The 72089-nt window shown below is 33.4% G+C and overlaps 2 protein-coding genes across 2 annotated transcripts; both read left to right on the top strand.

The window, feature by feature from the left end:
- Nucleotides 1-12447: 12447 nt before the first annotated feature.
- On the top strand, nt 12448-23224 carry LOC143397721 (killer cell lectin-like receptor subfamily E member 1). The gene is made up of 7 exons (XM_076854122.1): nt 12448-12625; nt 14063-14151; nt 19683-19787; nt 20121-20159; nt 20684-20832; nt 21657-21757; nt 23039-23224. The coding sequence occupies exons 2-7, from the start codon at nt 14076-14078 to the stop codon at nt 23172-23174; spliced, it is 606 nt and encodes a 201-aa protein (XP_076710237.1). The 5' UTR covers nt 12448-12625; nt 14063-14075; the 3' UTR covers nt 23175-23224.
- An 18452-nt stretch (nt 23225-41676) lies between these two features.
- Nucleotides 41677-46508, top strand: LOC143396706 (natural killer cells antigen CD94-like). Its single transcript, XM_076852656.1, has 6 exons — nt 41677-41765; nt 43013-43105; nt 43263-43325; nt 44072-44223; nt 45468-45574; nt 46397-46508. Exons 1-6 carry the CDS (start codon nt 41759-41761, stop codon nt 46506-46508), a joined length of 534 nt encoding a protein of 177 aa, XP_076708771.1. The 5' UTR covers nt 41677-41758.
- Nucleotides 46509-72089: the final 25581 nt, after the last annotated feature.

Consider the following 72089-nt stretch of genomic DNA (forward strand, 5'->3'; position numbering starts at 1 on the left):
CATTGTAAGATATATAGTACATAATTGTTATCTATAGTTACCCTACTGTGCAATAGTACAACAGAATTTCTTCCTCCTATCTAACTGTAATTTAGTAATCTTTGATCAACTTCTCCTTACTGCTTTCACCCTCTTCCTCTTTTATTTGATTCATAATGATGGGATTTAGTTTCCTCCTAAAAGCATGTGTTAGGAGTAGCAAGGAAAAAAAAATCCAAGGAGAAGCTATATCAAAAGCTCATCAATGAGGTGGGGTAGTTCTTCAAGCAGTCTAGCAATTCTCAAATTAAGAATGTGTCAGGATCAACAAGAAAATAAGCTAGGCACAGAAAAATATCACACAATCTTACTCATTTGGCATGTAAGTTGAAAATAGAATGGTGGTGACCTGAGTCTGGGGAGAATTGGAGGGTTGGAAAGATAGGGAAGTCATCAATGAGTGCTAAGTTATAGTTAGGAAGGAATAAGGAGTTCTGATGTGCTATTTTGCTGTACAGTATAGTGACTACAGAAAATAATATACCATATATCTGCAAAATATAAAATAAAGCATTTTGAATGTTTTCACCATAGAGAAATGAGGAATGTGTGAGTATATAGATATGTTTAACCTGATTTAGACACTACACAATGTATCCGTGTATCGAAACATCACATTGATATGTATAATTGTATATTTCAGTTAAAATACATTTAAATTTAAAAAAATGAAAAGAAATCTAAAGAAAAAGTCTTCTGAGAAGTAGTTTGAACTACTTTTGCCGAGTCTACCCTCCGTTTCTTTTCACCCCCTAGGTTCAGAATGGGGCTGAGAATTTGCATGTCGACAAAGTTCCCAGGTAATGCAGACACTGTAAGTTCAGAGGCCACACTGTGAAAACCATGGTAGTAGAAAACAGATATTAGAAAATTCCTTCTCTGAAACATCCTACCACCATAAGCCTCAGTGAGTCATCAAGTATAATATGATTAAGCAGTGTTTCTCTTGAGATGCTTCATGTGTCTAAGGCTACATACATCAGATTTGCCTGGAATGCTTGTTAATCAGGGGAGATTGCTGTTCATCACTAAGATTTACTAATGTAACTCTCAAAGGGGTAAAGAGAAAACAGGATTTTAAACAAGGTATTATGTATGCAGATGAATACTTGAGAGCGTGGGGAAACAGATTCTACTTGCCAAAGAATGAGAGAAATTCACAATGAGTATAAAAACAAGTCTACAGTACAGTTTAGGACTAAAAAGGAAGACCATGGGACTGTCATTTGGGTTATATTTTTGTAGAACAGATTTATTGGGACATACCTATACAAGGGAAAGTTTTAAGATGATCCTTCAGGCTTCTTTTAATCTTCTACTCATTTTGGAAGTTAAATAATATTGATTTGTTACAATCTGCATATAACTGCTGTTATCAAAGGTTTTGTTTGTTTATTCTCAAACAAAACAATCTTTGTCTTTTTTTTTTAAAGAGACAGAAAGAGAGAGAGAGAGAATTTTATTATTTATTTTTTGGTTCTTGGCGGACACAACATCGTTGTATGTGGTGCGAGGATCGAACCCGGGCCGCACGCATGCCAGGCGAGCACACTACCGCTTGAGCCACATCCCCAGCCCAACAATCTTTGTCTTTGTAGCCACATTCAATTAAAATCCATGTGCCCTACTGAACAAGGTTAGTTATTTAGTGTTTTCCCATCCTGGCTGCACATTACCACCAATAGCAAGCTTCTAAAAACCACTGATGCAGCTGAGGGTATGGCTTGGTGATAGAGTGCCTACCTAGCATGTACAAGGCCCGGAGTTCAATACCAAGTCTGTCTCTCTCTCTCTCTCTCTCTCTCTCTCTCTCTCTCTCTCTCTCACACACACACACACACACACACAGTCAAACCACTAATACTCTGGGGAGGATCTGGTCACCTTTACCTTTTCAGGTCCCCAACTGATCTATCTAAGTAGGATTTTGAGCAATTCAAATGGATGGGTGATGGTTGTGGAAATAGAAGTATGTGATGGTTAATTTCATGTGTAAACTTGACTGGGCTATGGGGAGGCCCAGAGAGCTGGTAAAATATTATTTCTGAATGTGTTTGAGGATGTTTCTAGAAGAGGTTATCATTTCAGTCATTAGACGGAGTAAAGAAGATCCACTCTCGCCAGAGTGAGTGAGCATCATCCAATCCACTGAGAGCCCTGACAAACTGGCAGAGCCTCTCTTCTTAAGCAGCATCTCCTGCCCTCAAACACTGGACACTGAAGCTCATGGCTCTGGGGACTTTGAGATCCAAGATTTACACTGTCAACATTATTGGTTCTCAAGTCTTTGGATGTGGACTGACTGACTTCATTGGCTTTCCTGATTCCTCTCCTTGCAGGCAGCAGATAGTAGGATTTTGTTAGCCTCCATAATTTCTCAAGCTAATTTTCATAATCTCTTGTCTCCTCCCCTCCACTATCATACACACACACACACACACACACACACACACAATTTTATATTAAATAAAATAAATGAATCTGTTTGGATTAAATATATATAACTAATGGTTGTTTCTCTGGAGAACCTTAACTAATATAGAGCTCACCATCTGAGTTTTCCTTATTTTAATTCTAAGTAATAGATGTACAGTAATTCGTGGCAGATCATATTTTCTTCACCATCTATTCTTATAGTGCTTCAGAATCTAGTTGGTGAATTCTATTTCTGCTACAGAGGAATGAAGGCAATAAGTGTTTGGATTCTTTGTCCATCTAGAAGAAAGTAAGCCACCTATCTTCTATCATCTGTTTTGTATTTCCATCTGCCTGAACAACTTTGATAAGCTAACTTGCAAGGCAGCTCCCCAGCCCCTACTCTTCCCTACAGCTCCACAGTTGGAGGCTAGATTTCCAAAACAGTTCTGGTAACTGTGCCTTGGCCACTAGAGGGCAGGCCAGATCCATTTAGAACTCCCTCCAGCCTCATTTGTCACTGGCTTTGTCATTTCCTCTTTTCGATCAATCTGTCATTCATAATTCTGTGTGCTTTTCTGTAAAAAACAAACAAACAAAAAAAAAAAAACACAGAATCCTACCAATAGAAAAAAATATGTGAGATCATCTTGTTAATTGTCAACTTTTAAAAAATTTCCCCCAAAGGAGGGAGACACATTACACACTTTTTAATTGTTAGCCTTTCTAGTGTCTCAGCATTAGATGAAATCAGAACACTCCTTGGTCAAACATGTGCATGTACTTTTGTTAAAAAATTAAGTTATGCAGAAACCAAAAGAGAAATTATTCAAGGAAATGAAAGCATTTATAAAAGAAAATAATATAACATGATTTATCCCCTCATTTGTTTTGTTTAAGTTAGGGGGAAAAGTGGGGAGAGGGATAAAGAAAGACTTATTTTTTGCTGTATTTTGGTTGTTTATACCATGCAGAGTATTTGCCTCTATAAAAGGTGAGTTGGCACAAACAACTCACATAAAGTTTTGTTGATAGACTCTTGTTGCTATCTGAGAAGCAGGTATCAATGATAAATTCCTTTAAATGTCTCTGTTCACAGAACTGACTTTGCTTTCATTCTCTTAGTCTATAGGTTGTTATAAATTAATGAAGAACTTCCTCGTGCTAAAGTGTATGGAGAAGGAAAAATAGGGAGAAGGAAAAGGAATATTTCTGGAGCATCTTTTCTCAAGCATACTATACTACTATTTTTATTTGGAGCTTAAGATTTTTAAGGATGATTTAAAAAGACTGAATTACCCTAAGCAACTCAGTAAGACCCTGTCTCTAAATAAAATATTTTAAAAAACAGCTGAGGATGTGGCTCGGTGGTTAACCTGGGTTCAAAAAAAAAAAAAAAAAGATAGCTAAAAATTTTAAAATATCTATCTGTTATTCTATATAACCTCATGGATCATGTATATCATGTATCAATTGCCCTCTCACTAATTAATCTTGAACCACACTGGTCTTAAGTGGATCTACATCAAGCTTTGTTCTAAGAGCTGTGCACATGCTTGCATGTTCTGTTGAATTATTCCTTCATTAGCTCTCTAAGGCCAGCTCATTCTCATACCTTGTCTTAATTTAAATGTTATAATCTCTAATCACCCAGTTAGAGATCATTGGTTCCTTTCATTCTTACTCTGAATCTCAAAACCTTTCATTTAATTTATAACATGAATTGGAGCTAGTATTATTTTTGTTGCTTTTTACTTAGATTTTGTAATTTCTTTTATTAGACATAATTTCCATGAAGCCCAAATCATTTCTATTTTTTACTCATTCAATAATTTCATCACTTAACAAATATTTATTGCTCATCTCCTATATATCAGATTCTAGGCTAGTAGACACACAAAAAGTATTTGTGTGTGTGATGATACACTTTTAGAAAGAACACTCTGAAAAATATATTCTGTATGTAAACTGAGAAATAAGTAGTAGATGTTCATACTCTTAGAATCTGAAAGAGATGATTTAATATGAATCTCAATGAGAAAGAAATTTGACATGATTAGTAAGAGATAATCAGAATCAAAAGAGAAAAATATCACTGACATAATGATGCCATTGTCCAGTTTAGAGTTGTGAAAACAGAGTTTTCAAGGCCAACATGCCTATCCTAAAACTCCTTTGTTTACAAACTAGAACTTTGAGCAAAATAGGTATACTGTCTGATTAGTTACTTCTTGACAAATGGGGCAATTAGATCCCTGATGCCATGAGGTGGTTGTGGGAATTAAATATACTAGTACATGGAAAGTACTTGGTACTTTGAAATGCACAAGAATTATCACTTTTGATATTATTTTTTCCACTCTTGATTGGATCCCTTTGCTGCATCTTATCTTTCTTAAAACATTTTGTGTTTTGCTCAGTGCCTTTTTTTTCTTTTCATTTCTTTCTTTCTTTCTTTCTTTTTTTTTTTTTTTTTTTTTTTTGTATTGGGGGTAGGGGCTTGGTTTCACCATAGTAATATGCTTTAGAAGAAAATCATCACAGGTAGACTCTCCAACAAAAATAAATAAAGAGAAAAATGGGAGATACACACCAATTTTAATTTCTTATTCAACTCTGCATTTGATTTGTTCTCTAAAATGCTGATCCTGATATTTGCAGTTGTAGTTGGATTCTCAATACCAGGTTGATTTTATTTTACTAGTATGGGATAAGTTTTTAATTTTTATTTTTCACAGTAACAATAACCAAATCATTCAGAAATATTAACCAAAATACATTACTCAAACCATTTTCAAAGAAGATTCGGGGCTCAGTTGGAAGACTCTTTAATAAAACAACCTCTTCTGATACTGTTAGAGCTCTATTCTGGACCAGGGTGTCTAACTGCGTACACATACTTGATTTACCTCCAGTTTGGACATAAACAAGAAAACATATTAAATTTTTCCTTCCCCCTCTCCAATTCAAAACAATTATTCACCACTATCTGCTTGATAATGGGTTGTTTGCAAAATCCAAAAGCAAAAGAACGCAATGCAGAAATCTTCTTGAGATATTGATTTCAATCCCTTAGATACCTACCCAAAAGTGAGATTGTTGGATTGTATGATAAGTCTATTTTTAGTTTTTCATACTGTTTTCCACAGTGACTATGCTAATTTATATTCTTTCCAACAGTGTAAAAATTCTTCCTTTTCTTCACATCCCCATCAACATATTTTATCTTTTGGATAATAGCATTCTAACAGGTGTGGTTATATTTCATGTGGTTTCAATTTGCATACTCCTGATGATTGGTGATGATGAACATTTTTTCATATACCTGTTGTCATCTGTATGTCTTTTTTTGCAGCATTATTCACAATAGCTAAGATCTGGAAGCAATCTAAGTGTCCATCAACAGATTAATAGAAAAAGAAAATGCAATATGTGTGTGCATGTGTGTGTGTGTGTGTGTGTAATTCACATACCCCTTCTCCTAGTTAAATGCCTCATTTTATACACACACACACACACACACACACACACATATAAACACACACACACATACACACACAATGGAATAATATTCAGCTTTAGAAAAAGGAAAATCTGTTACTTGTGACAATATGGACAAACCTGGAAAACATTATGCTAAGTGAAATAAGCAAAGCACAGAAAGACAGATACTGCATGATGTTATTTTATCTGTGGAACCTAGACAAGTTGAACTCATAGAATGAAGGTAGAATGATTGTCGCCAGGGACTGTGAGTGGTAGGAAATGAGAAGGTTATGGTCAAAGAGCATAAAATTTCAGATTTTATCTGTAGAAAATGTTTAGAGGTCTATTGAACCAGAAATGAGTATGAAGACGTTGAATATGTTAATTATATTGATTTAATCATTTCATGATATGTGTGTATATGTATGTATAACAAAACACCATATTGAAACCCTAAAATATATATAACATTTTTTTGTCAGCTTAAAATGTGAAAACAAACCAACCACAAGAGAAGATATGAAACAATAAGAAAAATCTGGATATTATTATTTTCCATCAGTGTTAGACCCTGACTGATAATTTTACAAAATGGGGCTCTAACTAGGAGAAAGGGGTGTGTGAATTAAAGATGTCGTAATATGGAATATTAATCTTGCCAGGGATTCTCACTGAAAGAAGTCTTTATTCCCCATAGTAGAGAAGAATAAAAACAATACGATTTCAAAATACAATAATTTGTGTCACTTTTAGTGTATATATGACTAATTAATAAATGTGTGTGGGAGTAAAATGAGGTGTTAATACCTTGGCATACCTTCAAGGAGCTACTGCTGTGGTTGCCTGCATATGTGGTTGGAAACCATTGTTCTATGGTGAGTTGTTGACGCCTTGGGTTTCTTATTCTGAAATAGCCAAAGACTTATAGCAAATAGGTCACTCTTTGTTGGCCAAAGCTCGGGCAGCTTTATTAAGGACCAGCGAAATGGTTCTGAAGCTCCTAGCAAGGGAATATAAGAGAAAATTTCTACATCATAAAACTCTGTGGTCTTTGATTCTGCTATTGAAACTTAAACATCAAAGGAAAGAGATAAGGGCAGACAAGTAAATGTCTGAACAAAGATCAGGGGACAATTTATGACAGAGAACTAGAGATCAGTGATCAAATCTGTAGTTACATATTAGGTTCAAGAACAGTCAAACCATCATTTGTAACCAATACCCTTATTCACCCACCGTCAATCAGTTTATGACATATCAAGCTCTAGAAACCAAAACCAGATATAGTCAGAAATAAAATGAGAAAAGGTCTCATTAACCATGAAACTCAATTTAACTGAAGGAACCCATATTCCTTTGACAGAGTAATAATTCAGTTTTAACTTCATTTAAATATAACATGGTGATATTAATCATCCTTGATGTTTATTGTGTGGCAGAATTTTTGTTAAACATTTGCACGAATTAGTTCATATAACCATTTTTATAATGCAGTGAGTAAATCTTATCACTGCCTACATTTACAAGTAAGGCCACTGAGGATTGTCAACTAATGTACTCAGTTTCACCTAGCCAGCAATTGGAAAAGCTAACTGCCTAAGAGGTTTACCCCAAACCAGGTAAATAAACATAGAGCAATATGCATAATTATATGAAAATATAATTTCTTTTTACCTCAATTATTCCAGTAGTATTATAACTCTCTGTTTGAATTTATCTATATAAACAAGTATGAATGCATTGCATGTACATTGATTATTCCATCAGTAGATTCTGTACATGTGCTTATCTGTGTTCTATCTGTCCTCATGGAGCCAAAAATATAGATTTTGATGTCTGTTTAAACATGTTAATTTTCACTGCAACAAAAATAGTTCAGGGAGTTTTATTATGCTTTTTTATGTGCCTTAAAAATTTCCTAGTTTTTCTCTTGCCATGTTTTCTGTACCATAAGGAACACATATTTATTTTAGCACTAACCATCTCTTCCTTTATATATTTAAGAATTTATGATACTTTTTAAACCTAATACCTAAAACTTTCTTGGACAGACTTAATGTAGTATTTTGCATATTTTTTAGATTTATAATACTTATTCATTATTCTTTTTTTTTATTCTTTGCTTCACCTTCACATTGTCTTTCTTTTATCGGTTTCAATGAATCTAAGGTATGTTGTTTTCACATTTTAACATCTATGATATCAGGATACATCTTAAAATATACGGAGTCTTACCATTACTGTTGGCTAAGAGGCAGTTGCGATCTGCTTATTTCTGACTTTGATTCTGACTGGTGACAGTGACAATGCAGAGTACTAATAAAGATAGTGTACATTATTGTTCCTTCATGTTTGAGTCAACAGATGATTTTAGTATCATTAGCAAATGGAATAGAATTTTCTAATCTTGTATTTTCTCTTAAAATTTCTACAATCTTTTCTTTTTCTACAAGACTTTCAAAGACAACTTCTATAGAACTTTCACAGAGCAAATAATATCCAGCATAGAATTTCACTAATGAGCATCAGAAGTTAGAGACATTAGGGGATACTTTTCTAAGAAATATTATGTGGCCATTGTTCTTAATGGCACAGAGGGCAGTATTGTGTCAAAACAATTCTGATGACAGTACATGTTGTTTACTGACATTTATAAACTTCAGATTTTTTAATATGTGTTTTGTATGAAATTATATTTAAATATACTTTCTTATTGATGGTTGTACATTTTTTTTCATTTGAACCATGTGCTTAGTTGGAACATCATTATCTATTACTATAGATTTTAACTCTTTCACACCTGAAAATACCATTTTTGTGTTTCATTTGCATCTACAATTATATCATATATAATAAATTATACATGACTGACAAAATATACTTTATCTAGCCATGAACAATGTGCATGTGTTTTCAAGTATGGGACCATTGGTATCAGCATAAAATTGGGAAAGATTTTAAATTAGGCATTAAGATAGGAAAGGGGAGTTGGTATTATCCCTTGTATTACACAATTGAGGAAGTCTTTGATTCTGCTATATCATGAGGACTTTACTTCGTGAGATATTTTCTGAAAGAAAAAAAATTACAAAACTAAACCAAAAAATAAAAAAAGTTTTGAATTAGAAACAAAAAGCCCAATAATAGTAGTTAACATGTTTTCTCATTTAATCTCTAGAAGAATTTTTTGGTGAGAATACTTTTATTCTCTTTATGTTTACAGATTAAGAAATAACATTATAGAGTTAAGCTGGACTAAGATGGCAAAAATTATAAATGGCACAGTTGAACTAATATACTGACTTAATGTGATACCAAACATATGCTTTTAGCCATAATGTCAAAATGTCTCCAACAAAATTAAAGGAATTCTTTAGAAGCAGTGTACAAAATCTTGGGCAATTCATTAATTTTTTAAAAATTTGTTGAGAAGCAACCTTGACAAATCTTGACAAGAAAAAGTGTGAAATTATTTCACACTTGACTTTTTCCAAAGCATAACAAGTTTCTTCTCACATTCACCACACATTTGCAGTGAAGATGACCTGAGGGCTGTGGTTATACCTTTCATGCAGGAAAAGTCCGTTTAGTTTGAACTTGTCAAGCCCAGGGATGGAAGAAGGTCAAGGCAGCTTGTAATATGTTTCTTAACTCAACTGCTCCCTTTGTAGTTTTGTCTCAGTACAAAGGAGATGCCATCACTCTGGCTTTGTAGATCTCAACTTTAAGGAAGTGAGTAGTGTCGTCCTTCTGTTTGCTGTAAGGCAGACTAACTTTGATGATATATATATATATATATATATATATATATATATATATATATATATCTTGTCTACCATGCTAAGATTCCTCAGGAATTAAATTGTCCTGTGTTCCTGTCTTTATACCTGTTCTGGTGCATTAGGCTGTCAACCTAATAAGAAGCATTTACATCTCAAGTTCTCTCTCATTGAATCTTAAGATGGTGGTGGTAACTTTTTTGCTTTCTCTTTTTGGGGAGAGTACGCTAATGAATGGGGTTGGAAACTAGGAAAGGATGAGCAAAAGAAAAAGCTCCCCTGGGTTGTTTTGCTTACAAACATCTGACAAACTAACAGCCTCCAGAGCCTTTCAGAAATTCATACCATTTCCATTAAAGATCCTGCCCTGTCAATTGCAGCAGCATGGATGGAACTGAAGGTCATTATGTTAAATGAAATAAGACACGTGGAAAGACAAATGCCACATATTCTCATTTGTGAAAACTAAAAAGAATCACGTAGACGAATGGAATAAAACTGTTCATAGAGTCCAAGAAATGAAGAGGGGGATTGTGGAGGGAAAGAAGTTCAAAAAGGGGCACCACAACACAGAGAGAAGGAATTCTGTTTTTCTGTAGCATAGAAGGGCACCTATTGATTTAAATAATCTATACTTCCAAATGACTAGAAAAGATGAAACTCCCAACACATGAAAATGTTTAATGTTTGAAGAGATGGAAGTGCTTATTACCTTAATTTGATTATTATATATTGTGTACATGTATTGAGTTACCAAAATGTATGCTAAGGCCCAGTGTGGTAGTGCATGCCTGTGATCCCAGGGACTCAGGAGGCTGAGATAGGTGAATTGTGAGTTCAAAGCCAGCCTCAGCAATTTAGTGAAGTACTAAGCAACTCAGTGAGACCCTGTCTCTAAATAAAATACAAAATGGGGCTGGGGATGTGGCTCAATGATCCAGTACCCCTGGGTTTAATCCCGAGTTCAAAAAAGAAAATGTACATTAAGATGCACAAATATTATGTCTCAAAAAAATAATTTTACTATCTTGATTTGTCCATCTGGGATCTGTAACTAGATAAAGAGAAAGGAATATTTGCTCCTGAGTCACTTTATCTCAAACTTGCCTTTTGACATACATAAAGTTTGGTTATTAATAAATATCAGTTAATTTTGAAACAGTCTGTATTTTTACTTTGTTTTTGCAATATCCTTCTGATTATTAACTTCCATTATATGTTGAGGCAAATTAGTGCAAAGTAGTCTCAAAAACAGATAATGAATTGAAAAGAATTATTTATCAGGGTAATGTAAATGGTCTTAGGTCTATATCAGATGCTTTAGTTTATATTACTGAATGTCTCCAAAGGCCTGTGTATTAAAGATCTGATCCCTGGCTTGGTATAATTGGCTGGTAGTGGAGACTTCAAGAAGTGAGGTCTTAAGAAAAGTGTTAGGTCTTGGTAGTATGCCCTCAAAGGAGATAGAAGGACTCTAGTGCTTTCTCTCCCTGCCTATCACCATGAGGTTAATATATTTTTGCTCCACTAAATGCCTCTTCCTCATCATTATGTACCTTCTCACCTCAGCCCCCAAAGTGATGGAGCCAATGAACCATGGACTGAAACGTCTAAAAAATGTTAAAAAAAAAAAAAAAAACTTTCTTCTTTGCAGGATTATTTTTCTCAGGTATTTTGATACAGTAAAGAAAAGCTAACACACTGGGAGAAAGTCTTATAAAGAAAGGATCATTGAAAGAGCTTTAACTGAACTCACAGTTACAAGTGCCATGTTTCATTAAGTTACTATCATCAAAACCTTATTTAATATGATAAAAAGTTTGTATTTGGGATCTCTAGCACCCCATAAACCTGAGTTTAAATATAGTACCTCTTAATCCTTACCACCAATGTATTCATAGAAATAAGATGTGGAGAAAGATTATTAATTCTTATGACTTGAGATTTTGGTAATAGTTTAAAAGGCAACAGAGTATGAGTTTTGATCAAAATAAACAAAACACTTCCAAACAACAAATTTTTACATTTATTTTGCTATTTTAAGAAAACTACATATGGCCCAAAGAGCCTCTGCATATTAGAACATTATGAAACTATTCTAAGAATGGTGATTACCTTTCTTACTTCTCATAACTATTGTACTGTTTCTGAATGTCATTAATAATAAGTGTTTTTTCCTTTGGTTTTGTTTATATACCTAATATATCTCTTGTATAATCACATTTAATTTATTTATTGGGTCATTTTTATAAGTTTATATGTATGTGTACAAATAATACCATTCATATTTTTAGGGGGAAAGTATATAATACACTGGACAAATGTGAGTTTTTTTCAGAACCATAACAGAGAAAAATAAAAATGAGAATATAAAGTGTGCATCAGTAAGAAAGAAAGAGCAAAGTCAGCAATATGTTTCTATGATTGAGCCACATACATCTTCTTATAATCTTTCTTTCAAAATACAAAAATTAAGGGTTTATTAATGATGTATTTGTCCTAATTATGCAGAGACAACATACCTGTTTTTTAGTAAACAAATACTATTCCTGAAAGTTGCAGCAAATTAATTTGCTGTTTTGTAGATTATTGAAGTGAATAGACTTACTCTGGTTACTGTAATTGAAAAGACACCACATTCTCCAATCATAAGAAATTAATTTCTCTACGCTTATCATGGCTTGAAATGAAATACATTACTTTGCTTGGCTTCCAGGCAGTGCTCTCACCTATATTGTGCTTGTGAAGTTCCTGTAGTTAACCATGAAATGTGACACAACAAGCACGTTTTTTTCTATTGGGATTGACAGTTTCTATTTCTGCTCTAATTTACCAGGTCCTGCCTCCTCACTTTCCCACATATTAAATTTTTAGTTCAATTTTCTGAAATTTTCTCCTCATTTCAGGTATGTTTAACCTTTTCTACTTCATTCATAATTTTCCCTCCTTCAACTTTTAAAACAAACAATTACTAGGAAATTTTTAGGAGAGACTTTGTATGTTTTTAGACATTTTAACTTTAAAAACTGCAGTTTATTTTCTGGCTTCAAGTTATCAAAGTTTTGCTTTCTTTGACTCTTTTCTTCCCAATCTTTGCTGCATGTCTAGTAGTTTTTCTTAGTAAAAGCTTGGAAAGTTGAGTCAGATATTATTATTATTATTATTATTATTATTATTATTATTATTATTTCTTTTTGTAACCACTGAGCCAAATCTCCAGCTCTTTTTTAAAATATTTTATTTAGAGGCAGGGTCAAAGTTTCTTAGGGCCTCCCTAAATTGCTGAGGCTGGCTTTGAACTCAAGATCTTTCTGCCTCAGCCTCCCATCACACCTGGCAAGTAAGGTATTTTAAAGTCTGACAAATAATAGACTTTGTCCTGATCAGTGCTTTGCCAGTTTTGATGCCGAAAACCAATTTTAATAAATATTTATAACCAAAAATCCTTCAAACTTTGAAACTTATATGTTTTGGTATTTAATCTGTCTTAATTACTTTTTTATAATTAAATTCCTTATTTACTTATTCAAAATAAAGAAGATTTTTATAAAATAAAGAAATAAACTAGTAAATCAACAGACTGTATACATCAATAGGGTATATGTTATGTTGTGCATGTATGAATGTCACAATGAATCTCTCTAGTATGTTTAATTGTAACGCACTAATAAAAAAAATTTTTAAAAAAGACTAAACATGTAGTTATCCCACAACCCGTGAATTTCATTTCTGGGCATTTATCTGTATTAAGAATTGTAATGCAAAAAAAAAGAGTACATGTATAATGGCATAATTTGGTGTGAACATACTTTATATACAGAGTTACAAAAATTTGTGCTGTATATGTGTAATAAGGAGTGTAATGCATTCCACTATTGTGGTGTATTTAAAAAATAAATAAATAAACAGCAACAAAAAAGAAAAATAAAAAAATAATATATACATAAATTACATAAAAAATCAACACATTAAAATAATATGAAAGAAAGATGTTTTGTCCAATATTTATTAATTATGAAATGCAAATATAAACCTCATGCTTTAATCATAAATTGTGAAATGTTTACTAGGGAGTACAAATAATAAAATTAATGGTTTTATTTTATTTAAATTACAATGATGCTAGAGAGAGATAGGCTTAGAATTTTTGGAAATAAAATCATTGCAGATCTATAATTGTGTTTTCAATCCTTTGTTAATGGCATTAATTTTATCTATAAAAAGTAATAGGCATATCTATTCTTCAACACAAATATTAAAAAATATCTCCCCCTGTTTTTATTATAAGATACCTTTCCAAATTATAGAGTGACATATCAATATTTGCACTCTTTATTTCACAGTTATTTTTCCTATATGAAAATGAATGAGGAGCCTACAACTTTTACTACGCTGAATGAGAATTATCAGCAGAAACACACAATGAAAAAAGGTATGAAGACTAAATTAAGTTTGACAAATTGCCATTCATCAGGAAAAAGGTAAAAGACCAGAAACTTTATTAAAAAAACACAATAACATGGCAAGCAATATCATTAGCAAAGGTAAAATATTATATTTAATAAACATATACAGAATGAAAATTATGTAGTAATCTGTGTAATGTATTGGGGAGATACAAAAATATAGCAAAAAATTTTTCCAAATCTAATTAGGAAATGCAAGTAAAATATTGAGTATTGACAATGTAGATTATGACAAAGGCCAAATGGTCAATATTATAAATAAATTGAAAGGTAATCTGTATAGTTTAGACATTTCATTGCTTAGGTGAGAGTTCCTTTAGACATAAATGGAAGGATAAAATTTGAATAAGTCAAAAAAGTTGGAAATTCTCTTGCTACAGACTTCAAGGTGTCAAAGTGTGGAAAAAATCATGGGGCACAGCTGCTTGAGAGGCTGAACTTAAGTAGTTTTGAGGCCTGAGAATTTTATTGTGCAAGAAGTCAACATATAATTGGACTGGATTGACTTCTGTGTCAGAGGGTGGAATACAACTGATACTTGATTGTTCCATATTCCTGAAACAAATAAAGGACACACGTATTTATTTCAAATTTGGATCGCAAATTGCATATAGCAACAACAAAATTAACCCCTATTTAAGATTTAATGCAGCTAATGTAATGGGAAGTTGCATTTAAGTCTTGTTTCTGGAACTCTGCATCTAACTGCAGCCAGCTTATGTTTTTCAGACCTAATGATCTGGGAAAGATATGAAGGATTAGAAGTAAGCTGGCAAGCTTTTGAAATAGTAGAAGCCAATTTCTTGTGGCTATAAAAATTAGGTTGCCAAGATTTCCTTGGATTATTTTTTACAAAAACATACGCACGTTTTGCGTGAGTTTTTGGTAATAAAATTCAAAGTGTTTAGCTTTTAAGGGAAAAAAAGCATAATTTATAGTTATTTGTTGATTGAATAAAACATGTTTATTAAAGAAAATGTTAAAAGTAGAGTAAACATTTTAGAAGTCCCCTATGATACTGTTTTCTGCTTATAAGGATTTGGAGTGTATAATTTAATATTCTGTATATGTTACTTTCCACATTAAGTAGAAATATAAAGAAACTTTTCATATACAAAACTTTTTCATGTACTGTATGACTTTATTTATATCAAGTTCAAATCAAGCAAAATTATTTAGTGGCAATGGAAATAAGGATAATGGTTACATTTTGACCCTATGGATGCTGATAATATTCTGTTTCGAATAGAATTGTAGTTGTACAATTATATGCTTATGATAGAGTCATATTTTGTGTCTTCTAAACTTCATATATTCATTAAGAAAAAGAAAGAAAATAAAGTATAAATTTTGTATAGCTGTGTGTGTGTGTGTGTGTGTGTGTGTGTGTGTGTGTGAGTCCTTTATTATATTTTAACACTTTTATGTATTAGGGTCTATCTCTGGGACATCTTTTTCAATTCTTTCACTTTAAAAATCAATCTTGTTAATTAAGTCTATTTGCTGTTAATCAAAAGTAGAATGAGACCTTTAATTAAGTTTCAGAATTCTATTATTTTTACTTGCCTATTTTCCAAACTACTATAGACTACTAAATCAAGTTCTAAAAATTCTGTTTCATTTTTTAATATTGTGTTTTATTTACTCATATAATTTGAGAATAACTGAAATGTTTATAGTAATTTTTCTAGTTATAAAATTTGTTATAAAAATTGTTTTTATCTGGCTTTTTATTAAATTATTTTTATGTATCACAGATCAGGTTGCTGTGTTTCTACCTTGTGGCAAGATTAAGGGCCATTTCTCAAATTCCTAAATTTGAATGCTTAAATATGTGGTCCTTGCGTGGCTGCTCTGAATCCTGATGGAAACACATAGGAGATGCAGCCTCAAGGAGATGCCAGGAAAGAATACCTTCAATTTTCCATCCTAAATAATTTGGTAAAAAAAAAAATAATCATGCCAAGTCATAAATATCTAGCTAGTTTGGTTAAACTTGTATGCCAAGATGCTTCCTTCATCTAAAGTCCTACTTTGTTTCATGCTTAGTTCTCCAAAGATGGGGATATTCTCAATGAGGAGTACCTTTAAGTTCTTGCTTTCTGCCATGACAGAGAAGAAAGTGAAGTAAGTGATTCAATAGGAATTCCAGTAGTTTAAAATCTACAGAGATTATCAACCCAAGAAAATCTCAAGGAAAATGAAACAAGCTTTTGACATTTTACCTACATAGAAACTCCATTTTTTTTAGTCTTTTGATCTTTGTTCATTTTCCATAAGGACAGATGGCATAATGGTGAATATCTGAAAAAAGAATTAAGGTGACAAAAAAATAGGAGAATTTGACAAAAATAAAATAATTGTCAAATGCGTTGGAGAATCAAGGTGAAGATTCAGATTTTAGATGTGAATGAGCACTAGCTGTTCAACATATTTCATCAGGTATTTGCAATACAGATGCAGGAAGAGGGATACTAGAATTCAGTTCTTAAGGGTTAACTTAGCAAATGTTGTAGAAAATAAGGACTCAGTGGAGGCTGCATCTCATACTTGTGTCCCTGTTCCTGGGTATTATCCTTCATTACACATTGTACACTTTCATATATGTTCACTGAGTTAAGGAAAGGAGGAAGTGTGGAAGGAAAAAATAAATAAGTGATACTTATTCAACTTCCTAATTTAGAATGTAGCCATTTTTACTTTTTAATTTTTTTATTATTTAATATATGACAGCAGAATGCCTTACAATTCTTATTACACATATAGAGCATAATTTTTCATATCTCTGGTTGTATACAAAGTATATTCACACCAATACATGTACTTTGGATAAAATGATCATCACATTCCACCATCATTTATAACCCTATCCCCCTGCCTTTCCTCCACCCCCTTTTCCCTATCTAGAGTTTGTCTATTCCTCCCATGCTCCCTCTCCATATCCCACTATGAATCAGCCTCCCTATATCAAAGAAAACATTTGGCATTTGTTTTTTTGGGGATTGGCTAACTTCACTTAGCATTATCTTTTCCAACGCCAACCATTTACCTAAAAATGCCATGATTTTATTCTCTTTTAGTGCTGAGTAATATTCCATTGTGTATATATCATCTATTGAAGGGCATCTAGGTTGGTTCCACAGTTTAGCTATTGTGAACTGTGCTGCTATAAACATTGAAGTGGCTGTATCCCTGTAGTATGCTGTTTTTAAGTCCTTTGGGTATAGACCCAGGAGAGGGATAGTGGATCAAATGGTGGTTCCATTCCCAATTTTCCAAGGAATCTTCCATACTACTTTCCATATAGGCTGCACCAATTTGCAATCCCAGAAGCAGTGTATGAGTGTACCTTTTTTCCCACATCCTCTCTAACACTTATTGTTGTTTGTCTTCATAATAGCCATTCTGACTGGAGTGAGATGAAATCTTAGAGTGATTTTGATTTGCATTTTTCTAATTGCTAGCGATGATGAACATTTTTTCATATATTTGTTGACTGATTGTATATCATCTTCTGAGAAGTGTCTGTTTAGGTCCTTGGCTCATTTATTGATTGGGTTATTTGTTTTTTTTTTTTTTTTTTTTTTTTTTTGTGTGTGTGTGTGTGTGTGTGCTTAGCTTTTTGAGTTCTTTAAATATCCTAGAGATGAGTCCTCTATCTGATGTGTGAGGGGTAAAGATTTGCTCCCAAGATGTAGGCTCACAGATTGTTTCTTTTGCTAAGAAGAAACTTTTTAGTTTGAGTCCATCAAGAATTAAAATCAAGAACCACTTTTACTTTTTGTATAGGAAAGAACTTAGTGCTTAAATGAATCATTTCTCATTTTGGTTTCATAAAGTTTTCTTGCTCAGTTTTTTTTTTTTTCCTTTTTTTAGGTGCAGAGGAATAATAAAGAGGAGTATTTGGAGCTAGAATTTATGAATTTAAGGACTGTACTCTGCCATTAATTTTTTTGCTTCCATTATTTTATTATATAAATTGTGAATTATTTGCTCATATCTTGTTTTGATATTTATATTTCTTTTATTGATTGCTTGCCGGTGTCCAGCCCTAACAGGGTCCAGGGAGTCCTGAAGGATGAGTGGCGTTGGCGAAAAGATGAGAGAGGAGTCGTTTCATTGGAGCAATCTCCAGAGAGAGAGAGCTCTAAAGCAACTTTCTCTTGGTCATCTTTTATTACAATTTTTCTCATCATTATAGATTCAGAATATGTCATTGATTGTAGAATTTCAAAACTTTGCCAAGACATAACGTTTCCTTAACCATAATTAGGGGTATAGAAAAATGTAACATCAATTTACAGTTTTCCAGGATGTGACTTTTAATTATCAATCATTAATAAAATACATCACTAATTTACATTTTTTCAAATTTTCCCAAGATGTACTATTAACTAATACCAAACTACGTAACCAGACTCTAAGTCTCCTAACCTATCATTAACCTTTAAGTTTTAAAGTACACCTGCACTTTTATTTCTAATCTAAAATTCCCATCTAAAAAAGTCCCTTTAAGTCTTACACTTAAAATATCCTAAAGTTTATAAGCCATTCTTAAAACATATCAGAAACCCATACAGCTAAAAACTTAAGAATTCTAAACCCAAGAATCTAAATAGAATAATATTTCTAACATTATTCTAAAAATATGTCTTATAAAGCTACTTTAATTAATTCCTAAATTTATTCTCATAAAACTGGTTGAGCTACTTTCTCAAAGAGTTTCTTTGTTTCTCACTCAAGGTGCACTAGTTCTTATATCTTTATAATCTTTCTCAATAAAAAGTAAGTTCTAAACATCAGTTCACTTTCCACCAATATTAAGTATGCTCATCATAAATCCCTATGTGAAGTAAAAGAGGGTTTATAGAAATGAAAAGAATGTATCCTTATATGTCTTGACTTTCCTAAGTGTATAACATAATTTTCCTTAATCAAGAATGAAACTACGTATGGTGGGTTTTCTATAATGATTAGGTTTTCTAAAAGGCCGGAAATATGGGCTTGGGTTCTAGTTGATATTAATCAATGTGGTGCCTAAAATTCTCGTGACCTTTTGCAGAATGATTGCTGTCCATTATCAATTTTGTCCTCAATGTGCTGAGATAGTAGAGCAGCTTTCTACTTTATCCTTGACATGCTGAGGGGTAGTAGAACAGCCTTCAAGGCATGAACTACCTGTTATGTTCTAGCCATCTGAAATTTAATTTGGTTTGGCATTTAACATACTCATGCCTCCTGTCAAGAACATGAGCATGAAAATGAAAAGTCCCAATTACATAAAAAAGGGTCTCATGGTTTCGGTTTCCCATCAACCAGCATGGCTTTGCCAGCATTCATCCTCACTGTGGCCTTGTCAAGACAGTGGGAGAGCGGCTTTGCCAGCACTTATTTTCACTATGACCTTGTCAAGACAGTGAGAGAGGGGGGTCGCCTTCACCAATTGCTCAGCACTGTTTTTATATCAAGAGTCTGCATCTGATTTTGTTTCTTCTAGGGGGTTGCTCACCTTTTCCATGGAGGCTTATTTCTTGTGTGCTTGGTGTCATGTTCCTTCTCCTGATGGTTGCAGCCATTGCAGTGGCTTTTTTTACTGCAAACTGTGAGTAACCAGAGAGTCCTCTAAATTGTCTTCCCTTGGAAGCATTATTTCTTTCATATAATATGATAAGCAGAAACTAGGTTCACAATGTTACCTCATCAAAATTCCACCTTGACTGGGGTGGTAGTTCAGTGGTAGAGCATTTTCCTGGGATGTGCCAGGCCTTCCTTAGGCTCAATTCCCAGCATCAAGGGAGGGGGGGAAACAAAAAACTTACCTTTAAATTTTCTTTAAAATTTCTGACTTATGCTTATAGAATATAGACTTTTATTATTTCATTTTGATGTATTAATTTAAAGGAAGATTTAATTATGATATTGACTATTTTTGTAGCATTTTCTGAAAGAACATCTTCCTCAATGCAACAAAAAGGTAGGCAATGATTTTATAGCTTGACTTCTTATACTGATTTAAGAAGAAAATACTTTTATTATTTGTATTATTTCTATAAACATAGAGCCTTTATAGCAAGGTACTACAATATGGACTTACAGAAGTTATAAAATATAGTCCCCAAACAACTTTATGAGATAGAGTTTTATGTAACTTTCAAATAAATTCATTTGAGAAATTCTTGTGAGATCTCATAAGTTTATAGGGTCATAAAATTAAATAACATAAGAACAAAATTTTGAAAAGGCAGAATTTATGTTGAAAGGTCAAAATTTCAGCCAAAAAAAATTAATCTGGTGATGTAACATGAAGGTATTTCAGTTTCTAAATGCTATAATGACATAGAGGTAAGAAAACTAATGGTTCAGCTATTTTTATCATCTTTACGTAAGATTCCTATGCTATCATAAAGTGTATATTTATAAGGTGTGTTTTTAACAAATAGTAAACAAAATCAGAGTTTGTGTATCTTCTCAGTGCAATGACAAAGAATCTTTGCCTAGGACCTTGCTGTCATCCTTGTCCAAAGAATTGGGTCTGGTTCCGATGCAGTTGTTATTACTTCTCCAAGGAACAGTTATCTTGGAGGGAGAGTCAAAATGTCTGCTTATCTCTAAATTCCAGCCTCCTAAAGATAAACAGAGATGAGATGGTGAGTTTTTACCGAGTGTCATAATATGAGAGATATATGAGATTGATTAACTAGGTTGAACTGAGGAATCTTTAACATTTGCCCAAATTCAGCACTAGACCAATAGCTGAAGGATAATACTCATTTATCTTTTGTTTCCATTTTCACATGCAAAATATAGGTCTATGTGTTGGGTAAAAAGAGAAAAATATTTTGAAATAATATTTGATATTATCTTTATAAAAAGTTATAAATAATAAATCCAGAGAGAGCCAAATATTATAAGGAATATCTCAACCAAAGAAAAGGAACCTGGTATATCCCAGCACTAATAGGGTATAGCCTTTGTAGCTCCAAATCTAATACCATTGTGTGACCAGTACATCCGAATCTGGAACACTATGTGAGAAGATGGAGAATGGATCCTAACTCTAGCAATGTGCATCAGCATTGAAGTAAAGGTCCCATTGTGTCAGTTTTCCTAATAGAGAAGATCCTTTTTATTATGCACCCAAAGAGGTAGATAATGAGGGTAAAATTGATCTCCAAGAAATCTGTGATGGTTTTGTTCTTTTAAAAAGCTCACTCCTTTCTTATTCAAACCAACACTATTATTTTTACTCAAAAAAATTTATTTATTTTCTGTATCTCCCATAAAATGAGGATGTTGTGTTTTTCACTGCTACTCATCAGCATCTAAAATAGTCTTGTACTACAGGATACATTAATGATTTTGTGAGCTGGAGGAATTGAATAAATATACATATGATGTTGAATTTTTTTAAAGGTTCTTTCATGCAGTTGATGAAAAAATAATAATTTGTGTATTTTTTTCTTACCATCAGAATTTCTTCTCTTTGAACTCTTTCTTTTGGATTGGAGCCTACTATAATGAAAATTTCCATCAGTGGGTATGGGAAAATGATTCAGCTCTGCCCCCTTATTTGTAAGTATCTACCTGACATAAAGGGTTTATTTTAAGTATAATGTTTGCCTCAAGGAACTGCATTTATCAAAAAGAACATTAATGAAGGATACCTGGGCCTTAATTTCAAGGACATTTGAGGAACAGAGGAAAGAAACAGTGATTTGAAACCAATTATACAGAATTGTAGATTCTAGAAGTAACTAACATTTAATTTCTTAATCTGCTCTCCCTGAGAATCTTTCTTATAAACCACATTCGTTTTCTAGTGCTTCCATAACCAAGTACCACAGACTGGGTGGTATAAACAGAGGACACATATTCCCTCAGGGGCTGAGATCAAGATGTCAGCAGGTTGATTTCTTCTGAGATCTCTCTTCCTTGACTTTCAGATAGCCATCTTCTCCCTATATCTTTGCACTATGCCCAGGTTTCCTTCTCTTGTGACACTAGTCATATTGAATTAGGGCTCATCATAATTATTTCATTTTACATCACCCATTCAAAGACCCTATCTCCAAACTTTCTGAGGATCTGAACATTTGAGTTTTGGGGAAATGCAGTTCAATCCATAATACATTGCCCTCTGGCTCCCCAAACTTTCCATCTTTCTCATATGCAAAATACATTCTCAACAACTTCAAAGGTCTTAAATCATTTCAGCATCAACGTTAAGTCTACAATCTCATCTAACTCTCATCAAAATCAGAGCTGGTACATGACTCATTCTGTGGCAAAATTCCTCTCCTGCTGAGAATTTAGGAAACCAAATAATTTATTGTATCTTAGGACATAGGGGTGGGACAAATATAGGACAAATATTTCCATTCCAAAAGGAAAAATCAGACAGAATAAAGGGGCCATAATGAATCCCAAGTTAAGTCTGAAATTTATTAGGGAAAAGTCCATTAAATTTTAAGATTCAAGAATAATTCTTTTTGGTTCAGTGCAGTATCCTATCCTCTGCCCCCACCAGAATGGTGGCCGTGAACCCTTGACCCTCCATGGTGGTATCCTAGACTGATGTAGTTGAGGAGATGGCCCTTGCCTTTGAAACTGAGGCAGTTTCCCTTTCTCTGGAGTCAGGGAGAATATATCCCACTCCCTGGGCCTGTTCCTCTATAATCTATCAACTTTTCAATTTAATAAAATTATACTTATTTGTGCCACTAAGTGACAGAAATTAAATTTTGTTAAATTACATAAAATCATAATTTTAAAATTTGCATAAAACAAAAGTTGTATATTCCCTTTGAGATTGTATAGAATTCCATTATAACTGTGATATTTCTTCTGTTTTAGGTTTCAGCTTCTTGGACCTCAAATGCAACAAGCCTGTCTATCTTACAAATCAAAAGAAATTTATTTTTCTGAAACATGTAAAGAGAAACAAGGCTACATTTGTAAGAAGCACCTTATTTATCCTACAATGTCATAGGAGAGATGAAAGTTACTTTTTTTAATCCCATGTCCTGACAGCACTGCCAAGCTTTATAGATAAAATAATGTAAATTTATATCTTTGATATAATAAAAATGATATCTATATAAATACATTTCAGTGTCACTAAAGTATACTATAATTTTGTTGAGCAGATAGTTTTATTTACATGACTTTTCATGAAATAACACTGATAGCATTTAGGAGAGTATTCATTTTATGAAACTTATAATAAATGATTTCTGAATTAAACAGTGAGATAAGGTCCCTGAGATAAGGTTAGAATGTTGAATAGTAAAGATCCTATGTTATATATAGTTATATGATTGTCACTATCATTGTATATCATGTGTGTGTGTGTGTGTGTGTGCGTGTGTGTATGTGTGTGTACATACATGCATGGCCTATAAAATTATTAAAATTTAGTGTTTAGTAATAGCAAAGATTTTATATGGAAAGAAAAACTGTATGATTACAAAAGAAATAGAATGGTTTCATAAATTTTGCAGATTAGTTTTTCATCTTATTACAATATAAATGTCCAATTAGAGCAACAATCTTTTCAGATATCTCTAGGCACATGGAGATAACTAGAGACACAAGCACAAATTTGAGTGATACAGAAGGCTTTGGTTTAAAATCCCAATTGTAAAATTTCTATTTCTTTAAATTGTTCTGTTAGATAAGCATCTTTAAAAGATATGAAATAAACAACTATTTACTTCAATTTAATCATTTTGATAGTTTTAGAGTTACTAAAATAATAAGGATAACAATTTGGCACTTATGTTTTCTTCATTTCTCTAAACTTCTGTGGCTTCTATACATACTGACATAGTGGCCATCCTTCTTTGTTATTCCATAAGACTGGTAAAATTATATATATAACAGAAAATTATATATATAACAGAAAAAAATATGTATTTTACTAGTGCATCTATTCTACTTCAACAGAAATAATGTGATCAAGACAGAAGAATCAGATACTGTACTGAGGCTTAGTGCAAAGTATTAGCTATTTCCCCTTCACCATACCTAGTTTACTAGATATGGCAGTACTCAGAAGAAAATCCCAGGTAAAAAGGATCTCATGGAAAATAATTCTAGTATGTACCATCCAATCAATGCTTTATGGCCCTCATGTTATTTTTCTTTGACTTTTATTCTTCCTTCTTATTCTTTTGGTGGGTAAATATCATCATGGTTATGATTTTTGGTGGTGTCTCCTGTGGTCACACTTGCTGGAATGGTAACACAAATATTACAGCTAAAGCGATAGTGATTGGCCACATCCATACTTGTGAACTTTACTTTTGGTCCCCTTGTTTCCTCTCTGAGCTACATCTTCTGCTCCTTGGTCAGGTACAATGCTTTGATTCCCAATATCATTTGCAGTGGCATCTTGTTTGTCAAACATGATATTCCTTCTGCCCACTACCCTCTACTTTGTCCCCAAGATTATACAGTCACATCAAAGCTAGTGTAGGTGTGAACTTTTACTTTGAGTGGCAGTGACTCTGTGTTTGGAAATATTCTGTTGTGTACAGGGTGATGTGTCAGCCACACCTGTTATACATGTGGAGTATACTGAGCTGGCAACTGTGGTCTCACAGGAACAGTAGGCCAGGATCATATCAGAATCCAGAGATTTCCCCTAATCTCTGCACTTACTGTAACTAATAAATAATGGTCTCTGTTCCATAAGTATGTATATATGTGTGTGTATATACATATGTATGCTCATTTATTAATTTACCCCTTCATTTAATGCATTCACATATTCATTCTTTAAAAAATAATTACTTTGAAAGTCACTGGAGCTTAGCACAATTTGAAGATTATGAATATAAAAGAAAATAAGAAGGATCAAATCCTGGCTATCCTGTTACTTTTTCTGGCAGGTCTAACAGAGATAGATAACCACCAGACAAGCACTGTGGCAGAGTCAGTGTTCAATAGTATGTATGTATATTTTCCTTTTGTCTTCCCCTTTTCTAGACACATGGAGCTTTAGTGATAGAAATTCAATTTTGTTGAACAAAAGAGGCTGCAGCAATTTCTTAATTTGAGCATGCTTATGCCTTATTGTGTGCTTGTTTTAGATGCTAGGCCTGCCATAACTGTGTAAAGTTTTGCTTTATAATAAATATAGCTAGGTTTTGTAATGATTAAAAGTCTTGGAGTGAGATGGTATCTTAGAGTAGTTTTAATTTGTATTTCTCTGATTGCTAGAGATGATGAGCATTTTTTCGTATATTTGTTGATTGATTGTATATCCTCTTCTGAGAAGTGTCTGTTCAGGTCCTTGGCCCATTTGTTGATTGGGTTATTTGTTGTTGTTGTTGGTTTTTTTTTTTTTTTTTTTTTTTTTTTGGTGTTTAGCTTTTTGAGTTCTTTGTATACCCTAGAGATTAGAGCTCTATCTGATGTGTAAGGGGTAAAAATTTGTTCCCAGGATGTAGGCTCCCTATTCACCTCAGATATTATTTCTCTTGCTGAGAAAAAACTTTTTAGTTTGAATTCATCCCATTTGTTGATTCTTGGTTTTAATTCTTGTGCTATAGGTGTCTTATTAAGGAACTTGGGGCCTAGCCCCACGTGATGGAGATTAGGGCCAACTTTTTCTTCTATTAGATGCAGAGTCTCTGGTTTGATTCCTAGATCCTTGATCCATTTTGAGTTAACTTTTGTGCATGGTGAGAGATAGGGATTCAATTTCATTTTGTTGTATATGGATTTCCAGTTCTCCCAGCACCATTTATTGAAGTTGCTATCCTTTCTCCATTGTATGCTTTTAGCATCTTTGTCTAATATAAGGTAGCTGTGGGGAGAAAAGATACACTCATACACTTCTGGTGGGACTGCAAATTGGTGCAGCCAATTTGGAAAGCAGTATGGAGATTCCTTGGAAAGCTGGGAATGGAACCACCATTTGACCCAGCTATTCCTCTTCTTGGACTATACCCAAAAGACCTAAAAACAGCATATTACAGGGACACAGCCATATCAATGTTTATAGCAGCACAATTCACAATAGCTAGACTGTGGAGCCAACCTAGATGCCCTTCAATGGATGAATGGATTAAAAAAATGTGGCATATATACACAATGGAATATTAGCACTAAAAAATAATAAGATCATGGCATTTGCAGGGAAATGGATGGCATTAGAGCAGATTATGCTAAGTGAGGTTAGCCAATCCCCAAAAAAACAAATGCCAAATGTCTTCTCTGATATAAGGGGGGTGTCTCAAAATGGGGTAGGGAGGAAGAGCATGGGAAGAAGATTACCTCTACATAGGGAAGAAGGGTGGGAGGGAAAGGAAGGGAGAAAGGGTATTGCATGGATGGTGGAAGGAGACCCTCATTGCTATACAAAATACATGAGTGAAGATGTGAGGGAAAAAAAAAGTGTTACCCTAGATTAGGTAGAGAGAAGCGAAGGGAGGGGAGGGGAGAGGTTGGGGAGATAGGAAGGATAGTAGAATGAAACAGACATTATTAGTACTGTGTGTATATATGTGAATGCATGACCAATGTGATTCTGCAACCTGTATAATCAGAAAAATGAGGTATTATATCCCATCTATTTCAAATGTATGATATGTCAAGGTCATTGTACTGTCATGGGTAACTAATTAAAACAAATTTTAAAAAAAACTTTAAAAAAAAGCCTTGGAGAGACTACACCTAAAGTAATGAATGTCCAGTACAGGGCACGTGTTTGAAGTTAGATTAGAGAGCCATTGGGATAGATGGATAGGATAAGATTAGTAGCTATTAAATGAGAATTCTTTATAATTGCATGCATGGTAAACAATATGTATTTATTGGTGTTCATTAAATAAGTAACATGCATAAATGCAAATCACTCAATTTTCTCACTCCATGATCATACTTCTTACTGATAAATTGCAAAAATGTTATGCAAATCATGAGAGAATTTGCCCTCAGTGTTTTGTGACACAATAAGCACACAAAATATCAGAAGTATTTATTCCAATAGTCTCTTTAGCAAATAGAGGCCAAATTGGCATTTTATGTACAAATATCTTTCCACAGAAAGATGTGATTTTCCATATCTTAATGTCAGATGTAAATTTTTGTCACCAGCATCACCATAGACAAGAGCTGACAATAAAGTTTTTATTCCTTTGGTTTATATTCATAAGAAATTTATAAGGTCCAAAGAACTGTTTTCTTGTAAAGGCACATAAACTTTAAGAATAATATAAATATGATAGATACATCTAATTTAGGATTCTTGGTTAAATCTTGGTCATTCTTGGTATATAGCCATATTTTATAAGGAAGCACTTCTGGGATTAGATTATAAATTTCTTAGTAACAATTTTAGGTGTATTCCAGAAAACATGAGCTAAATGAATACTTGCACCTTAATGTGGGCTCCATGGAAGATTTAGCGTTTCTCCCCAACCTCTGTGGCTTGCCCATTTGTCTATTTGCATGTGCTTTGCTCAGTTATTTTTTCCTCATTCCTCATTTAAAATTTTATTGTCACACCTCACCCCTGGCTCACTTTTGTTTTACATTTCCAGTGCTTTCTTTTTATCCAATAAACTTTTTAAACTTTTTTTGTATGTTTTTATTGTCCATGTAATAAAATAAATATATTTCTTTCTTTTGTATCTGTAGTATCCAGAAGAATTTCAGTCACTTAGCAAATACCCAGTAATTTTTTCTAACTAAAGAAATCTATTTTAGCCTGAAATATTTTTAGAACAAGTGTTAATGCTAAACATTTTAATAATCTAATTATACAATATTTCTTAAAACTTGATTTTAAAAATGTTGAGTTAAGTAATTCTAATATCAGCCCTTTACTTTCCCATTAAAGATGCTTCTGCTTTATATCAATGAAAATCTTGTCATTTTATTGAAAGGGAAAATATTATTCTGTTAATACAGTATTGAAGGGGAGAGAAAATTATTCAAATGATCTCTAAAGGTGGTTTCAAAACATTTAGCACATTATTTTAAAGATATGACTAGTAAATTGCAAAAATGTAACACTCTTCGGAGATGCCTCCACATGTTAATTAATATTCATACAATTTTCCATAGTGAATAACAACACCCAACACTTACTTTCACTTCATGTCAACCACTGGAAATAGTAAGAGAATTAACCCTCATTTCAAGCACTTGGATAAAGTAAACAAGGTGCAGGCTATTTCTTTAAGTTTTAAGGACTCTGAAGGGTTTTCTAATAGGGAAAAAAATTACTAAAATGTGCTATAAAATTTAGCATATATGAGAAAAATTTTTTGACTATTCTAAAATAGCAAGGTAAAAATAGCAAGTGTCTTAATACCATCAGGAAAGGTTTTCTCAACCAAAACATGACTAATATTTCCCACTTTGTCTCAAGAAGCTGACTTAAACTACATCTTTTACCTCTGAACTTGAGCATGTTGTATGCAGCTTTATTAGGTTCTTAATAAAATTGTGCTGTAATTATATAAAACTAATATTAGAAATATTTAACCAAGAAATAATATGTATTCACACCATTTTCCCCTTAGTGTCTGCTTGGACCATTGTAAACAAGATAGCCACATATAGTGAATAGTAAATAAACTTTAGCTGCTACAATCAGTTATAATGCTTATTTGTCACATTTATATCTTTCTGGTTAGAGTTCTTATCTCTCCTACCACATATACATGCACACATACTCTCACATACCAAAAAATACTTAAAAAGAAAAAGAAAGAACAAGATAGAATTTTTTCTCCAACCATGAAACCTAACTTCAAATAAGTCTAAATAAATTCTATAAAGGACCATATGTAATATGAATTGTAATGCACTCTGCTGTCATACATAACAAATTAGAATTAAAAAATTTAATTTTCAAAACTAAAATAGAAAGGTGTGATATAAAAAGAGAAAGAAAGAAAGAAGAAAGAAAGATACTCAAGTGTCTGTGTTCAAGGAAAAAAAAAGAATCATACATTCCTGTGGCTTATATCTTCCTCAGTGAATTATTTTATATCCTGAAGTATCGTAAATTTCAGTAACAGACACTGTATATTTAGACAGATCCTTTTTAAAATTAAATTATATTTCTTAGGAGACAGAGGCATGAAACTGGAAAACAGAAAATAAAGCATATATCTTAAAGCTTACTAGGACTTTAAATACCACTACTAGGTTATGCAAATTTTTGTCACTAATTAGTTTATCTGCTTAAATCTTGATTTTTCTTCAGTAAGAAAAGCTAGACAACATACTTCAGTTTATGTAGATGCTTATATATGCACATATATGTGCAAATATCATAAAAAACATATTCAAAATATCTATAGTTATTTACCTGTTTAAATTTAAATGAAGATCAAAAAATGTCCAGGATTATTAAGGAAAAATAAAATATAATTTTCTTACAATTATGTAAATGAGTCTCTACTTTTTGATTTAGAAGAGGAAGACAAAATTTAGTGAGACTCAGTTCAGCCATTCCCAGCTCAGTTGACTTTGAGTTATCTCCTTGATAATCCTATACTATGAAATTCAAGAAATAAAACTATCAATATTCTAGGGTTTCTAAACATTAGATAAGTCTTTCAAAATAATCTAACACTAAGCCCAGCAGAGAGTAAACACAAAAGTTGTTAACAGTAACAAGTGTAGAACATTTCACTATTAAAGCATTAGAAGGTAAATTTTAAAATCTTAACAACAGTCTTTCATATGAAATTTTTCTCATTTTTTGCTTCAGGCTACTGAAGCTTGGAAATGTGCAAAATTTTTAACACTCATTGACATCACAAAAAGTTAAAAGGTGTTCTCTTTAGATGACAGGTTTTCACTGATCTGATTCTGAATTTCCTGTTTGGGTGCTGGTGTGTCTTATTCTTAGGGAATCTTTTTTACTTCTTATGTCGCTGTTTCTTCTTGCCCATTTCATCCGCAGATGACTATGGAGCTCGGCAATGCACACATTTTTTCCTAAAAGCCAAGAAAGGGGCTCGGTGCCATTCATTTCACAGATACTTAGTCACAGTGCTTGAACTCTAGAGTTCAAGAACAGACCAATCTGACAACTTCGATATGCTATTTCAGTTTGAGAACCCAAAGGCCTACCCACAGGCTCACCACAGAGAAGCTATCAGCAACTACACAGGAGGTGACAAGCCTCAGCCACAGCTGAGCTCTGCAGCTTTTTCCTGGGGTTCTTAAACTTTGCTGAGTCCCATGTGGCCCACTAACCTGTTATTTAGAAAAAAAAAGATATATGCTAGCCCTGAAAGTAAGAGGTGTTGAAAAAAGTGATGTTTTCTCCACTCAGCTTTATAAATCCCTTCCTAGTAATTTCCTGAGCAATCAGGGAGCCAATTTGTTTTCAAAATATATCTGGCCAATTGTGTCACCGTTATTTGGACACTTACGTGTAGACATCACTACTTTGTAAAAAAGATATTAGGCAGCATCTAGTGCTCAGAGAGATCTACATGTATACAAAACTTGCACCTTGTTATTTCTTTCATTTGACTCTGAGAAAGCTATTCCAGAGATAGATGCAAATTTGATTGCTGCTTTGGTTTCACGTGTTTTTTTGTTTTAATCTGTTTATTTCCTCTGGTGGGAAGTGGGTCTCTTGGTACTTTTAACTTAACATAATCGCAGAAGGGAAATTTTTCCTTTTGTAATGTCTCTGGTCAATATCTTTGAGTGAATTCATAACTATCCGTTAATATTGAAACTGTAAAATGATAACATAAAGACAAGGCAGTATCCAAACCCAAAGTATAACTGCAAAACCATTGGTGAACATATCAGAGACTGAATTAAAACATGGCTTTGCCTAAGAACTGAAATCAGCATTTCTACCCTGATAAATATCTCTTCATTTAAACTGGGGCTACAGTGGCCATTTCTATTCCTAGAGAAGCCAGAGCAAGACCCATACAGCATGCTCCTAGCTGATTCTTGAAATGTTTGGGGCTGAAACTGAGTGACCAATATGAAATGGACTATTTAATTTTTTTTTTTTTTTTAGTAATTTATTTATTTATTTATTATTTTTTTAAATATTTATTTATTTATTTATTTTAGTTATTGGCAGACACAACATCTTTGTTGGTATGTGGTGCTGAGGATCGAACCCAGGCCGCACGCATGCCAGACGAGCGCGCTACCGCTTGAGCCACATCCCCAGCCCTGGACTATTTAATTTGAAGTGATGTCAAAATATTTAACTCTAAGAAGAATATTAAAAGGCATATAAATAATTTCCTTTTTCTAGGTATATTTGTATGATCTTTTTTTCACTTAAGAAAGTATTGGAAATTGATATCAATTTCCATGCGTGTCTGAGTTTGTAAAGATGAACCTAACTGCTTTGTATAAACATAAAAATCTAGTTTAAAAAAGAAAGTATTAAACATGAAATTCCTCATGTATTAATTTCTTTATCAGTAAATTATATGAACATCAAATATTTCATTAAGAGACACATACATGTGTTTATATATGTATATGTGTACATATGTACACATTTGCATACACACACAAATATATTGAAATAAAATGCAACACAAGCACTGGAAGTGGAACGTAATATGTTAAAAATTATCCTATACTGAACCAAACAAGTGTTTAATTTCTCCCCTATTGCACCAAATCATTAATATGAAAATTGGTAAATAAGAGTTTTAATATTTATCCTCTTTTCTATACTAAACATAATTCAAAGTGACAAAATAATTGGTAACAATTTTTCACCCCATTTACACAAGTACATAGTACAGAAAGCTCCCTAGACTTTGTCACAACTTTTTCTCACTCTATATTCATTTCAATATAGAAGTAAAAAAAACAAACAAAAAAAAACCCCCAAAAAACAGAAGTTAACAGATGTACTGTTATTTCCTTGGTATTAGCAATAGCTATCCTTATTTTCCTTTGCTTCTTATGTTACAATTTCGTGGCTGGTTTTCTCACTGAGGTCAAATTCTGTTATATTATTTAATATAAGATTTACTCTACATCAGAGATGGTGGATGCTATTTCTGGATCAAAGCTCATGGAGGTCATTGTAATATAACTTCTACTTGCTGAATCTAGATGCGAAGACTTCTCAACACAATGTACTCCTCATTCTCATCTTTTCCCAGTTACTATGCTTCACAGTAAACTTGTACATGTAGATCAGTGAAAGACTTATTTAGAAAGACCAATTCTTAGAAAAAAAATACTAAAGAAAAACAAAACAAAACAGACACAAAAATGTATTAATAGTCATTACCAATTTGCTTAAGTTTAGCCTCACAGAAGTTCACTGCCTCAAAATTTTCTTTAGATAATCTTGCTATCCCATTTTGTTTCACATGAAGTTGACCTCACTCCAATGCACAAACAGGGTCCCATATGATTTAAGCTAATCCGTTTTTACTATCCACTGACTAAAGTGGTTTCTATCTATTCTTATTCAAGATCAATGTGATAGAATGAAGTTCTTCAATGAAGCACAAGAACCAAAGCAAAATAATCTAGCCACAAAGGAGTTCACATTATATTGTTCTAGTTCCATACATTTCAAAAGCAGGCAAACTAAACTGCAGCACTAGAGGCTAAGATGGTGCTGATGTCTGGAAATACAAAGAGGGTAGTCATTGAAAGGTTAAATGAGATTTCTGGGGAGCTCTCAAAGTGTTCTGTTTCTAAAATTATGACAGTTAAATGATTGATTTATGTGTTTATATATATGAATATGTATATAACATATATATCTGTCCTTCAAAATGGTAAAAAGAAAGATTGTAGTTTGTTGAATTTTCTCTCTCCCTCTCTTAGGTCTTCAAATCAGATGGGACAGTTACCTGTAATTCATTTCATAATAATCACATCTGTATTTCCAAGTCTTATTTATTCTCTAAGATCATGATCAAAGTTCAATTCCACATGAGTTCTTTCTTCATTTCAATCTTATGTTGTCTCTCCGTCTCTGTGACCCTGTTCTGGTAAAGAGTACATGGGGAACAGATCCATGGGTTACCTCCTAATTACTAAAACAAAACTTTTGATTGAGAACTAAACCCTCTGTGATTCTCCACATTCTAGTCTATTTCAGATAGAGAGTAGATATGAGTCAGTATGTTCTCAAACTAAGTATACCACAGTGTTCTTTGGGAATTCATGAAAAATACTTCAAAATTAAGATAAACACTTTGAATTTGATTGTTTAGTCACTGAATGGACTTTTTTTTCTTTTTCTTAATTTTTTTTATTTGTGTATGACAGCAGAATGCATTACAATTCTTATTACACAAATATAACACAATCTTTTATATCTCTGGTTCTATACAAAGTATATTCATACCAATTTGTGTCTTCATCCATCTACTTTAGATAATAATATTCATCACATTCCATCATCATTTATAACCCCATAACCTCTCACTTCCCCTCCCACCCCTCTGCCCTATCTAGATTTTGTCTATTCCTCCCACACCCCCCACTCCCTACCTTACTATGAATCAGCCTCCTTGTATCAGAGAAAACATTTGGCATTTGTTTTTTGGGGGATTGGCTAGCTTCACTTAGCATTATCTTCTCTAGCTCCATCCATTTACCTGCAACTGCCATGATTTTATTCTCTTTTATTGCTGAGTAATATTTCATTGTGTATATATGTCACTTTTTAATCCATTCATCTATTGAAGGGCATCTAGGTTGGTTCCACAGTTTAGCTATTGTGAATTGTGCTGCTATAAACATTGATGTGGCTGTGTCCCTGTATTATGATGTTTTTAAGTCCTTTGGGTATAGACCCAGGAGAGGGATAGCTGGGTCAAATGGTGGTTCCATTCCCAATTTTCCAAGAAATCTCCATACTGCTTTCCATATTGGCTGCACCAATTTGCAGTCCCACCAGCAGTCTATGAATGTACTTTTTTCCTCACATCTTCACTAACACTTTTTATTGTTTGTCTTCATAATAGCTGCCATTCTGACTGAAGTGAGATAAAATTTTAGAGTAGTTTTGATTTGCATTTCTCTAATTGCTAGCAATGATAAACATTTTTTTTATATATTTGTTGATTGATTGTATATCATCTTCTGAGAAGTGTCTGTTCAGGTCCTTGGTCCATTTATTGATTGGGTTTTGGGTTTTGTTTTGTTTTGTTTTTTTGGTGCTTAGCTTTTTGAATTTTTATATACCCTAGAGATTAGTGCTGTATCTGATGTGTGAGGGATAAAGATTTGCTCCCAAGATGTAGGCTCTCTATTCACCTCACAGATTGTTTCTTTTGCTGAGAAGAAACTTTTTAGTTTGAGTCCATCCCATTTATTGATTCTTGATTTTAATTCTTGCACCAAAGGGATCTTATTAAGAAAGTTGGGCCTAATACCACATAATGGAGATTAGGGCCTAGTTTTTCTTCTATTAGACGCAGAGTCTCTGGTTTTATTCCTAGGTCCTTGATCCATTTTGAATTGAGTTTTGTGCATGGTGAGTGATTGGGGTTTAATTTTATTTTATTGCATATGGATTTCCAGTTTTCCCAGCACCATTTTAAGAGGCTATTTTTTCTTCAATGAATGTTTTAGCACGTTTATCTAATATAAGATAATAGTAATTTTGTGGATTCTATACCTAGAACACCCTAAAAATTCCACCAGAAAACTTCTAGAACTAGTAAATGAATTCAGCAAAGTAGCAGGATAGAAAATCAACACCCATAAATCAAGTGCATTTCTATGTATCAGTGGCAAATCCTCAGAAAGGGAAATAAGGAAAACAACCCCATTTACAATAGCCTTAAAAAAATACTTGGAAATCAACTTGACAAAAGAGGTGAAATATCTATATAATGGAAATTACAGAACCCTAAAGAAAGAAGTCAAAGAAGACCTTAGAAGATGAAAGATCTACCTTGCTCTTGGATCAGCAGAATTGATATTATCAAAATGACCATACTACCAAAAGCACTCTATAAATTCAATGCAATTTTGATCAAAATCTCAATGACATTCCTCATAAAAATAGAAAAAGCAGTCATGAAATTCATCTGGAAAAATAAGAGAGCCAGAGTAGCTAAATCAATCCTTTAGCAGGAAGACTGAAGCAGGTGGCATCACTATACCAGACCTTAAACGATACTACAGAGCAATAGCAACAAAAACAGCATGGTATTGGCATCAAAACACACTGGTAGACCAATGGTACAAAATAGAGGACACTGAATGGACTTTTGAACAGGTTATCTGGTTATTACTTTTACTTAAATCACTCACTATAAAATGGACATCATAAACCTTAACATATTGCATAAATATCATAAAAATCAGGTTATTATAAATGTGAATGAAATTCAGGAAATTTACAATTACTAAAACTGATCTACTTTTACATTAGAATATAGACACCTATGCTTCCATGAAAATGAAATTATCCTAATCATGAATGAAGCATATGTATTAATTTTCATACCTTGAGATGTGTCACTTAAAATTACATTAGGTTAATGCTTTGGCCTTTAGATGATTAGAGATGAAATAGGCAATTATAATTTTTTTTATTAATTTTTATTGTTGGTTGTTCAAAACATTACATAGTTCTTGATATATCATATTTCACACTTTGATTCAAGTGGGATATGAACTCTCAATTTTACCCCATATACAGATTGCAGAATCACATCAGTTACACATCCATTGATTTACATATTGTCATACTAGTGTCTGTTGTATTCTGCTGCCTTTCCTATCCTCTACTATCCCCCCTTCTCCCTCCAATTAAACCAGAAAGCTCTGTCTCTAAATAGTATATGCTGTATATTGCACAACTCACTTTTAATGGTAATGGTATAGAAATATCTTAAGAAATTTGAACTAATATTTTTATTTTGCATGTAATAGTATATTTTTAGTACTTCACTATAATTACATATAATAGTGGGATTCATTATGCCATACTTGTGCGTGCACGTGACATATTTGATCAAACTCATTCCCCAGTATTTTTCCTTTCCTCTCCTCCCTCCCCAATCTGCTTGCTCTACTCTAATTTCCCACCTATTATTATTTTTTAAAATTAGTGCATATATATGTGATATATTCATACATGGGCATATTTTAGTAGACTTCATTCTCCAGTACTTCCCAGAGCCCTCCCCTCCTCCCTCTCTCTCAGTTCCCGTCCTCTATTCTACAATAGTGTATTTCTAGCATTAATAATATATTTGAGGGCATAGATGACTTGATCTCGCCATCTCATTACACAATATGCCAAGACTAGAAAATCTCCATTTTTTTCTTGAATTCCAAGGAATGGAATTATTAAACCAGAATCATTTTTGCCCTTGAATTATTCAAGGTGCAAATCAGAAAAAAAATCAACTTCATGGTGATAGGCGTGGATTAGAAAATACCATCTCTCAAAGCATTTAAAGCATTAAAGTGATTTCAAAACTATGTATCTTGACATCTTGAAGATTTATTTTTTGCTTAATTGTTCTCTCTCTCTCTCTCTCTTAATACACTAGGGATTGGATTGCACAACACTCTATCACTGAATTACATCCCCAGCCCTTTGTATTTTTTATTTTAAGACAGGGTCTCACTAAATTGCTGGGTCTGGCCTTGAAATTGCAATCCAACTGCCTCAGTCTCCTGAGTCACTGGGATTTCAAGCATGCACTACTGTGTCCTGCTTGTCTATTTTTTTTCATAAAGTAAACATATACATATGTTTTAGAAGTCCATAGTACAGAAGTCTTATGATGAAAATTAACAGTTCTGTTTTCCACTTGTGCTCACCTGGATCCTTCCCCCAGGTGTAGCATTCCTTTTCTCTTTTCTAGTTCTAGTCACTTTCTCTGGGAAGGTATATAAAGATACTTTATTACTTTTGCATCCAAGGATGAATCTCATACTTCTTTTGTCTAAACAAAACAATGGCTACTTTATTCTGAATTTTTAATATTTATTTTATTTCATTTTTGGTTGCTTAAGGCTTATAACAATTCTTGAATATGTCAAGAAACAGGGGTGACTAGATGTTAAATTATATGAATGTTATTTCTTTTGAAAAGAAATTATCTCCAGATAACAAAAAGAATCCCAATTAGAATATCCCCTGGAAGCAGGAAATGTGTTAGTAGTCCTCTGCAAAGAGGGTGAATTTTTTTCAGACATTTACTCAACTCCCATAATGACTACACAAAGGGAAGCACTGGCATGAGTGGCACACGAGCATCTCCCAGTGTGGCCTCTCTTCTCACAGCCTGGTTTCCTCATGTCAGTGGCACACAGTCCTGCATCTCTGATCTCTTCTTTTATCTTCCTCACCCCTCCACGGTTACACCATTATGCTTATTCTTCTTTCCCTTATTTTCAGGGGAGTTTTTCTTAGTCTTAAGGGTAGGAAACATTGTTTTAACACATTTTCTCCTTTCAAATATGCAACCCCACATAGTCCCTGCATTTTAGAGAAGCAAAAAATGCTGGAGTATTTATATATCAGGTCTGGAGAATTCCTTTGTGTAAGTGCAGGAAAGATGTCAGCACAGGAGGGGGAAAAGAAAGCCCCAGATTAAGAGGTACCAAAGTACAAATTTCCTATGGATTTGAGAAGGGGGAATGATAACTTTTGCTTTGAGTGGCAGAGGTGTTTGATTTTACATATATAATTGTATGCATTACTTCTCACTAACCACATGGATACAACGTACCAGTTCCCAAGAATATAACACAAAGGATTGAATTGTCAAATTAGACTCATGAGAGTCACCACAGATTTCACCCAATATCCAACTTTATTAATAATTTCAGGGATACAGTAATTGTCAGGTAAGGACAGAGCAGTGAGTTGTCTGGTCTGCCAATGGGCTAACTTTGGCCCTTGCTTTCTGCTTTAGGACACACTCTGACCAGACTAACAGATAACATGAGATCGCAAAATAATGGATGGCTTTATTATTTACACAAAAATAGATGCTTTGATCATGACACATCCTCTTTGGTCACTCAGATGGTTCTGTAGCTTTTATGTCATTTTCTAGGAAACCTTGTTCCATCAATTCATTGATTATAATACTAACTTTTTTTTTAAAAAAATAAAAATTTAGACGGGCAATACATGTTGCTAAAAACATGCCACAGATAAGGATTTTGCCAAGAAAAATCTACTAGTTTTTGATAACAAGTTTCTCATTAGCAAGTTTACAAAAAGCTGTTACCAGGTCAGGATCCTTTCTTTATTTCTCAGGGAGACCTTCCTGTCTCTGAAAAGGAGAGTGGACAGCAGCCTGGTGACAGCAATTTTCTTTTCACTCAGAGCATGCACATATTTGTCAGAAGTAGTGAGACCAAAATAAATTCCCATTTGGATCTATTGAAACATGGACTGCTAGAATGTTGTGCAACATTTTAGTTATAAAATGTTGAGAAAGGATTTCACCATTCATATATTAAATGGACATTGTTTTCTTTTCACCAGGTCTTTGCTCGAGTTTGAAAGATGTTTGAGTTATTGAAGTCATCATTTGCTTTAAACAAGGGCACTGGAAATTATGGGGAGGAAGGGTGTGGTTACTTGCAGTGGACACCAGAGGAGGGGAGGAGCTGCAAAGGGAGATGCATCTTTGAAAAGAAGTGTGTCTTCTTTCAAAAATAAATTTAGCTCTAGTGCAGCTGAACTTTCTGTGAAGTTTCAGTTTGGGATCTTTTTGCAACAGACTCACAAACGTTTTGAGTGCAGTTTATTTGGTATGTATATCAAGTAAAGGTAGGAAACAGACTGTTAATACAGGAAGGGGAAGGCAGAACAAAATAAATGTTCTCTTACTCTCCATCTAGCTACTTGGAGGAAACTGGAGTTGACACTGTTGAGGGATTCTGGGAAATGGGATAAAGAAAGTGTTCAAAACTTCTTTGCTTAGGGCTAGTGTTGTCTGGACTATAACAAATCTGGAGATTGACTGATTGAGGTTCACCCTGGTGATAACTATTCAGCACTTCTAGACTGCCATGTGTGAGAGCAGCAAGGCTTTCAGTGGGTTTAAGAGGGGAAAAAAGGGCTGGGGATGTGGCTCAAGCGGTAGCGCTCTCGCCTGGCATGCGTGTGGCCAGGGTTCGTCGCCTCAGCACCACGTACAAACAAAGATGTTGTGTCCGCCGAGAACTAAAAAATAAATATTAAAAAATTCTCTCTCTTTAAAAAAAAAAAAAAAGAGGGAAAAAAAAAAAAACATTTCATAGAAACAGAGATGTTGATACTATTGTTCCAGAGTTCCCCAAATATTCCAAGGGATATGGGCAGGACAATGAAAACTTCTGCTGCAAATAGAGATGTGTGGTAGGGATCCTATGGCATGAAATAATTTACTGTCTAGATACAAAAAGGAATCAAAGGATCAGCCAGGACTGACAATTTAGGAAGAATTAACTGTGTGCTTACTGGTATGTATTCAGTTGTCTTATTTGTGTCTTGGGCCTATTGTTCTTGAATCAAACATGTCTTTACCGGATTTTTACTTCTGAGTCAGTGAACTAAGATGAAAAGGAAAAAAAAAAAAAGTCACTAGTACGAGTCTCACAAAGACAGTCTCACCAATTGGTCTGAAATTTTTCTAAAGGTGGTTCTGTTAGTGTTGAAGTTTAGTGTGATCTCTACTTCAGTCCTGTTACAAATTGGTACCATTCAAATCAAAATCTGAAAGCAAAATCCTAAACTATTTTGCAGTTAAGGCAATTTTACATGAGATAAAAAAAATGAGCAAAATCAGACAACTTTATGCTAGTTCAGCTTTGTCTTGCCCCCATACTGAAAAAGAATAGAGATCAAGTGATTAAAGGATCATTTATAAATCACTTCTTTCCATTAGGATGTGCATAAAATCTGAATGGAGGAATTTTCATGACTATGTTCTCTGGTAATGATTTATATTTTAGCAATTTTAGTGGTTCTGTGAAATCAGCTATATGCACACAATGCAAATTAAACAGATGAAACTTTTAACTTCATGGCTAAACTTCTGACTTCATGGAAATGGAAATCAAATCACAACCTTTATTTTGGCATTTGTATTGTTTTTCTTTTGGGGTTGAAAATCTCTTATAATAAAATGAATGTGTAGCAAAGTATATTGCTTAAAAATATATATAAAACACAAAAAGCTGACATGGGGGTCTTATTTTGTGTGGGGATGAATGGTAGTGGGTGTCTCCATAGACCCAAATCCCTGCTCTCGAGTGAGACTCTTATTCTGCCACACCTGTTTCATAATTGATTACTCATGAATAAGGTTACTCTTTTGTGGGTGGAGTACCAGGGATTGAACTCAGGAGCACTCGACCACCGAGCCACATCCCCAGCCCTATTTTATATTTTATTTAGAGACAGGGTCTCACTGAGTTGCTTAGCGACTCGCCATTGCTGAGGCTGGCTTTGAACTTGTAATCCTCCTGCCTCAGTTCTGGAGCCACTAGGATTATAGGCACATGTTACGGCACCCAATAAGGTTACTCTTCTGAGGACAAAAAAGTGAACTAAAGTATATATATCATCTGAATAACACAATAGTTATAATAATCCATGTTAGTAAAAATAAGAATTATAGAGCAACTAGTCATATACAATGATCAAGTCACATTGAAAGAAATATCTAAGCCTAATGTGAATGAGGCGCTGACATGTTGATTTAGAACACCTGAGGCAGTGTTGGAGCACAGGCATGTGCTTTTGTGTGCATGCGTGCACATACCTGTGTGTTTATAAAGCAGTAGTGGGAAGCCACTCTGGTTCCACCTTTTGGGCTGGGTTAATGAGGCAGAAACAGAATGAGACATGGAAGTACTATCCAGTCTGTGCTAAAGAAATGAAATTAATGTCTCCAAAATACATACATACAAAGAGATGGGCTTGGTTTAAAATATATCTCATGTGTGCTCTGGAGGAAGACTGCCTGGCTTTCAAGTTTCAGAGACCTTGATCAAGTCACTCAGCTCTACCTGGTCTCATATTACCCATTACTAAAATGAAGCTGTTTTTTGTATCTTGATTATTTAGCCATTTTTTCAGAAGTTAATTTTAAAGAATTTTTAGACATCAAGTTTAAAGCTATATGCTTTAAACTGTGCACAGTACAAGGTAAATAATAAAGATTATTATTAAGAGAAAGATCAGCATGGAACTTTATTATGCTAAATAAATTTATCACTGGTTTGCACATATTTTTCCCTACTTTCCAAATAATTTTTAAGACAACTTTGCTGCACAAACATTGGAAAAAAAACTCCCTCTCACCTTCTTGTGTTCTGGTTCAAGTGTTTCCATTACAAAAGTATAGTGAGAATTTCCTGTATTGTGGTTCCTAGAGCATCTTAGAAGCTTTTGATGTTTACCACTTCTTATTCATATCACTATCTATACCTATGCTTCTCATCAATAGATGATTCAAGAAATTATTTTAATACACAAATTTTCTTTCTCTTTTATATTTAGTTTCTCCAGCCTTAGCCTCCTACTCAGCTTCATGATCCAACACCATTCCTGCTAAGGCAGACACATTGTGTCTTCTCTTCATCAAGCCGGGAACATCTTTTCAAATGGCAGGTATACGCAGCCTCGTCATAAAATTGAAAACATAAAAAACAACCAGAAAAATACATCTCATAGATTAGCTAATTTCAGAACAGTGCTTTAAAATTTAAAAAGGATGTTTAGGCTTTCTATCTATTAGTCGTTTTGCATTCACTTTACTTTCCTGATTCTTCATTTTGTAAGTTAAGTGTGATTTTATGAAGTTAAAATCTTTTGTAAACTTTTCCAACGGTTCGAGTGGCTTCTGATAGGGTACCTCTAAATTTGTAATAAAACATGAACATAAGTGGTTCAAAGGTAAACAACAAATTTCTAGCACTGAAATAGAGAATCTCAGATTTTAATGACACGGTGCTTCAAAGTTTTTAATTTAATATTTGTCTTGTGACATTCAAAAATGACACAGACTGACACATTGTACTGTTGTTATAGACAATATCACTCTTTGAGAATGTACTAATTTAATTCAGAATCTACTAATGTTGAAATGTTTTAGAGCAAAAGAAAGAAAATTTGAATGAGATTTTTTTTAAAAGCATAAAGAAAAAAGTCACTTATGTATCATAATTCAGTGTGCTGTGTTGAACTTGGGCCTCCAACCCACACACTGGTTGTGCCATCTCTCATCACACAGTTTCAGAATGCTCCCATGTCATCTCACCTATAGTACCTTCAGAAACCTGTTTATTAGAGCAGATCTTGCATTGAAATTAAGGAGAGGCACAGTCCCTAGTAGTATTCTTGTGACAATGACAGAATATAATCAAATAAAAGACTCTGAACCTAGACAAAATTTGATTTGATTTTTAAGATGGGTACTTACTAGCCTTAATACTTTTTTTCCTCACCATCTAATGGGAATTATATTATATATCTTGTGATTTTGTTGAAAGAAAAACAGTAAATGTCCGTTATATAAGCTCATCAAACAGTTTGCTGCCTGTTGATCTCTTCTTACAGCAGATATTTTGACTTCTTTGCCAAAGTAAAAGATAAGTGAGAAATCTACTTTACTGAGATAGAACTCATAGAAAAGAACATGCATGAATTATCTCACTGAAGAATAGCATACATAAAGATGTTGGTATTGGTGGCATTTTGAACAAAATGTCTTCATTTTCCAATCTTCAATTAGCAAGATATCTCTGTTACCAAATGAAGAACTCTTTGGATTCAATCTCATTGGCTTCTCCTCTTATGAACATCAGCTTCTGTGTTTGTTCTTTAAATCATCATCATATACATTTTTTTCTCTACAGTTTCTCAGATCACTCTGTGGAGATTCATTTCTGGGGCCTTGGGAGTAATATGCCTTTTGTTGATGGCTACTTTGGGAATTTTGCTGAAAATTTGTAAGTTTTTCTAGAAAGTCTATATAAAGATCATAATTGCAATTACATTATTTAATAGTAAATATTTCATTTTACTACTTTGTAATATTTGATTATTCCATAAACCTATTATTATTCCAAAAACCTGATTAAGTAAATCCTTAATGTTTTTTAACAGCATATACTAAACAAACTATCCAACCAACATTCTCTCCAGGATCTATGATAGAACTCCAAGAAGGTAGGTTCCATTCTTTGCAAATTCTATGACTGATAAAGAATTAAAGAGACAGTATCTTGTTTTCACACACAGATGCATGAAAAAATATTGCAGTTAGTGACACAAGTTTGTCTGTTGACTGTAGGATAGTCACATTTCATAGTTCTCTAATGTAAAAATGATTAAATTACATTGAATGTGTATGTGTCAGTTGGCTTTCTAGAACTGTGACAAATATCTAAAATAATCAACTTCTACAAAGAAAAAAAACTTATTTTGGCTTCTAGTTTTGGAGGTGTTAGTACCTAATTGGTTGACCCTGCTGTTTTTGGCCTATAGAAGGTTACCACATCATGGTGGAGTCACATGGTGGAATGGAACTATTCACATCATGGCAAGACAGTGGGAAGAGGCCAGGGCCCACTATCTCCTTCAATGGCATGCCCCCAGTGACCTAAAACTTCCCACTAGGACCTGTATCACCTCCTGATGACACTAAGCAGGGAACCAAGTTTCTCACCCCTGGATCTTTGGGGATATTCCAGGTCAAACCTAGCAGTGCACCATTATATATCTTATAAATAGAAAAAAAAAAATGTTTCGGTTAGTTTGTGTTAATATTCTCTGAACCATAGTTTATATAGGAGATTCCCAAAGAATATTTGTAGAAAAACAATAATAAATGGCACACAATTTTTAAATGAATAAGTAGCATTGAAAAAAATTTATATCTTCTGAGTCATCTCATATTTTGTTTTTTTTCTTAGTGTCCGACTGCTGCTCTTGCCCAGAAAAGTGGATTGGGCAGCAGTGCCACTGTTATTTCATTTCCAATGAAAGAAAAACTTGGAACGAAAGTTTTCATTTTTGTGCTGCTCAGAATTCCAGTCTACTTCAGCTCCAAAACAGAGATGAATTGGCATGTACTTTATTCTTGTTTCCTACATTTTATTTGAACCCATAAAATATGCTATATAAGCTGAATACTTTGACTTATATTTCTATTCAGATAGAAAATGGTTTGAGATATATATATATATATATATATATATATATATATATATATATATATATATATATATATATATTTAATGGTTTTATTTGAACCAGAAACCTAATAATTTCAACCTGGAAGCAATCATTAAAACCTATATAAAATTCTTCAAAGATTTTCATCATAACCACAAAAATCTGGATAAATACCACAAACTTGTCATCAAGAATTCAAAGAATAAGCAATAAGTCATTATTTTTACATGTTAATCAAAGAACTAAAAAAGTGACTTTAGAAATTTGAGTAATTCTAATCTATTATAATTTCCTTTGTAATTATATAGCTTTTGTCAATCTTTCTGTAACATAATATAGAAGCAGTAGTAGAGTGTGTGATCATAAAAATTATCAAATTCTTACCAGAAAAATGACAAAATTCTTAAGGTACAGGTAGGATCTGTGCTGTGCATAGGGTAAGAAGGTTGTATTCATGAGATTCATCCTTCAAGATATTGTAAATTTGGAATCAAATTTGATCATTGCCGCAGTCCGGCTGCAGCAAAATAACCGGGGGGTGACGAGCAACTTGTGTAGATTGATACAGCAGGAGTGGGAGCCGTTTATTGTAGGAAAGGAGGTGTATATATACATTCCACACAGCTTATCTTAATCATTGCTCCTCTCTGAAGGAAGGGTTATATGAAAACTCTTAAGTTCATTTATGATGTTTCTCATTCTTTCGAGAAGTAAAATTTTGTAGTAGTTTCTCTTCACAAATAAATGGGTCTAATAAATTAGAAAATTGAGGCATGTGACTATAAATTAGAAGCTAAAAATGATTTCAGATTATGTAATGGACAGGCTGAATCTTATTCTGAGCTCTAACTTTCTTTAAAGTATTATTATAACCAGACTGGTGGTACATGCCTATAATCCCAGTGGCTCAGGAGGCTGAGACAGGAGGATCACAAGTTGAAGCCAGCCTCAGCCATTTAGCAAGGCCCTAAGCAACCTAGCAAGACTCTGTCTCAAAATAAAATATTAAAAAGTCTGGGGATGTCACTCAATGGTTAAGCACCCCTGAGTTCAATCTCTGGTACCAAGAAAGAAGTATGGAATAATCCTAGAGTAGATTCACGTTTGATTAATATGCTTGTCTTTGTCTTGAAGCAGGGTTTCATGAACTCCTCTCAATCCTTTTTTTGGATTGGACTCTCCTATAGTGAAGAACATGGTGCCTGGTTGTGGAAGGATGGCTCATCTCCCAATCAGGATCTGTAAGTTTCTGGCCATTAAGGCCTTTTTTCCTTTCTTTCTTTCTTTTTTTTTTTTTTTTTTTTTTCTTCTTGTGAATTTATCCTTAGTTAGTTCTGACTAGGGAAGGTCACATCCAGGGAGGGTGATTGTAACTAATATTACCTGTGCAGGGCATGAATGAATACACGTAAAACAAAAAAGACATAACCATAGATCCACTGAGGACACTCCTTAAGTTTAGGTTCAATGACATGAAAGTTAGTGTACTCTTGTTGACAGATACTCCTTTTTTTTTTAAGCTTAGTTCAAGCACTTGGAAGTATACATGTATGCACTGAGCCATCTAGAGAAAAATATTTATTATTTGTTCTGATAAAGACCCAATATTATTAGTATTCTCCTGTTTTTCAAATATTCTGTGTTTATTTTCTATGTTATCTTTAAATGTAATGTTCATTCATGAATATGGGATTTGTAGAGTCATACAATAACAAAGTTTATGAACTGGTTTGTTTTCCCAAATTAGGTCAACTAATACTTCTTAAACCAAGTAGAAGTAAAACATCATACATGTAAACCATTTATGAGCACAGTAAACAAATAGAACAAAACAAAATAAAAAATTAAAAAACTGTGGCCTCAATCTACTGAGTATAGAGAAATTAACTGAATTTTGTGAAGTATTGTATGCTAAAATCATAATTATGGGGTATTGAAAAAAAGAATAGTTTGCTAATATATCACTTAAAAGCTTTTAAAAGTTCTACCATTTAATAAAATAATATCCCTAAACATTCATATTTCTTTTTTTTCCATGCTAACATTTTCTTTCTTTGTTATAGATTTCCATCATCAGAAACTTTAAATCCAAAGTCCTGCATAGCATATAATCCAAGGCAAAATATTTTGGATGAACCCTGTGAAAATACAAATGGCTTTATCTGTAAGAAATAACTTAGTTAACTGTTTCTTGAGGTGGTGAGGATGGACAGTAAAGGTCCAGGCTTGCAAAGAATGGTATCTTTACCTCTAATTTTTTAAAAATCTACTTCTGGGGACTATAAAATGTTTTCAATTGTATTTTATCATACTATTTTTATGTATTTGAAACCACGTATTTTAAAATTGATGGAATTTGAACATCCACATTTGAGAGACAAGAATTAAGATAAAGAATTTCATGAATATATTGATTAGATGCATATTTTACATTGAATGCAATTTTATACATACACTTGTATAAATACTCTCTGAAAATATTTAAATAAAATTTAATTCACACCAAATAATATATATCAGACATGTCCTTTCAATTTTTAATATGGCATACTAAACTGAGAAGTGTTAGGCTCATCTCACTTTCTGGAAGTTAAAATAATTTTTAATGTTCTTTGTTGTCTCCTTCTGAACATACATGTATATTCATACACACACATATATACACACATGTATCTATTTAATTTTAGAGCTGAAAGTACAGTATAACAAATTCCTCATATGTATCACTGTTTGAGAAGAGAACCTATCTCTATGTCCTGTCAATGGTCTTGAGTTATACAGAATGACTGTAAGCAAGTGTTTGGTCAAATATTGGTTCTCATGGGATTGCTTCCATATTTTGTAAGGGTAAAGGGAATTTATGCCCTAGTCACATGAATTTATTTCTTTACTCCACAGGTCTTTCTTGTCTTATGCTTATCTTCCAGGTAACAGAGTCACTTACACATGAAAAAAAGATCTTATTCCTCTTCCTGAAATTATGTGTCTAACACTAAACCATTCCTTTTTGGGGAAGGTAGAGAACTACCCATTGACATACTGAGGGATTTCTGAGTATGTCAAAGAAGGGGTTGGGACAACATAAAGCTTATTGCCCGTGATGTGGATGTCACTTTTCTTGACATTACAGTTGTCAAAAGCTCATGTTATTTCATAAGTGTTGCATGTGCATGTTAAGAAATTTGTTTTGATATCTCTGCTTGCTTTATGTATTTATATTTTAATAAAGTAACAATAATTAAGAACCCAAAGTTTATTCCTAACATATAGAGGCACATTTAAGCAAGGACCTCCTAAATTTGATTTTTCACATTATAAATATAATAGTTCTACACACTGAACACTTCACATTCTTGTATGAATATTGATTTAGGAAAAAATTCACCTTAGTTACATTAGAAAAGATACAGGGTAGAATACCGTATCTTTAAAATGTTTAACTTGGACCAAGAGAGTTTTTACACTGTATTTTGTGAAGATTAGAATGTTCTGAGGATTTTTGTCCATGTGATCACAAAGTAATGTTTCTAATTATTATTTTCAAGCATAGTGCTAACAAACTCTTAGGGGAAATAAACAGTTTTTGGTACTCACTGCTTCATCTGCCTGTCCTATTCCCATGAGGCAATTCCTTCTGCTTTTATTTTGCTACTTAAAGTGACAAATGAACCAAAGCTGACTTATGTGCATTGTTTTTTTCTAGTACAAACCTCAAAAGCTTTAAATTAATTAATCAAATTTAAATGGAAAGATAGCATTGTATGTTTTTAGAGTGTACAGTGTTATTTTTTACATATATTTCTGTATTTTTATGTGGTGCTGAGGATTGAACCTAGTGCCTTACAAGTGGAAGGCAAGCACTCTATCACTGAGCTACAGCCCCAGCCCCAGTGTTATGTTTTTAAGTGTATATTTTGGATGGGTTATATCTGACTTCTTAACTAATGTGTCACCTCATGTAGTTATCATTTTCTATGGTGTGAACAAAAATACTTTATAATTTTAAATAATACAATACATCATCATTAACTGTCATTATATTGGTGTAAAATAGATCTCTCAACATTTATGCCTTTGATCTAACTGACATCAACTGTTTTCATGTAGCCACACACAATACAGGTTTACATTCTTACTCTTCACATCATCACTCCCTCAGATGTTCAGAGACTGGTCTTCCTTTTTTTCTGAGCATTCATCACAGCTGCAAGAGTAATGGAAAAATAGAAAGTTTTAAATATGTTTTTAAATATATATTTTAAAATACATTTAAATATATATTTAAACTATGTTGGATGCTGTCTATTTTAGAGAGTAAGCTATGCCAAAAATTGTCTCCAATGGGAGAAGAAAAATATTTTTGCCTCCCAACTATAATTCATATGCTGTTTTTCAGCTCTCAATATTTCAGGGCATTTTGATGGCTTAACAGGAGAAGACTATTCACCAAACAGTGTCTCTCTCACATGGTATCATATTAGTCATACTCAGTCCAAACTCATCTGGCCTGCTTTATTTTTCTCTTCTTCTCTTTATTATTGTATTCTGATTTTCTTCATTCTGAAAATATCTTTGTAGTCTTTGGGGCAGGATACAATTCTTTGTTACATAGACCGTTTTATCAAAAATTTCCCCTCTAATATAATATTTCTAATATATTTTCTGGGGAGAGACATATTCTCCCCCCACACTCCCTCCTTCCCTCCCCACTTCCTCCATCCCCCACTCCTTTTGACCAAGAAATAAGAAAGTGTGCATGGAAATATCTAGTTCACTAACACTCTATGCTAGAGATGGAGCAGAATAGGGCAAGTAAATGTGAAAAGTACACATATAATAATAGAATAATTTTGCCTAGAGTCACTTTGTATTTTCTTAATTTCACACATAACTAAAAATAATGAAAAAGCAGAAAGTATAAATATAATGAAGACAACAACCTTGGAGAGAAGGAGAACAATAGAACGCCATGTCTCTGAAATGCTTATCCCAGTTCCCCAAATACTAGACAAGAGAACAGGAAAGCAAGTCTGGGCCAAGGTATCTAGATACATAGATACCTATTATCTTTTTTTTTCCAGAAACATATACTTTTATTTTTTAATTTAAATTTTTTTTAATATTTTTGTTGTTTTATTTGTTCTTTTTAGATATACCTGACATCAGAATATATTTTGACATATTATACACACATGGAATATCACTTATTCTAATTAGGATCTCATTCTTGTGGTTGTACATGATGTGAAGTTACACTGGTGGTATATTCATTTATGAACATAGGAAAATTATGTGTGATTCATTCTACTTTCTTTACTATTTCCATCCCTCCTCCCCTTTATTCCCCTATGTCTTTTTCCAACAAATATCTATTCTCCCCACCTCCCCTTAAGGTGTGTTAGCATCCACCTATCAGAACATGCAACCTTGGGTTTTTGTGGATTGGCTTATTTCACATAGCATGACAATCTCCAGATCCATACATTTCTGGCAAAAGTCATAAAGTCATTCTTGTTTATGGCTGAGTAATATTCAATTGTGTATATGTACCACATATTTTTTTATCCATTCATCTTTTGAAGGGTACCTAGTTTGGTTCCATAGCTTAGCTATTGTGAATTGAGCTGCTATAAAGATTAATGTGACTGAGTCACTCTAGTATGCAGATTTTAAGTCCTTTGGTATAAGCTAATTTTTTCTTTTGCTGTGAAGAAGTTTTTTGTTTGAAACTATCCAATTTATTGATTCTTAATTTTACTTCTTGCACTTTAGGAGTCTTGTTGGGGAACTGGGTTCCTAAGCTGACATGATGAAGATTTGGGTCTACATATTCTTCTAATAGGAGCAGGGTCCTTGATCCACTTTGAATTTTGTGCAGGGTGAGAGATGTGGGTTCAATTTCATCTGGTACATATGGATTTCCAGTTTTCCCAGCACCATTTGTTGAAGAGGCTATCTTTTCTCCAATGTATGTTTACAGCACCTTTGAATAGTATGAGATAACTGCAGATGCATATTATCTTGAATGATAATGATTGTCTCTTGCATCTGCTCGAAATAAGAGTGATTTAGTGTTATCTGTAGCATTCTTGTATAAATGGTAAATTTGGGGGAATGCTGGCCATACAGGAACAAGTAAGCTAAGCTAGTGATGTCACTGCTTCTGTAGCCTAGCTTATAAAACCCCTCTCCTTGTGGTAACTGGCATGGATCAGAGCACTATGGAAAGAGAAGTGCTTATCTAGTCAGCCTCCACTGGACAGAATGTCCTGAGGAATAGGCGGTTCTGTCTTTTGACAAGACCTACAGGCATCATGAGCAAAGAAGGTGCACCTGTGCAACTGGTAGCCACTGAACTCTGTGGTGAAGCACCTGTCCAGACCATTGCCTCTGGACTTTCCCCATAAGCATGTTTTGGATTAGCCTTATCAGTTATCCCTCACCTTCAGGTGTCTTCACTGACCTCTCACAATGTATCTTTCTACTCAAGCATAACTAGGCTGTGGATGTTACAATAATGTCTAATTTCAGTATGTGTGCATCCTAACAGGTAAAAACTCAATAAAGCATGTGTTATAATTGGGCTGCAAGATACCCATCAATTGTGCACTTGTCTAATTTCCTTCCAAATTATATTTGGGTTGATCTGTGTGACCACATCACTGCAGTGGAAATGATGGTATGGCATTTCTGAGGCTAGATCATAAAGATAAGTTTCTCTCTCTCTCTCTCTCTCTCTCTCTCTCTCTCTCTCTCTCTCTCTCTCTTTCTTTCTTTCTTTCTTTCTTTTTCTTCTTTTTTTTGTTTGATTACCCATGATCAGTATCATGAACAGCCCTGTTGAAAGCACCATGTGTTAAGGAACTTAAGCCTGTTATGGACAGCCTGCAAGGATTGAAGTCTATTTCCAACAGCCAGGCAATGGAGACTTCTTTGCAAGTATGTTCTCTACCACTAATCAAGCTTGCAGACAAGTTTACCCCAACTAAAGATGGCAACCTTATGATAAACTTAGAGCGATTTTAACCTTCTAAGCTGTTTGAAGATTCCTAACCCTCAGAAACTATTTGATATAACTGTTTATTCTTTTAAGCTGTTAACTATTAGATTCATGTGTTATATAGCAATAGGTAACAAATAATTATTTTAGTAACTGAAAGGGAGGTATTGTCATAAAGGGGAAAAAAATCAACATTTTGTAGTGCTTTAACTTGACAGTAAAGAAAGCTATAGGGACTAGAAAGTCTGGAGGTTTCTAGTGAGTGCCTATAGAGAAATGAAAATATGTTACTAGAAACCAAAAGAAGTTGCTTTCTCTTTTAGTGCAGAAAACTTATCACTGCTGTTGTCATTCGTATTGTGTAAGGTAGAAAATGTACTTAATGAATTGAGAGAACTCTCTAAAGTTATTGCTGGTCAGATTGTTGAAGATACTGCCTGGTTTCTTCCTACTAGTTATGATGTTAGAAGATATGTACTGCAGTGGAAAGATTTTAAAAGTGAAGGGACCCAGAGCTTGTGGGTTTTGAGATATGACCTTTTCAAATATCAAAAAAATTAATTTCTTTTTTAAATTAATTTTTAATTGATATGTGATAGTGGAATGCATTACAATTCTTATTGCACATACAGAGCACTATTTTTTTCAGGTTTTTAAAATAATTTTTATTTTTTAAAAGTAAATTGTACATTACAGGAAAAAAAAAACACACAAGCAAAGAACAAAATCATCCAGTCACAAGAAGCTTAGTTGGATGTGCCCCTCTAGGTTGTGTGCATATATACACAATATCCCATTTTGTGTGATTGAGATTGTGGTGTGTATTATGCTTTTCAGAGCACTATTTTTCATATCTCTGGTTCTATACAAAGTATATTCACACCAATTTGTGTCTTCATACATGTACCTTGGATAATAATGTCCATCACATTCCACCATCATATCTAACCCCATAACCCCTCACTTCCCCTCCCACCCCTCTGCCCTATCTAGAATTCATCTATTCCTCCCATGCTCCCCCTCCCTATCAGCCTCCTTATATCAAAGAAAACATTCAGCATTGGCTAACTTCACTCAGCATTATCTTCTCCAACTCCATCCATTTACCTGCAAATGCCATGATTTTATTACCTTTCATTGCTGAGTTGTATTCCATTGTCTATAAATGCCACATTTTTTATCCATTCATCTATTGAAGGGCATCTACTTTGGTTCTACAGTTTAGCTATTGTGAATTATGCTGCTATACACATTGATGTGGCTTTGTCCCTGTAGTATGCTTTTTTTAAGTCCTTTGTGTATAGACCCAGGAGAGGGATAGCTGGGTCAAATGATGGTTTTACTCCCAATTTTCCAAGAAATATCCATACTGCTTTCCATATTGGCTGCACCAATTTGCAGCCCCACCAGCAGTGTATGAGTGTACTTTTCCCCCCACATTTTCGCCAACACTTATTGTTGTTTGTCTTCATAGTAGCTACCATTCTGACTCGAGTGAGATGAAATCTTAGAGTAGTTTTGATTTGCATTTCTCTAAATCCTAGTGATGAAGAACATTTTTTCATGTGTTTGTTAACTGATTATACATCATCTTCTGAGAAGTGTCTTTTCAGGTCTTTGGCCCATTTGTTGATTGGGTTATTTGTTTTTTAGGTGCTTAGCTTTTTGAGTTCTATATAATACCCTAGAGATTAGTGCTCTATCTGAAGCATGAGGGGTAAAGATTTGCTCCCAAGATGTAGGTTCTCTATTCACCTCACAGATTGTTTCTTTTGCTGAGAAGAAACTTTTTAGTTTAAGTTCATTCCATTTATTGATTCTTGATTTTAATTCTTGTGCCACAGGAGTCACATTAAGGAAGCTGGGGCCTAATCCCACATGATGGAGATTAGGTTCTACTTTTTTTTCTATTAGACACAGGGTCTCTGGTTTTATTCTTAAGTCCTTGATCCATTTTGAGTTGAGTTTTGTGCATGGTGAGAGATAGGGGTTTAATTTCATTTTGTTGCATATGGATTTCCAGTTTTCCCAGCACCATTTGTTGAAGAGGCTATCTTTTCTTCAATGCATGTTTTTAGCACCTTTGTCTAATATAAGATATTTTTAATTTTGTGGGTTAGTCTCTGTGACCTCTATTTCATACCATTGGTCTACCAGTCTGTTTTGGTGCCAATATCATGCTGTTTTTGTTACTATTGCTCTGTAATATAGTTTAAAGTCCGGTATAGTGATGCCACCTGCTTCACTCTTCCTGCTAAGGATTGCTTTATCTATTCTGGGTCTCTTATTTTTCCAGATGAATTTCATGACTGCTTTTTCTACTTCTATGAGAAATGTCATTTGATCAGAATTGCATTAAATCTGTATAGTGCTTTTGGTAGTCATTTTGATAATATTAATTCTGCCTATCCAAGAGCAAGGTAGGTATTTCCATCTTCTAAAGTCTTTTTTTTAGAAGATGGAAAAAATCAATTTCTCAAAATTAAGAAATACATTCTGAGTAAAGATCAAACCTAGGGTGCTCTTGGAGAAGCATGGGGTTTAATTTTAAAATTTACCACTAATGTCACAGAAAAAGCAATGGTGGTGTCTAACTCACCCAGACAGAGGATTTATAAGTGGTGTACTTTATAGATTGTCATGGTTAAACCATAGAGCTTGGAGGAAGCTTTACCGAATTAACCCTCAGATATCTCAGTTGAAGCTCCAGGGAAAGAAATTCAAAGATATTTATTTGTGTGGTTTCTGTGAATAGAGTGAATGCCAACAATAGAAGATCCTAAAATATTTTAAACATAATTATATCACTGAAATAGAAGCATGGACACCTTGGACTGAAAGACACAAAGACAGCAAAATGAATTGCATATTACATACATGCATGCATACCTACATGTAGACATATTTTGGTCTCCAAACATTTGCAAACAGCAAACACTAAGAAAAATATGAAGTCATAATAAATTTTTCATTAAAAATTAAGGCTAATTCAGAAAACAGAACCAAGTGTCTATATGGTGGAGCCAAGAATTATGGAGAGTTGTTATGGAGCAAAGAAGACTGAGTCCTAATCAGGTCAGTCCCAACATTTGCTATGGTAGATTTAGAATCACTATACATCAGTTACTTACTTTCTTTTTTTTTTTTTTTTTTTTTTTTTTAAGTTTTATTGTTTTGCTTGCAATGGAGAAACACAGGGGACTCCTGTCCCAAAGGTTGTGATTCTGCCCATCCACAAGATCAGGGGGCTTTTATTTTATTTTATTTTTAATATCTATTTTTTAGTGTAGATGGACACAATGCCTTTATTCTATTTTATTTATTTTATGTGGTGCTGAGGATCAAATCCAGGGCCTCGAATGTGCTAGACAAGTGCTCTACTGCTGAGCCACAACCCCAGCCCCATCAATGACTTCTTTTGTGTCTCTTGTTCCTCTTTCCATTTGGCACAAGAATATCTATAGAGTTTATTATTTGGGTAAATAAGGGTAAAAAAATCTATTATTATTAGTTTAACAGATCTTCAGAGTGAGAGGAATTATACTCAGGACACCACATTGAAGGAAATATAATTGATGAATTTCACCCATTACTCATTACTCATTACTTATTCACTCATTAAGTTCCAGTATTTTGTCAGGACTTGAGCTGATAGTGTAATGAGATTGGGAGGGGGCCCATGAGAGGTGCGTATTTTGTATGTTGGAAGAACATAAATTATTTGAGGTCAAAATTTGGACTCATACATAGCTTCTTAGATAGTACCTGTTATGATTTAGCTCTTTGATGTCCACTGAGAAAACTCATGTTAGGCAATGAACTAATGTTCAGAAGTAAAATGATTAGATTATGAAACTGCAACCTCAATGGTGGCTTAATTCATTTGAGTGGTTCATATTTGACTGGATTCTTCATTGGTTAACTGTAGGCAGATGGGACATGGATGAAGGAATAGGTCACTGAAGACTATATCTCTCCATGGCCTCTTTTCTCTTTTTCTTACCATGGTTTCTGACTGCACTGAGCTAAGCAGCTTTTCTCTGCCATAACTTTCCACTGTGATGTTTTGCCTCACCTCAAGCCCAGAGAATCATGGACTACACCTGTGAAACCATGAGTCCCAAAGAAACTTTCCTTCCTCTAAGTGGTTCTTGTAGATATTTTGGTCACAGTAATGCAAAGATGACTAACATAGTACTACGGACCCCTTCCTCTTGGAATTCAGATATTTTGAAATGATCAACCACATTGTGTTAGGATTGGTCAGTGTGATAAATAGATAAATAGACAGCTGTTATAGTATGTCACTTCTGAGGATTGGCTGTGTAAGAGTGTGTCTTTTACCTTGTTCTTTTTCAGATTACTGTGTTTGGGAGAAGCCAGATACCATGTTAGGAGCAAAACTTCAGAGAAGTTCATGTTGCAAAGAACAGTGGCCTCCTATGAACATATAGTGAGGAACAGCCATGCACACAAGCCTTCTTCAGTCTCCTTCAGTCTCCTTCAGTCTCAATTGAGATAACATTGAGTTATCTCAATGTTACGTCTTGAGATAACTACAACTCACACTAACTGCAACCTCATGAGAAATTCATGAGCCTCAGAAACTTTATGATATAAGGAACTACAATGGTGCAGTCTGTACATGACACTTATGAGAAATTGTGTAATGCAAAAATTGTGGTTTTAAGTGGATAAATTTGAATCTAATTTGTTATTAGATTCACTTTGGTAGAAATATCTCAAGGGATTTTCTACAAAGTAAAATGTTGGTTTTAATACACACACACACACACACACACACACACATACACATAGAATATATACTTTTCTAGGTAAGCAAGTATCCATAATTTTATAAACTTAAAATGAAGGTAATTCTCTATTACCAATGTATAGTACCCTAGTCAGTAGCCTACACTTCACTAAATGGAGGGTACTTAAGAGCCCAGTAGTAAGCTAGGATTATATATCCTCCTCTAAATTTCTATTGTTATAAATTCTACAAAATAAAAAGCAAATTATTCTGTGAAATTTAGGTTTTCCAAAGTTCTCAATAATATTATATAATCCAAAAATATCATCTGTTTTCCTTGAAAATATTCTTCCAAGAGCCTCTGCTCACCATCTGTTATTGGACTGGTTCCTCCACTGTACCTGCTCCACAAATAATTGCATAGACTTTTTTTTTTTTTTGTATTGATCTCTTTGTCTACACCAAATATTTCTTTGATCACAGTTTTCCTCTTTCTATATTTTTAATTGAGAGAGGACATACAGAAGGTATATCTATCTTAAATTTTCATTTAATTGTTTTAATTATGTCCACACTTGTATACAATGAAGAGAAAATAGTTTAGAATTTATGCAGTAAATAACACAGTGACTATTACATAAAACAGAAATGACAGGAAATGGGAGGAGAAATAATAACATTAGTAAGAGGTGACTTCAGCATATCACTGGCAATATGAGGCCAAAAATATTGAAAAAATGTCATTTTAAAGATCTAAATAATAATATTCACTACTATATAATGATAATAGAGAATATACCTTCATTTTAAGTATATAAAATTATGGTTACTTGCTTACCTAGAAAAGTATATATTCTGTGTGTGTGTGTGTGTGTGTGTGTGTGTGTGTGTACTAAAACCAACATTTTACTTTGTAGAAAATCCCTTGGGGTATTTCTACCAAAGTGAGGAAAGTGGCATACCTGCCACTCCTCATTAATGTTGTCCTGGAAGGTTCAGCCAATTAACCAAGCTAGAAAAAATAGATAGGAGGATAAAAATGGAAAACAAACAAAAAACTCTGTATTTGGACATTACATGATAATACATTCAAATAATCTTAGTATATCAAAGGTAAACCTAACTCTAATATTAATAATTTAGTAAATTAGCAGGTTAATTTAATGAAATTAAGCTAGTGAAATTAGTATACAAAAATAAGTAATATTCATTTACACAAACATTAACCGATTAGAAGACATAATGGATAAAATGCTTTACTTACAATAAGAAACAAGATAAAATATTTAAAAATTAACTTAAGACTATATGAAACTATTATAAAAAATGTAAAATTGTCCCAAAAGATGGAAAAATGGGTTTAAGAAGATAAAGCCATTTGTATTTTGTTAGGACCTCTTTTTAGCTAATTTATAAATTTGAAGTATTCCCAATAAAAATCCAGTGATGAATTTGATAGAACTGGACAAATTGACACAAATTCATGTAAAAAAAAAAATATAAGCACAAAGAATAAGTAGACTAAAAGAGTATAGCCAAAAGAAATAATTAGATTGACTAATTATTAAAATATACCTTGCCCAACATGGTGGCACATACCTATAATCCCAGTGGCTTGGGAGGCTGAGGCAGGAGAATCCTGAGTTTAAAGCCAGCCTCAGCAACTTAGTGAGGCCCTAAGCAACTCAGTGAGATTCTGTGTCCAAATAAAATATATTTTTAAAAAATGGTTGAGGATGTGACTCAGTAGTTAAGCACCCCTGGATTCAATCCTTTTACCAATAAACAAACAAATAAATAAGCCTCAAAACTTTAAATTAAAACAGTCTGGGTGCTAATGGCACAAAACTAAGAGACAGACCAAAGGAATAAAATTAAAATGACAGAAATAGTTTCAACTACATACATAAATTTAGATTACAATGAATCTGTTGCTTTCAAATCATGGCTTTTTTATGGATGTCATTGTTCAGACAATTGAATGGCCATTGATAGAAGGTTAAAATTAGATATATTCCTCACTCCATTTATATAAGAATAAACTCCAAATGAATCATAGATCTACACATAAAAAATGTAAAACTATGTAAGTATTAAAAAAAATGTATTTTTATGACCTAGGAAAAAGCTATTAAAAAACAGATGCAATATACATACAGCTTGAAAACTATGTTTATTTTATCTTAATTTTCATAGCAAAAAGTAAATAAATAAAAATTAAAAACTTCAAAAGCAAAGTGAAAGTACATGACAAACTTGAAAACAAAAATAACCTCAAAACTAACATATATGCCACAGATAAAAGGGGAAATTTTCCATTTCGAACATACAAAAACTTTTTAAATTTTTGAAAAAGAAGAATAAAAATTCTCTAGAAAAAAATGGATAGACAATATTTCAATTCACAAATTATATTAATGACCCTTGCTGGAAGTGTTGCTCAGTGGTAGAGAAATTGCCTGTTATGCACAAGGCCCTGGGTTTGATCCCCAGAGTTACAAAAACCAAAACCAAACACCCCTTAAACTTAAAAATAAAAATATTCAACTGAAATTATAAAATAAAAGGAACTAAAATACAAAGAAATTCAATTTCTCATCAGTCAAGAAAAATATTCAAGAGCTTGGCAACATGCTGATAGGAAAGCTAAATGTTATGCCCCAAGAAGGGAATTTTTGCTTTCTCTCACCTCTCTTGCTCTCACACACAAATCACTCATAACAAATTTATTTTATATTAAAATATTTTTTACTCCTTTAATCATTGTATAATCATATGGCCTGGATACATGCACATTCACACACATACCACTTCCAATTCTTTAACTTTGACAGTCAGGAAAAAGTTATAAAGGTACTCTAGAGAAACCCAGCACCTTCTGAAATCTGATACATTTTCAAAGATTTGGAATTTATTTTTCATATATCTGTGATCTTTGAATCATAGTACCAGTACACATCAAGGAAAGAAAACTTCAGACTAATATCCCCCATGAATATAGATGCAAAAATTCTTAATAAAATACTGGCAAAAGGTAAAAAAATATATATATATTAAAAAGATAGTTTACCATGATCAAATGGGGTTCATTCCAGGGATGCAAGATTGTCTCAACATACAAAAATCAGTAAACATAATTCATCACATCAATAGATTTAAAGACCAGAACCACACAATTATCTCAATCGATGTAGAAAAGGCATCTGACAAAATTCAATATCCATTCATGATCAAAACACTAGAAAAACTAGGGATAGTAGTAACATACCTCAACATTGTAAAAGATATATATGCTAAACCCAAGCCAACATCATTCTAAATGAAGAAAAATTGAAAACATTGTCTTTAAAAACTGGAAAAGACAAGGATGCTCTCCTATTTAACATAGCCCTTGAAACCCTAACCAGAGCAATTAGACAAAAGAAAGAAATTAAAGGGATATAGAAAAAAAGAGCTCAAACTATCCATATCTTCCAACATGATCCTATTTTTAGAAGACCCACAAAAACTTCACCAAAAAGCTTCTTGAACTCATAAGTGAATTCAGCAAAGTAGCAGGATATGAAATTAACACCCATAAATCAATTACATTCCTGTACACCAATGACAAATCAGCTGAAAGAGAAATCAGGAAAACTATTCCATTCACAATAGCTTCAAAAAAAAAAAAAATCTAACAAAAGATGTGAAAGACCTCTACAGTGAAAATTGCATAACACTAAAGAAATTGAAAAAGATATTAGAAAATGGAAAGACTTCTACAGTGAAAATTGCATAACACTAAAGAAATTGAAAAAAATATTAGAAAATGGAAAGACCTCCCATATACTTGGATAGGCAGAATTAACATTATCAAAATGGCCATACTACCAAAAGTGCTATACAGATTTAATGCCCTTTCCATTAAAAATTCCAATGATATTCTTCATAGTAATAGAAAAAGAAGCCATGAAACTTATTTGGAAAAATAAGAGGTCCAGAATAGCCAAAACAATCCTTAGTGAGAAAATTAATGCAGAAAGCATCACAATACCAGACCTTAAATTATACTACAGAACCATAGTAACAAAAACAGCGTGATATTGGCACAAAAATAGAATTGAAGACTTGAAGACTGATGGAACACAATAGAGGAGACAGAGGCATACCCACATAAATACAGTTATCTCTTATTGGAAAGAGGCACCATAAACATACATTGGAGAAAGTATACCTTCTTCAACAAATGGTGCTGAGAAAACTAGAAATTTATATATAGTAGATTAAAATGAACCCCTATATCTTATCCTGCACAAAACTCAACTCAAAGTGGATCAAGAACCTTGGCATTAGATCAAAGACCTTGAAACTGCTAGAAGAAAAGGTAGGCCCAAATCTTCATCATTTTGGTTCAGGAATAGACTTCTTCAACAAGACTCCTAAAGCACAATTTAAAAAAGTCAAGAATCAATAGATGGGATAGAATCAAACTGAAAAGGTTTTTCGCAACAACAACAACAACAAAAAACAATCAAAAATATAAACAGAGAGCCTACAGAATGGGAGAAAATCTTTACCACCTGCATCTCAGAGCATTAATCTCCAGGATACATGTGGAACTCAGAATATTTAACATCAAAAATAAAAACAATAAATAATTAATAAATGGGCAAAAGAGCTGAACAGGTACTTCACAGAAAAATAAATACAATCTAACAATAAATATATGAAAAAATGTTCAATATCTCTAGCAATTAGATAAATTCAAATAAAACTACTCTAAGATTTCACCTCATCCCTGTCAAAATGGCAATCATTAAGAATACAGGAAACAATAAATGTTGGCAAGGATGTGGGAAAAAGGTACACTCATACATTGCTGGTGTGACTGCAAATTGGTGCAACCGCTCTGGAAAGCAGTATGGAGATTCCTTAGAAAACTTGAAATGAAACCACCATTTGACTCAGTTATTCCACTTCTCAGCTTATGCCAAAGGACTTAAAAATTAACATACTACTTTAAATTAAAACAGTCCAATGCAGCCACATCGATGTTCATAGCAGTTCAATTCACAAAAGCAGAACTACGGAATCAACATATGTGCCCTTCAACAGATAAATGGATAAAGAAAATATGGCACATATACATAATGGAATATTACTCAGCCATAATGAAGTATGAAATTCTGTCATTTTCCAGTAAATGGATGAAACTGCAGAATATCATGCTAAGTAAAATAAGACAACGCCCAAAACCAAAGGTCAAATGTTCTCTCTGATATGTGGATGCTAACCCATAACAAGGGAGGTTAGGAATGGGAAGTATAGAAGATCATTGGATTAGTCATAGGGTAGTAAAGGGAAGGGAGAGAGGAAGGGAATAGGAAAGACAGTAGAATGAATCAGTCATAACTTTCTTATGCTTATATATGAATACATGACCAGTGTAATTCCACATCATGAACAACCACAAGAATGGGATCAAAATTGGAATGGGTTGCACTCCATGTATGTTTAATATGTCAACATATACACTAATGTCACGTATATTTAAAAACAACAAATAAAATAAATGAGTTTTCAAGTTTTCACTATCCTAAAATTTAGTTTCTAGTTTTTCAGCCATTCTAGATGAGCCAATATATCTTAAAAACAGAAACAGAGCACATAACACTCTAAGACCATGAACAAGAACAACCAAAACAAGATCTTGATGCCATAATGAAATTTAATTGTTAAGGGAATAATATAAGGAAATAATAATTTTCTCTAACCAATTAATTCAGGATTCTCAAAAAGTAATGTACAAATAAATGTACAAATAACTCAAAATATTATCAAACTTTTTAAATTTTGATTTTATTTTAATATGATATGATGGAATGTTTTGGCTCATACATGCAACATATCATGTCCAAATTAGTTTAAACACATCCTTGTCTTGGGACATGTTTCTTGTGTGTGTGTGTGTGTGTGTGTGTGTGTGTGTGTATGAAATTTCAAAATTCTTTTTCCATATTTTTGTTGAATAAGAAGTGTTGTTATCTACATTTACTCCACTGTACAATACTACACAAGAACTTCTTACTCCTGTTTAGCTGTAACTTAGTACCCACTGATTGCCCTTTTCCCAGCCTCACCCTCCTTCCATTCTCCCAGCCCTCTGATCACCACCATTCCACTCTCAACTTCTAAGAGATCAACTGTTGTACATTCCACATGTGAGTAAGATTATGTACTATTTGTCCTGGCTTATTTCACTTAACATAATGATCTCCAGTTTCATCCACGTTGTCACAAATGAAAGGATTTCATTCTTTCTCTGCCTGAATAGTATTTCATGTGCCATATTTTCTCCACCCATTCATCAGTTGGTGACCAGTTAGATTGTTTCCATTTCTTAGTTACTGTGAATACTGCTGCAATGAACATGGGAAAGAGAAGCCTCCATGACATACAGATTTCCTTTCCTTTGGATTTATATAGCCAGTAGTGGGATGGTTGGATTATATAGTAGTTATACTTTAAATTTTTAAGGCACCTCCATAATGTTTTCTATCATGTTTGTGATATTTATTTCATTTTTATTAATTTTTAAATTTCTTTTAATTAGTTATACATGACAGTAAAATGCATTTATGCACTTTAATATATCATACATAGATGGGATATAACTTCTTATTTTTCTGAGTGTACACGTTGCAGACTCATATTGGTCATGTAATCACATATATACATAAAGTAATAATGTCTGTTTTATTCTACTATTTTTCATATTCCCACATCCCCTCCCCTCCATTCACTTCACTGCCCTCTACCTAGTTTATTCTTCTCTAGTGCCCCCCACCTTATTATGAATTAGCATTCACATATTAGAGAAAACATTCAGTCTTTGGTATTTTGGGATTGGCTTATTTCACTTACCATGATATTTTACAACTCCATCCATTTACTGGCAAATGCCATAATTTCACTCTTCTGTAAAGCTGAGTAATATTCCATTGAGAATATATACCATTCATGTATTGGAGGACACCTAGTTTGTTTCCATGGTTTAGCTATTATGAATTGAGCTGCTATACACACTGACATGACTATATTACTGTATTATGCTGATTTTAAGTCCTTTGGTATAAGGTGAGGAGTGGGATAACTGGTTTAAATGGTGGTTCTATTCACAGTTTTCTGAGGAATTTCCATACTACTTTCCATAGTGTTTGCACGAATTTGCAGCTCCACCAGCAAAGTATGAATGTACCTTTTCCCCTACATCCTTGCCAACATTTATTGTTTCCTGTATTCTTGATGATTGCCATTCTGACTGGAGTGAGATGAAATCTTAGAGTAGTTTTGATTTGCATTTCTAAAATTGCTAGAGTTATTAAACACTTTTTTTACGTTTGTTTATCAATTGTATTTCTTCTTCTGTGAAGTGTCTGTTCAGTTCCTTAGCCCATTTTTTTTTTTTTTTTTGTAGTTCTTTATATATCCTAGAGATTAATGCTTTATTGGAGGTGCATGTGGTAAAAATTTTCTCTCAATCTGTTGGCCCTTTCCTCATGTTATTGATTTTTTCCTTTGTTGAGAAGAAGCTTTTTACTTTGAATCCCTCCCATTTATTTATTCTTGATTTTACTTCTTGCATTTTAGGAGTCTTGTTAAGGAAGTCAGATCCTAAGCTGACATGGTGAAGATGTGGGCCTATTTTTTCTTTTATTGTGTGTAGGGTCTCTGTTCTAGCACCTAAGTCTTTGATCCACATTGAGTTGGTTTTTATGCAGGGTGAGAGATAGAGGTTTAATTTCATTTTGCTACATATGGATTTCCAGTTTTGCCAAAAACCATTTGTTGAATAGGCTATATTTTTTCCAGTGAATGTTTTTGGCACCTTTCTCTAGTATGACATAACCATATTTATGTGGGTTTGTCTCTGTGTTCTCTATTCTGTACCATTGGTCTACAAGTCTATTTTGGTGCCAATACTATGCCATTTTTGCTACTATGGCTCTGTAGTATGGTTTAAGTTCTGGTATTGTGATGCCTCCTGCTTCACTTTTCTTGCTAAGAATTGCTTTAGCTATTCTGAGTCTCTTATTATTTTTCCAAATAAATTTTATGATTGCTTTTTCTGTTTCTATAAAGAAACAGGATTTTAATAGGAATCGCATTAATTTTTAATAGAAATCACATTAAATTTGTATAGCACTTTTGGCAGTATAGCCATTTTGACAATATTACTTCTGCCTATCCAGGAGCATAGAAGATCTTTCGGTCTTCTGAGGTTTTCTTCAATTTTTTTTTTTTTTTTTTTTTTTTAGTATTCTATAGTTTTTTTCATTGTAGACATCTTTTACTTCTTTTGCATGATTGATTCCCAGGTGTTTTTTTTTTTTGTTTGTTTGTTTGTTTTGTTTTTTTTTTGGTTTTAGGCTATTGTAAATGGAGTAGTTTTTCTAATTTCTCTGTCAGTGGATGCATCACTGATGTATAGCAATGTGTTTGATATATGGGTGTTGATTTTATATCCTGCTACTTGGCTGAATTCATTTATTAGTCCTAGAAGTTTTCTGGTGAAATTTTTTGGATCTTCTAGATGTAGAATCATGTCATTAGCAAATAGTGATATTTTGAGTTCTTCTTTACCTATTTGTACACCTTTCATTTCTTTCTTTTATTTAATTGCTCTGGCTACAGTTTCAAGGGTGATGTTGAATAGAAGTGGTGAAAGAGGACATCCTTGTCTTGTTCCAGTTTTTAGAGGAAATGCTTTCAATTTTTCTCCATTTAGAATGATTCTGGCCTTGGGTTTAGCATATGTAGTTTTTACAATGTTGAAGTATGTTTCTACTTTCCCTAATTTTTCTAGTGTTTTGAACATCAAGGTGTGCTGTATTTTATCAAATTTTTTTTCTGCATCTATTGAGATGATCATATGATTCTTGTTTATAAGTCTATTAATATGATGAATTACACTTATTAATTTCCATATGTTGAACCAACCCTGCATACCTGGGATGAAACCCACTCGATCATGGTGCACTATCTTTTTAATATATTTTGTATGCAATTTGCCAGAATTTTATTGAGACTTTTTGCATCTATGTTCATCAGGGATATTGGTCTGAAGTTTTCTTTTCTTGATGTGTATTTGTCTTATTTTGGTATTACGGTGAAACTAGCTTTATAGAATGAGTTTGGAAGGGTTCCCTCCTTTTCTATTTCATGGTACACTTTGAGGAGTATTGGTGTTAATTCTTCTTTAAGAGTCTTGTAGAACTTTGCTAAGAATCCATCTAATCTTGGGCTTTTCTTAGTTGGTAGGCTTCTGATGGCATTTTCTATTCCATTACTTGAAATTAATCTGTTTAAATCTTGTATGACCACTTTATTAAGTTTGAGTAGGTCATGTCTCTAGAAATTTGATGATGCCTTTGATATTTTCTATTTTGTTGGAACACAAATTTTCAAAATAGTTTCTAATTATCTGCTTTATTTCAGATGTGTCTTTTGTGATATATCCTTCTTCATCTTGTATTTTAGTAATTTGCATTTTCTCTTTTTCTCTTTGTTAGCATGGCCAGGGTTTATCTATTTCATTTACTTTTTCAAAAAATCAAATTTTTGTTTTGTCAATTTTTTCAATTGTTTCTTTTGTTTTGATTTCATCTCTTATTTTAATTATTTCCTGTCTTCTACTGCTTTTGGTGTTGATTTGTTCTTCTTTTCTAGGAATTTGAGATGTAGTGTTAGGTAATTTATTTGTTGACTTTTTATTCTTTTAATGAATGCACTCAATGCAATAAACTTTCCCTTAGTACTGCCTTTAGTGCCCTAGAAATTTTAATATGTTGTATTTTTGTTCTCATTTATCTCTAAGAATTTTTTTATTTTATCTTTGAATTTTCTACTATCCATTCATCATTCAATATGTATTATTTAGTTTTCATTTGTTACAGTAGCTTATATTTTTTATTTTATCATTGATTTTTTATTTTATTCCATTGTGGTGTGATAGAATATGGGGTATTATTATTATTATTATTATTATTATTATTATTATTTTGCATTTACTAAGAGTTGCTTTGTGGCATAAGATATGGTCTGTTTTGGAGAAGGAACCACGTGCTGCCAAGAAAAAAATATATTTGCTCATTGATGGATGAAATATTCTATATATGTTTGTTAAGTTAAATTAATAATTTAACTGTTAAATTATTATTATTATTGGTTAAATTATTGATTGTCTTATTTAGTTCTATAGTTTCCTTATTTACTTTTTGTTTGGAAGATCTATCCAGTAGTGAAAGAGGTGTGTTAAACTCACCCAATATTATTGTGTTGTGGTCTATTTGACTCTTGAAATTGAAGCAGGTTTGTTTGACATACATAGATTATTGTTTGGAAAATAAATATTTATAATTGTTATGTCCTGCTTATATGTACTTCCCTTAAGAAGTATGAAATGTCCTTCATTGTCTCTTCTGATTAACTTTGGTTTGAAGTCTTTATCTGAAATGAGAATGAAAACCCCACTTGTTTACCCAATCCATATGAGTGATAAAGCTTTCTCCCATCCTTTCACTTTCAGTCTGTGGATGTCTTTGCCCATGAGATGAGTCTCTTGAAGACAGCATATTGTTGAGTCTTGCTTTTTGATCCAATCTGCCAATCTATGTCCTTTGATGATTTAGGCCATTCATATTCAAGGTTATTATTGAGATATGATTTGTATTCCCTGTCATTTTGATTTATTTCTTGTTTTTTATTTGTCTTAGTTTCTCATTTGGTTGAATGTTCCTTTAGTGTAGATCCTTCCTTTGCTGGTTTTCACTTTATTTTTTCACTTCATCCTCATGGAATATTCTGTTGAGAATGCTCTGTAGTGTAGGCTTACTATGTGTGAATTCTTTTAATTTTTGTTTATCATGGAAGGTTTTAATTTCATCTTCAAATCTGAAACATAATTTTTCTGGATATAAAATTCTTGGTTGGCATCCATTCTCTTTTAGAGCTTGAAATATATTTTTCCAGGACCTCCTAACTTTGAGTGTCTGGGTTGAGAAATCAGTTGAGATCTGAATTGGTTTACCCTATACATAATTTAATTTTTTTTCTCTCACAGCCTTTAAGATTTTATCTTTATTCTATGTGTTAGTCATTCTCATTATAATGTGTCTTGGTGTGGGTCTGCTTTAATTTTGTACACTTGGGATCCTGTAAGCCTCTTGTATTTGATTTTCCATTCCATTCTTTAGGTTTGGGAAATTTTCTGCTATTATATCATTGAAAAAAATTGTGCATTTCTTTGGTTTGTATCTCTGCTCCTTCATCTATTCTGATAACTCTTAAATTTCATATTTTCATGTTATTCCATAATTCTTGGATGTCCTGTTCATGGTTTCTTACCTTCTTCTCTGCATAAGCAACTCTACTTTCAAGATTATATATTTTGACTTCATTATCTGAGGTTCTGTCTTCCAAGTGGTCTTGTCTGTTGGTGATGCTTTCTATTGAATTTATACTTTGGTTTACTGATTCTTTCATTTTGAGGATTTTTGCTTTTTTTCCCCCCATGATCTCTAACTCTTTATTGAAGTGGTTTTTTACTTCCTGTATTTTTTTTTTGACTTCACTCCTTATACTGTCCTTTACTTCACATATAAATTTAACTATGTGCAATCTGAACTTCTTCTTGGATATTTCTTCCACTGTGTTATCAGTTGCCTCTGTTGTTATACCATCTTGGTTTATTTGAGGTGCTTTATTTCCTGTTTTTTTTTTTTGTTGTTGTTGTTGTTGTTTTTCATATTGCTAGTATGTTTCCCTACTTAGAAGTATGAGTCTAAGGCAGAATAAATTCTACCTGTAGACCTGTAGTGTCCCTGATGGTTTCCAATGCTTTGCCTTTAATGGTGAGACCAATATCAACAACACCTAGTGTTGCTGGAAAGTCGAACTGTCTCTGTCAGTATTCAACAGTTTCTCAGCCTTATCTCTGATGTCTCTTAGAATCACCAAACCCAGATCAGCCCTCGAAAACCCAGTCTTTATCCACCAATCTGGGCTTCAAATACCTCAGGCTCAGCCACACTGTAGTCCCAAGATCTCAATGCTGCTCCTACTTGCAGAGAGAACACTAGGGATACAATCATGCAAAGGAGCAACCCTGAGATGCAACAGCAAGACAAGGGCCACCAGCACTCTCAGCAGGAAGACCCCAGGCTCCTCCAAGCCTACAGGTCCCACTGGGGTCCCCAGACAGAGGATCTTGTGGTGGCAAATCTGCTGGCACCTGGGCTCCAGGCCCTGGCTGGTGTTCCAAAATGGATGCAGTCACATGCAGCCAAACCTGGAGCCTCCCCCAAAGCAGTCCTGTAGGCATTGGTAGCAGCCGTAGTCATTGCCAGCAGGAAGCAGGTCATTAGCAGTGGATGCTGCAGCAGCAGTTGCAACTGCAGCTGTCCAGGCAACGCCACCAGGCCATCTCCAGGGGTCAGCAGCAGTATCGGCTTCAGTTGCATCTGGGTAAACGGTGTCTTCTGTGGCAGCAGCACCCAGAAAGAAGACCTCCAGGCAACCTTAGGCTGGCAGCAGGGGAATCAGAGGCAGAGCAATGGTGATATCAGTGCAGGCGGCAGTTGATTGACAGGAGACTTCCAGTTCAGCAGCAGTGACCATGGAGGTAGCATGGGAAGTAGTGTTGGAGGTAACCAAGGCTGTGCCCAGAGAAGAGACTACAGCAGAGGCACCTCAGGGCCTGTAATATTTATTTTTAGTCAAGAAGAATGCATTAATTACCAGTGGTTTTATTGATTTTTTGCTGGTCTATTGGATTGCCAAGACACAATTTTTCAATCTTTATAAATTTTTATATCCTGAATTTTTCATATTTAATATTATATATTAAAATATACTTATACATTAAATCTATATTCCCCTTATGATTAATAGTGCTGACATGTTTTGGGGCATTTGGGTATGTAATGCCTGTTAGATCTTTGGCAATTATTAACTTTTTAAATATGTATGTGTGTGTGTGTGTGTGTGTGTGTGTGTGTGTATATATACACACATTAGAAATAATTGATTAAACAGATTCCAAACATTTTCTCTTATTCAGTAACTTTAGTTTTCAATATCCCTTGTGAACAAAATGTTGTCTTTCTATAAATAGAAAATAATCTTAATAAAAATCTAACTAATCAATCTTTTCATTATTACTGTTTTCTTTCTTCTTTTGGTCTTGATTAGAGTTTTCCTGTCACAAGAGAGATCATTTGGATATTTTATGTTTTCTTTTGGAAGTGATTCTTTACAAATTAATTTTTGTTTATTTATAGTATAAGGAATAAAGATCAAAATCACTTTAGCTCTATCAAGCACTATTTATTGAAAAGTTCTTCATTTTACTCACTGAATTGAAATAATGTCTTTGTCACAAATTTGGCAATATATGGGGCAGTAAAATTCTGTTTTTTTAATTATTATCCAGTGGTATATGCCGTAGCCCCGCTGGCTGGGCAAAATATCCGGGGGGTGATGAACTACTTGTGTAGATTGATGCAGCAGGAATGGAAGCCGTTTATTGTAGGACAACCGAGATATTTATACATTTTACATAGCTTATCTAATTAGCATAAAATAGATACAGCAGTCAACCAATAAGGAATCTCCACACTTAATGGCTCGCTTTTGTTACTTCACAAACCACTCCCTCTGGCATTTTGCCAGGCGCCATTCAGACTTGTTTACAGACTCTAACATTTCTCTGGCAAAATAACAGGTGTCAATCTGACTTGTTTACAGACCTTAACAGGTATATCCTTGCACACTATTATACTTCCTTAAATAGTATAGAATTAGAGTAAATCATGATACCTTACTTTATTCTTTTTCTTAATGAAATTGAAAAGAATGCATAAATTCTTTTTTAATTGCCTAATTATTTTAGATATTTTAGGCCCATTATGTGTGTGTTTGTATTTGTGTATAAATATGACAAAATGATTTCTACACACACATACATCCAGACTATTTTTAATTGAAATTGCATAGAATAAATATGCCCATTAAAAGGGAACTAAAACCATAACAATACTGACTCTTCCAACCCATGAACTTGGAGTATCAGTGCAATTACTTCTGTTGTCATTACTTTCTCACAGAAAATCTTTATTTCAGAAGAAATGTGTTGCAAAACTTTTGTTAGATTTTTTCTCTAGGCATTTGATAATTTTTGATGTACTTCTTTATATCTTTGATGTACTTCTTTATATCTTCATTTCCTAAATTTTGTCACTAGAAATTGAAAAGTATTTATTGTTTTCAGCTTGTTGAAGTATAACTGATATACACTGAAGGACAGGTATAGTGGATGCAATTTGATGTGTTTTGACATATACATGTACCATTAAATTACCTTCAAAATAATGAACACATACTTCCTGCCCCCAAGTTTTCTTGTGTCCTTTGTCTTTTGTGAATGCTGGTTTCATGACAGTTCAGTATTAAAACCTTGCTTGTACTTCTTGGGCTCTGCCTTGCTCATAAGCCAGATAGCTGTTACCGTGAGTACTATAGATCACAATTCAATTCCCTAAGTCTGCTATGCTCTCTTAGCTTAATTTCACGTTTTATGCAGGTCAGGAATTAACCAGGAATTATGCCTATTTTACACACAAAATTAAAATATCTTCTTCTACAGTTTTCTCTGTTCTAAGATTTACTCTGTTCTTTATAGCTGTAGGAAGATAGGTTTTGCTTAGAGTTTGGGAGGCCCAATCTCTTTTATTTTTCATACTGCGAATCCAGTGACACAAATCTTAGGCCTACTGATATTACCCCACAGTTCTCTGAGTCTATTCACTTTTTAAAAATATATTTCTAGGGGCTGGGGCTGTAGCTCAGGGGTAGAGCACTTGCCTACCACTTGTGAGTCACGGGGTTTGATACTCAGCACCACAGAAAAATAAACAAAATAAAGGTATTGTGTCCATCTACAACTAATATATATATATATATATATATATATATATATATATATATATATAATCATATATTATCTCCAGATTAGTTAATTTCTATTGTCCTATCCTCAAGTAACTTACTCGTTTCTCTAATATTTCCATCCTTCTATTGAGATTTGGTGATTTTTCATATATCACTTGTATTTCAGTTATAAAATTTCTAGGCTCCAGAAATAACTATGTGTCTAAATAAAAACAAAATTCATGAATAATCAAAAGATGGATCTCACAAGTGTCAAATAAAATAAACTACAGAGACATTTGATAAAAGAGTAAAAATTTAGTAGCATAGAGTTAAAAATTTATTAAAACAAAAATGTTAGTTGTATTGTAGAAACTAAAAGCCAAAAATATCAAATTCTATACCATGGTGGTAAACTGGCATAGTGGAAAGGTAGTAGGGATTTTTCTAAAACATGTAGTATCTAGTTTCTCCAAGTAGAAGTAGAAAATCTGAGCATACTAATAATCATTGAGGAAATTAGAAAAGAAATCACAGCTTTAACGCTAAACAATAAATGTGGCTCAGAAAGTTTTCCAGATGGGTTTTATTTAAACCTTAAAGAAAAAAATACTATTGTCTACATGAACTATTATGCAGCCACTAAAAAAGATGTGATGCTTCCAAGTTAGTTTCATCCAACTTACAAATCTTCACTACCCATACTTGATAATGAAACCGCTGTTGACCGGTGACGAGTTCTTGCTTCCCCAATGTTGAAGAATAACACCAAAGAAGCACGCCGAGGCAAGGTCAGAATAGAAATTAGAAGTTTATTAAAGGACAGCAGAAAAGACTTCTCCCAGAGGAAGAAGGGGACCCAAGAGGTGGAATCCGTGGAAGTGCAGTTGTTTCCCCTTTTTATAGTTTTGGTGATGGAATGTAGGTTGAAGGAGTTAGGACACAGGTGGGCCCAATTATCACCTTTTGGGATGGGCTTATCATTTCTCTAGGATGGGCTATCTCCAAATCTGTTGGGGGCTGTTTCCTGAGC

The sequence above is a fragment of the Callospermophilus lateralis genome, chromosome 4 (genome assembly GCF_048772815.1).
Source record: "Callospermophilus lateralis isolate mCalLat2 chromosome 4, mCalLat2.hap1, whole genome shotgun sequence".
NCBI lineage: Eukaryota > Metazoa > Chordata > Mammalia > Rodentia > Sciuridae > Callospermophilus > Callospermophilus lateralis.

Coding starts and splice junctions, on each gene's coding strand:
- LOC143397721 (XM_076854122.1), top strand. CDS start 14,076: ATGAAAATGAATGAGGAGCCTACAACTTTTACTACGCTGAATGAGAAT. Junction 19,788..20,120: donor GGCTTTTTTTACTGCAAACT/GTGAGTAACCAG, acceptor CTATTTTTGTAG/CATTTTCTGAAAGAACATCT. Junction 21,758..23,038: donor TCAGCTCTGCCCCCTTATTT/GTAAGTATCTAC, acceptor CTTCTGTTTTAG/GTTTCAGCTTCTTGGACCTC.
- LOC143396706 (XM_076852656.1), top strand. Junction 43,106..43,262: donor GGGAATTTTGCTGAAAATTT/GTAAGTTTTTCT, acceptor GTTTTTTAACAG/CATATACTAAACAAACTATC. Junction 44,224..45,467: donor TCCAAAACAGAGATGAATTG/GCATGTACTTTA, acceptor TTTGTCTTGAAG/CAGGGTTTCATGAACTCCTC.